This window comes from Scomber japonicus, chromosome 14 (genome assembly GCF_027409825.1).
Source record: "Scomber japonicus isolate fScoJap1 chromosome 14, fScoJap1.pri, whole genome shotgun sequence".
In the NCBI taxonomy this organism is placed as follows: domain Eukaryota; kingdom Metazoa; phylum Chordata; class Actinopteri; order Scombriformes; family Scombridae; genus Scomber; species Scomber japonicus.
In genome coordinates, this window is record NC_070591.1 from 30,895,311 (window position 1) to 30,967,399 (window position 72,089).

The 72,089-nt window shown below is 38.8% G+C and overlaps 1 protein-coding gene across 1 annotated transcript; it reads left to right on the forward strand.

Annotated features, from left to right (window-relative positions):
- The first annotated feature begins 19,047 nt into the window (after positions 1-19,047).
- si:ch211-250c4.3 (uncharacterized protein LOC100535981 homolog) lies at positions 19,048-48,295 on the forward strand. Its single transcript, XM_053333269.1, has 7 exons — positions 19,048-19,091; positions 35,754-35,912; positions 39,436-39,598; positions 43,026-43,153; positions 44,238-44,359; positions 46,037-46,141; positions 48,244-48,295. Exons 1-6 carry the CDS (start codon positions 19,065-19,067, stop codon positions 46,131-46,133), a joined length of 696 nt encoding a protein of 231 aa, XP_053189244.1. The 5' UTR covers positions 19,048-19,064; the 3' UTR covers positions 46,134-46,141; positions 48,244-48,295.
- The last annotated feature ends 23,794 nt before the right edge of the window (positions 48,296-72,089 follow it).

The following is a 72,089-nucleotide window of genomic DNA, read 5'->3' on the forward strand; positions in this document are numbered from 1 at the left end:
AAATTCATGTAGACGTCCAGTAGAGAATATCCATGTGATAGTTGTTTGCAGAATTTGACTTGTCTTCCTCATGCTCTCCTAATTTCGGCAGGCTCATGCTGTGCTCTGGGGACGAGGGACCCATTGTTCCTGATCCCCTCTTTCACCAAGACCCAGAAAGACAGGGTGGTCAGTCATGTCATGTGGTTTGCAGAGTGACTTTGTATGTACAAACTTGGAGTATAGGTCAAGTCAGGGACTCAAGGCCTGAGGTGCATTTTGCGGAATTTAAGACGTGAGATAGGCCATGACAAAGTCCAAAAACAAGAAGTTAATTCTCTACAGGTTATTCTATATGACAAATCTTTAACTTTTCATTGATTTGATTCAGTTAATATGAACAAGAATGATTACTGCAGCTTTAAGCACATACAAGGTTCTGCAGGGGACTGATTGGACATCTTCCCTCTCTAATTCCACATTCATTAACAAAGCTACTTAAACTTCTTTGTATTAAAATGAGCCATTTGAAGTGTTCAGACAGCATGTATCTCTGTTTTACATAAACTGAAGCAGCACAGGATATTTGATGGTGATTGCTGCCAAAAGTAACAGATCAGGCAGGTTCACATCTACTGCAGTGGAAACAGGAAAGCTCTGTAATTGTGTTTTTGCCACATGACACAACCAGATCTGTATGATGTAATGGACTTAAGTCAAGAACACCTGTGAAAACAGACACAGTGAGTATACCCTGCTATTGTGAATTATTCACTCTTACCTCATTCAGGCGCCACCACCAGCATTCCTCATATGACAAAGATGACTAATGTGGAGATCCACCTGAACTATCAGGGTGGTGAGTGTTTCACAGTTAAAGAAGTTTATGGATCTTGCAACTAAGATCCATTTACAATCTAACCGTAATCAGAGTATGTTTGCTTTAGCTGGCTCTATATAATCAAACATTGGTAATTTTGGCTCACATGTCTCACAGATGGTGGTTATCAAATCTCTGTGTTAAACCATAATTTTCCGCCACACTAGAATGCTATTTCAAACTGTGTGAAACTTTGCAAGCTGGTTACATAACTAGCCGAATGTCAATACCTACAGAGACTGTTCACTTTCACATCAGAGGTCAGCTAAATCATTTGGGCTTTGGGAATTGTGTCTTGAAGAGCTTCCAAGCAAACACTGGTGTTTTTAACCAGCTTGGCATCAGTACACACACACTGTGCTGTGTGTAGTTTGCCCCTCCAAATCACCACAATCCTATTTTTGTTGGCACAGGCACTTTATATTCCATTATCTGTGTTTTGCAGAGTGGCTCTGTGTCTTCATGTGTTAACAGAGAATAGATGTCAGCAACATGGGAAACACGAGTAGTTCCACTTTCTCATCGCGCCAATTTTTTTTTTTCCCCCAAGAATGGACTGTTGTGGTGTTCGTATTCAGGAACATTTAAAAAAGAAAAACGATACAACGATTTCTTAACTATAAAGCCAGGCCGCCTTCCACAGCAGTCTTTATTATGATCAGTAATAATGTCTCAGCTTTTGAAATGTTCCTGTATAACAGCGTTGTTGCAGTCAACAATACAAAAACAATATACTGATGATTTTGGTATTTTAACCAAAAATGAGACAAAAACTAATATTATTCTGTATTTTTCTTATGGTCAACAAATCTCATGAAAACCCACAACCAACAATGTGTTAGTCTGTTTCTCAATACTTTATTGCTTTATTGTTTTATTTGCACATTTGTAAAATAAAAGTAAGAGAGAAACAGTAAATTAAAAATAAAACATTTACCGGTGAGGCAGAAACCCACTATGGGCTTATCATAAAACTTCAGATATAAGAGATAAAAAATAATAACAAACAAAGCAGAATATCAAAAATAAACATAAATTGTATTAGCCTAAATAATATTACATAAAAACACTGCAAAAATATAATAAAGCAAAAATGATAAGTTAACTACAAAACAAATTATAATATAAAATAAATAAATAAATTCACAACATTACAAAATCTGAATTATGTGGTAGAATCTTTTGTCATCAGAGTATTTTTGAATTTCATTTTGTATTTGGGTAAAGACAGAGAATCAGTTAGTAAATGCATATTTCTATTCCATAATTGGGCTCCATGGTATCTTATTGAATCTGTCCTGGAGATGTACATTGGTAGCTACAGGTTATTGATTTGTCTAGTTGAATATTGGTGTACCTGAGAATTACAATTAAAAACATGTTTTGAAACTTTTAAAACTGCCCTTCCCAGTAAGGCTGCCCAATGAATTGAATTAATATGATCCCTTTTTTTCTTTATTGTTGTAAAATGTTGTAAAATGTCTTAATCATGAAAATCAATAATCTGAAGAGTTTATAAGACTGTGGTGATTGAATGGCTAGAATAGAATAGAATAGAAAACGTTTTATTGTCACAGTACAAGAATATAGAACATAGATAAGTGCTACCTCTGAAACAGTGTTGATTGATCAATAAAAACAAACAATAAAAACAGACAAATAAGACAACATAAACAAAGTTTGGAATTATGAATGTATAGGATGGGCAAAAGTGACACACAAAAGTGGTACCATGTAACTCCAAATGGCCAAAATGAAACATGCCCCTACACACATTCTACAGAGACCATGTGACCATGACACCATGTGACCATGAGACCATTCCAAAATTTGTGTGAGTGGTTAGTTTCCTCCTGATGAGCAGGTTGGCACCTTGTGTGGTAACTCCTGTCGTCAGTGTATGAATATGGGTGAATGGATGAATGTGACATGTTGGTCATTACGCACTCACCTAGTCAACTGCTGAGATTAGAAAACACAGGAGCAGTTAGACAGTTGGTAATAAACCCCCTGCTGAGTCAAACTTATTGGCAAACTGTCATCATCTCTCACAGTTTACAGATCCATGTCCTACTTTTGACTTACTGTACTTACCACTAGATAAAGAGGTTTAGATATCTCAGATAAACTTTTGGCCTGTTGACTATCTGATCTGACTGCTGCTGGTGTTTCTTGACCTTTTGGCCCAATAATTCCTGCAATAATTTCTCCTTCTGAGCTGTCCTTGAAGTAAACATTGATCAGTGTGGTCTGAGCTCTTCTACTGTTAGAGGAGACAATGACACATTCCTTATCCTACTGTCTTTGTTATCCTATCCTGCCTCCCCACCCCCCACCACACACATCCCCACACACCCACCCAAGTGCAGACTTGTGTTGTTTTTACCCTCACACCTGCATCTGTCCCAAAATAAAAACCCCTCTAAAGAACCTTGAACCACAGGGGCTTACTTTATTAAAACTTACAGAAGAGTCCCTGTATTAGTCAATACTAATGCTCACAGTTTCAACTGTGCTGTGCTTAAAATAGATTCTGTAAAATGAAATGATTTCTTAATTGTAGTTGTCAATCAATCAATCAATCAATCTTTATTTATATAGTGCCAAATCACAACAAAGTCATCTCAAGGTTACTTTACACATAGAGCAGGTCTAGACTGTACTCTTTAATTTAATTAAAGAGACCGAAAAAATTCCAGTATGAGCAGCACTTGGTGACAGCAGCAAGGAAAAACTCCCCTTTAACAGGAAGTAACCTCAGGAAGAACCGGACTCTAGGTGGACGACCTGCCTCAACCGGTTGGGATTTGAGGGAGAGAGAGAGAGCGAGAGAGGTGTGAGAGGCACAGTAACAGACAACATTGAAAATAATAGCAGCAGTTGTGAATTTGTTGTCTTATGCTTGAAAGTTCTCTGTTTTGTTAGGATAACGTTATCATTGTTATTTGTATAATCTGGCAACTGTGACTTAATTATTGCATGAAGATGTTCTTTCTTTTTTTGCAGGGACACAGGTGAATGCAGTAGAGGTCCTGTGTTCTGTGGTATGTGTGTTATACCAGCTGCTCACCATGACTCTTCTATAAAATGAAGTTTTCATGACATTTTATGAATTTAATCAGTGTGTTTAGGTGAACTTACCACTTGTAACTGGTTAGTCAGATTTCAATCTTTTTTTACACATACAGTACAAGAAACCCTATTTCCATAATAACCCAGCTGAAAGATTAGAGAAACCTGATTTTCTTGCTACAACATTTTTTAAAACAGGTTTAAAATCAGTTTTTAACATGTACACGTGTGCATGATAAAGACTTCAGACATGGAAAGTATCACTGTGACAGTGGGCAGATGAAGGATTATGACATGCAGCTTTGCATCCTTACAATACAAATACAACTGAAACTAACAACAGTACCCTCCAGAGTTTCAACAGCTGAACTTTTGATTCTTTTCTTTCCACAGTATCCTATTGTACTCACACTGTTTAAATGTGTTTTATGGATTCATACTGTAATTACTGTTTGGTTTTTTTTGTATTGTGGAATTTCTGATAAAAGACACAGTGTTTTCTCTTTAATTTGAAACTGACTGAAATGACTAAAGTGGTGTGAGACAGAAGTCAGGCAGAGACACAGAGACACAGAGACACACCATTCAGACAGTGTGTGAGCTGAGAGCAGTGTGTGGGTGTGTCTGAATTCCATTACCTTGCTTTGTTTTTCCAGTTAGTGAAGGAAAAACAAGAGAAAGAAAAAAAAAACGGGGCAGGGTGATATCCAATAAAGGGTCAATATTTGGAGGGAATATAATATTTAAATAACACCCAGCAAACACTGACACGTGATATGACCAATGTTTGAACGTTCCTTCAAGATGTACTGTAATGGTTCAAAAATAGTTCCAAAATGAAAGTTGTACTATTGTTACAACCTCACAGAGCTTATGTAGTTATGCAGTTTAATGCATCCTATACTGTATGTCTAGATTAACAATGTAATATGATCTACTTTCTAAAATGGTACAACTGACATCCTGGTCTAACCTGGCTATCTGTTGTGTCACTTTCAAGATAGTCCTGATAATAAATGATATATAATCACAAACAGAAGCTATGGTAGTAGCCTATGTCACATGTTTTACTGATTCAGCAAATATTTCATTTCCTTTACTGTAAAGGTTTCTAAAATCAAGTCACATGAATTGAAATGCCTTTGTCGTGAAATCTTTATCACTTCATCTGATCCATACTTTGGTATTTCCTGTCTTCTGAAAGTTAATAATGATGAGTCTTCTCCATCAGGTCAGTAGTTCCTGCACAGACACTCTGAATGTGGATAGAAAGAAAATCTCTCTGCTAAATCCTCAGGTGATACTGTATTTCTGCGAGGCATTCAGAAGAAGGTAATCCAATCTTTTGGTGGATATAATTCTGCATGACCTCAGTTCAAACATAAACATAACTTTAAAGTGACGTAGGTATTTTAGTGACAAAGAGCTAAATGACATATTGTCTACACATGGCAGGTGTTTGAACCGGCTCCATGCCATAGGAATTTCACACTCAGAGTTTCAAGGAAGAATAATGTTGTTTCAATGAATGAAGATGGGTGTGGAGCCTGATCTTTATCAAAATAGTTTAAATATGTTCAACAAAAGTCACAAACTGAACACAATAGATATATGGATAGAACATGATCAGAGTGATCAGGGTGTGAGGGGCCATTCATGATGTTTCTGGATAATTTGTGAAGGTCTCACTGGTTTGGAAGAGGAGAGCCTCTGTGCTATCTTAATTACATTACATTTTAAGTGATCTGAATTTGTTAAACATGTACTGTGTTGAAATGTTGAATGTGTCAAATGTCAAACTTCTTTATGTGTACATGGCTGCTCTGGTAAATCCACTTGAATTCTGGACCACTGTGTGGAGCCTCTGGGAATTCTTAAGAGAGGAAGTGTGACAGCTGACTGGGTGGGTGGGGGTTTGGAAGGAGTATGTTGTTAGATGTGAACTAAGCTAAAAACTATAAACACAGTATACAAGGTATGATTGAAGATTAGTTCCATTGCACATTTGAACAACAATCATTGAGCTGCTTTTGTATGGGGTAACTAAAAGGTATGGAGCCAAGAAAAAAAATCTCATTTCAGTCAGTATTGATAGGTGGGATTACATATTGATCTTGCTTATCATTTTAGTTCAACTGAGTTATTTCCATTAATGATTATTCTGACAATAATTTTGTTGATTAATCAACAATAATAATAATAATAATAATAATAATGATAATTTGTTCTCTATAATACAGTTCAAATAGTCCAAACTAACTTCCTCATGTTCCGAGAAATTGGAACATCATCTTTGCTTGCTGATTAATTTTCTGACTGGACTTATCAGTTGATTGGCTAATCATTCTTAGCTTGCTGCTCTATATGTAAAGAGTCTTGAGATGACTTTTGTTGTGATGTGGTGCTGTATAAATAAAGATGAATTGATTGATTGATGACACAATGATTTACACATTTAAAATAACCTATGCTGTCATCTACTGTGCTGTAAAACATGCTGTGGTTATTTTAACTGTGTCTCTATAATTAAAAAATAACAGTAAAACTGAATTAAGTTGCTTGTATAGTTACACTGTGTAATAGTGACCATGTGTTCATTATGATCAGTGTTGACACACACAGCCACACACACACGTTCATTTTTACTGGCTGATCTCTTTGTGCTAGTGTCACTGCTCAGAGGTCAGAGTTTATACACACTTAATTTCCTACATTACTAATTTGTCTCTTATCTGATCATCAGCAGCTTCCCCCTTTTCACCATCCTGCCTTTCCCTCCAGCTATCGTCACACCCTGTTCACCTGCAGGCGAGTGTTAATCTCAGTCCACCTCCTCCACCTCTCTCTGGCTGTGTCCCAATTTGGTCCAAATTGCGAGGCTGCATCCTTCGAAGGCCGCAAAGGCCGCGTCCTTCGAGGATGCAGCCTCGCAGTTGGGTCCAAATTGAGACACAGCCTCTGTCTGGATCTCCTCCTCCTCCTCCTCCTCCTCCTCCTCCTCCTCCTCCTCCTGCTCTTGCTCCTCCTTTTTTCTCTCATGAGTCCGGCCTCCTTTACTCTCCTCAGCTGCAGGAATTGGATACAATCACACACACGCTCTCACACACCAGCGCTCGGCAGCCAGCAGGAAAAGAGAAACAGGCATCATGACCCTGCCTGAGGATACAATCCATACTGAATCTTCCAGGCAGAATAGATCAACATGATTTAAAAAAAAAACCCAACAACAACAACAACAACAAAAGTTCTACACATCAGGGATTGTTACAGCAACATGAGTGTCAAGAAGAAAAGGGCTGGGCTGGTCATCAGCTGGCAGAAGTCATTCTCTATCCTGGCTCCTTGGAAGAAAGGTATAGTCACCTTTTTTTAATCTTTTTTTTTTTTTACACGGGTGTATCAGGCTTAACCTTCCCTACCAGCTTGTTATGTCTGTGTCTGCTGTGAAACTGAGACATCACAGTTCTTTCAGTCACAGGGTGTGTTTTATTTTACATCGCTGATCTCACATCAGCGGAGAAATCGTCTCATCACAAAGCAATGCTGCCTCCCATCATTCATTCATGTGCTTGGCATCTGCAGGGCATTTGTCTCAGCGAGCAGAGAGATGATAAGCTCCTCTGTGCTGGGCTTTGTACTGTAGCTGACTGACATTCTGATTAAGCAGAAGAAGTCTTAAAGCCGTGGGTCTACTGGGGCGTTTTGATGGGAAGCAAATCCATAGCAGCTCCATCATATGACTCAAGACTCAGCTTAATTTAGTTTAACTAGATTCCCAGACAGTACATTAACTTCTCTATCTAAAGGCCAATAAAGTGAACCCTGTAAACAGTCCCAGTGCTTGTTAACCAACTTCTTGGATCTTCTCTCGCTGTTAGTCATAAAACTTTTCATTTTGTTTAAAGATGTGGTGCAAATGAAAATTGAGAACTATAAGTATTGTGTGCATACATGACGAGCATGTGTATACACCAACAACATGTGTCCACTGTGACAGAGAAGAGGATAGAATAACAGCTGCCAAAGAAGGACAATTCATACAACAATGCTGTGTAATAGAGAACTGCTGCCTTTATATCTGCCTAACAAAACAGCCATGAAAGTGCTTACTGTTACTCCAGCTGTGTGTGTATGATTTTAATATGACATCATAAAAACATATAGATGTAGATTTAATTACCTTAATGGCTGATAATGTGTTAATTAATGACACAGCTGTAAAATATAACTTCTGGTAGCATTATTCATCATCATCATCATTGATTTATAATTTGATTTTAAAGCTGCATTAGTTGATTTTATGGTCACTTTGAGGCAGCAGAAAACACACATCTGACATATAAAGTTTTTTATATTTATAATATGTTAGCAGACAGTAGATTTACAATGTGTTTTTATCATTTAATGAATGTAAATAATTCAAATTCAGTCTCCAATTAGTTATCATGTGGGAATGTTGGGTCTCTTTTAATTAAATTAAAAGAGTCTGGTTTAGACCTGCTCTATGTGTAAAGTATGGATGGATGATGGATTAATTCATTGTTTAGAAAACCAAAACATGTAGCTTATAGAAGCTTAAAAAGCCTGATAAAGAGTTAGAGTTAAAGATCAGCAAAATAAGTTATAAACAATGAGAAAAATATGTGAATGTTCCACTATGTTCACAACCCAATCTCTAAGTCCATTGTTAATATAAAAATATCGAATATTGATGTTTAAGGGTTTTTTGAACAGTTACATTATCTGTGTGAATAGTCTGCTTTGACAGTTCTACTTCTCATCGCTCTTTCATTTCTAATCCTGGCGTCAGGTTGCTGTGCATTCCTCATACAAGCCTCGCTCAGATCTCTCTCTGAGCTCATTTACAGTATGAGTCTCCACACCTGCCAAGGTGCAAATTCTCCAGTTGTTTTGTTGTGGGAGGGATGATAAATGGGTTCATTGTTGCAGCTGCGAGGGAGCCCCAACGCTCCTTTGACAGCAATCACATTGTTTGCCATGTTACTAGAGTAGGAAGAAGAGGACCATTGTAAAGATAACACTTACATTGTGTACAGTGCAGCTGGGAGCAGCTTCTTATTGGTGCATTCTTGTGTGTCCTTATTATCGTTTCATCACTGTTTAGGTTGAGGAGAGAGGGGGATATTGTCTGGGGAAGGAAAAGAGGATGAAATACCACCAAACTTTAAACACAAAATTACCGGCTGGATGATGATAGTCTTTGTTTCAGGAGACGGCAGAAAACAAGTAGAAACCCCTGTAAAAAGTGCCATGTTTAAAGTCTCTGCTCATCATTAGATGACTAAATCTCTGAAAAATGCAGGACTGAGACACATTCAGTGGAATTCTGTAACACGCAGAATTATAATGTAGAGTAAGGTTGTCAGACATTATTCAGACATGAGGAATTTGAGTTTCACACATGTAGAAGGGAAGGTTTCACTCAATGATTCACACAGAAGGTTCAAAAATGTTGTCAAAGGTTGACAACACTGAGGTTTAGTGCTTTTACTGTGTCTAACTTTACTATTTCAGCTTAAAAAGGAAGCATTGTGAGAGTGTGTAAATACCTGCTTTGGTTAATTTTGGTCCCAGTCACAGAGGAACTATGACTTTGTAGTTTTGCATTTTTCCTTTGGGTCCAGATGGTCCTCACCAAGAAGCACTGGTTAGTTTTCATGGGTCCACTTGTTTGAGGACCCCAAACCTGACTCAGGACCTGAGTTGGACTGGGTCCAAACAGTGTCACTGGGTTGGGTTAGGGTCTGGTTTTATTGCTGTGAATCCAAGTGGATCCAAATGGACTGGAGTGTACATGGTATTAGCTTGGATCATACGTTACAATCACTGGAGAAAAAAATGGAGGTGTTCTTAGTTAGGAAACGAACATGTTAATAAAGGAACAGGAGTAAAAGGAGGTAAAACCAACATAGCTGATGCTATTTGGAGCTATCTGATTCAAAGTGACTGATTGAACTTAAAGAGTAAAAGAATAAAAGCTCTGTATATTCAGTAAGTGTTTTGGATAAATGCAGACCTTACTGACTGTCCTGAAAATAACTGGATAACTGGAAAAAGACAGGCCTACATTGTGTATTTTGGAGGGATGGGAAGTCAAACTCTAAACTGTCAGAGGAAATAAGCCCAAAGACTTGAGCTGAGTTGAGTTACAGCGCTTCTGCACATTCTTGCCTTATCCTAATGGTTTCTGATAGAGTTGGGGGCCCCTCTTAACTTTGATAAAGAGAGGGAGTCTGGGTATCATCCTTAATGTTGATGACGCCACGGGCGAGCAAGTGGTGGAAAACAGAGCAGGGATCCCAGCTGAGTAACGTGTTGAGAAACGGATCCAGAGGTGGACTGCTTCTCCTGGGTTTACAGGATGGTGATAGTTGGGGGGGGGGGGGGTACATCCCATCTCATGCATACATCTGCTTTATGTCACCTGTACTGGCACCAGAGCTGATTATTAACAGTTGTCTCCAATGACTACAGAAGAAAAACAGAGTGCTCAACCTTCCCCACACCCGTGGCTCCTCCACTTAAAGGTTTCTACTGCAGCTCCAGCAGACCAGTGGTCAGCCTTGACCACTGACCACACAGACTGCTAAAAGGGAGTTGACATACCCATAACCCACCTGGGCTGTAAAAATAGCTGGCTTGTTACAGCCTGTTTTTGACCTCTTTACTTAGGATCTGAGAGGCTAACTTAACCCACCGTTCAGCCCGAGGGCTTATTTGATGCCTCAGACCAGATCCCAAAACCTAAAGCCTCCTAATGCCTTTCTTCTGCATTAAAGCAGCAGCCACACAGCACACACCTGCTGTAGAGTGAAGACTCTATCTGTAAATGGTGTGAGCAGATGAGGAAAACACTGCCTTTTTTCAGTTTCATGAGTCATTCTGGACAGCTGGAAAACCATTTCAGCACAGTTTTGATTAAAACGCGTGTTAATATTTGCAGATAACTCAGACAATGAGCTGAATATCAACATGTTTATGTCTTCCATTTGTGGTTTTGAGATCCTTTTGCATGCAGTTATTATTTATGTTCCATATATAAATCATAATTGTCTTGGGAAACGTGACACATCTGGCAGAGCTGGAATGTGGTGACTGAATGATGGTAGAAAAACCCCTGCGGGAGTTTCTGTGGGAAAAGTGAACACACACACACTCACATGTTGTGGCTCTTTTTTTTCACTTTAACAAGCTGCTGGAAATATACCATTATAATGTTGGTACATGTTGACTATAGCAAGTCATTCAGTTCTATTAGGTTTTTGTGGCGTATTTAACCTGTTGTTCTTTACAACTAGTTCTGAAGATTCACAACCTCCTACATAACTTGAGCCATTTGGAATGAATTTCATCATATTTCATCATAAATAATCAATGTTGCTGCTAGCTAACCATGTAATGTTACTCCTGACTTGAAAGCCTTTTCCATAACATTTGATTTCAGTATTGCTATAGTAGAAGTCAGTTACTGGTAGGTAGGTGGTTTACTGATAAACAAACAAGCCAAACCAGATAACTGCTGGTAACAATTTAGTTTAGTGTGAACATTAACATATGCATTGTGGAACTATGAAAAAAAGCAACATTTAGTCTACACAGTAAAAGCCTGCATGCTTTACACCTGTGCTATATTTATATGTGACTCACTGTCTGAAGTAGCACCACTGAGTGTATTTGCTCATGTGTTTTTTTGTCTCCCAACACCCACTGGGCTCTCTCAACCCTTAGGTGCAGGCTTCCAGCCCTCCAGGCAGCTTAGAGGTTTGTTCTTCTGGTGTCCAAGCCCAATGTTTCAGAGAGGGCAACAGGGCAATCCACAGACCTTAATACTGTGAAGACTGACTTTTCAGGCACTTTCTTGGATGACACTTGCAACACCTGGATGTGAAATGAATATGATGGGAAATGGCTGGAGGACGTATTTAGACAGAAAAGAGGCTTTAGGATGAGTTTGGGACGGGAGGGTGGACTGTCTATAATTATATGTTGTGGAGTTTAGTCGAGCACAGAGACTGGAAATAGGCTGAGTCAGTCAGTTAGGACAATTACAGGATAGAATATCTGTTTGTGTTGTTTGGGAGGGATGAGGACAGCTGGATCAGGGTAACACCTGTCCGGCTGACAGTGATTGCATGGAGAGGATTGTAGTGGAGGACGGGGATTGTATCACAATAGCAAGAAGTCAGATTACACGGCTGAGTTGGCCAGATGACTTCAGTATGTAATTAAAGTCAACCTGCTCTCCTTCTTATTGTATGCTGGTAACTCACAGGAACAGACACGCACTGGAAAACTATGTAGGAGAATAAACAAACCAGAGCGCAAGTAGAGTAAAAAACCTGATGTTTGGTCTCTAGAGAAACGATGTGTTGTCATTCTGCTTAATACATTTCACAGCTTTGCAGTGCATATTTTAATAATATTGTGTTGCACATGCAGCTTGCCATTCCAACTAAGCAGGTACCCAGACTAACCTTTTAAACAGTAATTGTTTGGGTCATGGGTCAACTGAACATCCTGTGCTTGAACGATTCGGACAAATACACTCCCTTAGTTCATACAGATCTAAGTTGTTTCACAGTTACATTATGTTGGGCTTACATCTTGATGTAAGACTCAGGATGGTTGAGCAATCAACATTGTTCAGCATCCTAGTTTCAAGTTTGGAATATTAATTGTAAGGTTTGTTCCTGCCAGTGTTCTGTCAGTGTAAAGAGAGGACAGAGCCTCAAAAGACACTGTGCTCTGTTTCTACAGCTTGATCTCTGTAAAAGTAACAGTTTAGCTGCAGGTAACTTCTGACTTAGTGGTGAAGAATTTCAGTTTTCACTTCAGTGATTTTCATATCACTGCACTACTCCTTGACAGCTTCTGAGTTTATTTGTTGACCTCAAGTTCTTGAGCACAATTACATACATTACTAAAACTTCCAAACTAAACATATCTGAGTAAAGCTATTCATTAACTCTCCATGCCTGCCTACATAGTAGGTACTGTACTGTAGGTTATCGCTGCTGCCCTCTTAATTCTCCTATCTCCAGGCTAAGTGTAGAACACCGCAGCTCTCCTGACACTGGCACTCATTACACAGCTGACCGAACACTTGATGCAGTAATTATGAGATTATCTGGAGCTGCTGGAGACACTGGACAGGGGTGTTAAGCCTTTCTGTCTCAGTGTTTACAGTCCTGTCCAGAATGAAGTCTGTACTCTGATAATACAGAAAACGCCTGAGAGACACCATCTTTACTTCATTTCACACTGTACATTGATCATGTAGTTCATATTTGTTTGTACTTTAAGATTGCTCATGGAAACATAGGAGGTGTGAATAGCTTTAAATCAAATGTTAAAATTCAGTTTGATTTTTTGTTTGTTTGTTTGTTGTTTCTATAGTGTAGGTTATTGTGTAGTCATCTGTGTGTGTGGATACCAATGATGCAAGCTGGTTTTAGTGGAATTGTACCAGGTTTGTAGTCTTTTCACTGTTTTAACGTTGTTTATATTGAGACTCTATTTAGGTATGCATTTATGTTATATTGTAATATTGTAGTTGTAATGTTGTATTTATTTTAACATGGACCCCAGGAAGAGTAGCTGTTGCCTGGGTAACAGCTAATGGGGATCCAAATAAACTAACTAACTAACAAATTGACCTCTTCTTCAGCACATGGATGAGTGCTCATCTGATGTTGGGAAAGTCAGTTACATTAACTCAGTTCACTTGTTATCTACAGTAAACAGTTGTATTTCTAGAGCTTTGTGGCATAATGTATTAGTCAGGAAGTTGATTAAATGTCATAAAACAGGAATAATCCAGCTATCTTGCTAACTACAAATGACCAAACTCATTAGCTTGGTTGTCAGAGGATGCACCATGATGTACACAGTCCATACCTGTCTCACTGACTGCAAACCATGCTGTATTTCTTCTGTTCCAGCAGGGAAAGCAATGGTGTGACCATTTTATACCCTACTGTATGTGTCTCTCTCTGTCTGTTCCCTCAAATGTCAGCACTGTCAAACATGGTTGGTCACAGTACTAATTGGTTTCTCAAGTCTCTACTCTCTGTTTCGAGTCAGATTTATTTTGCCTCTGCAAGCAAATTCACTGATTATAGTGATTCCATTGAAATATATGGTTTCCATTCTGAAATACTGCTGTTACAAACTCTGGTGTGAGAGGGTCCTTTGTTCAGCGAATGCTTGAAGTATAACACGGCTGAAACACTTAAAAGTCTGTGTAAAGTAAGAATAAATATGTGTTCTGAGTTTGACATACCACAGAAAAATGTGTTGTTAACCACCCTGCCAAATTTGAATGATTAAAAAAAATCACCAAATATATGAAATTAGGCTTCAAAGTTGTGTAAAAATCACCCCCTACCAAGTGTCACCTATCAATCAGAAACATGTCTCAGAGCTTTCTGCTGGTAACTCAGCTGCTACCTCGGCGGCTAACTCAGCAGCTAGCTCGGCGGCTAACTCCGTTAACTGGCTAACTGTAGACTGTAGTAGTAGTAGTGTGTGCTGAATGTATTTATACCTTTACTGCAGCAGGGTCGGGTTTATGCTAATCACCACCGCGTTACATACCCCCCCCCCCCCCCACCCGCCAACTAAATCCTGAACACAGAAATCTTAAAACACAGTTTGTGAAGCCTAGCTCCACAATTCAAATCTAAATGGTTGAAATGCTTTTTACACCTTTTTTAGAAATACATTTATGACCTATTTAATGTGTTTAGAAGAAAATGTGAATTCACTTTACACGGTCTTTAAGTAACACTATGTTACAGCAAAAGTGTTTTATACCTGAAAGGTTTGAAAAGTTGCTATCACAGAGAGGGGTGTGATGTGATGAATCATTAAAATGATGACAGCACACACTTTCAAACAAACTCTCTTCATAGACATTCAAGGGCTTCACTCAGTTGTTCACATAAAAAACAGACAGTAGAATGAACTATGTGTAGGCTATAAATAAGTGTCAAAGCAAGAAATGTTCTGGAGAAAAAAGCAGAGAGAAGGTTTTCCTAAATGGTTAATACCTCTGTGTGCTGGAAGCATTTTGTATTTCAAGACTATTGTTTGCATTGCTGGTGACTCTAAATGCTTTTACATCACATTCTGGCTTTAGGGGTATTGCTCAAGAGACAGTCAACACTGATTTAGGCTACCATAGACATAAACACAGAAAGGGCTTTTTAATTCCCTCCACACAGTGAGGTCATTTGGAAAAACAATAAGCCACAGTGGTGCCCTGCTGAAGCCACAATGAAAATACTGAATGCATTCTACTGTTTTTCCCAGTATTCAGCAAAAACAGGAAATGAGTTTTCTAGCCTACGCAGAGGAGAATTTATTTTAAGAGTTGCCAGCTCCAGTTGAATCTTTCTTAAAACTTCTTTAAATTGGTGGAATCTAGTAAAATAAATGTCAGGCTTGACTGTACAGTTGTGAAGTTACTCTGCAATTTCATGGTAAGCAGAGGAAAATATACAGAGGGCATCATCATATCACTGCCTTAATGAAGCCACAGTGTGATTCAGTCAGTGAGTTAACAGAGTAAACAATGGAAATTTAATTTCCTTCTAAAAGGGTCAAGTTAAATTCTTTTGGAAATCTAATAATAATTTCTGCTTAACCGGCATTTTTACTGTCAAATGTGCTGATTCAGTTGGAATATTGAGTTCTACAATTGTGTGTGTGTGTGTGTGTGTGTGTGTGTGTGTGTGTAAGCAACACATACAGTAAGTGTAGAAATGTTTGTGCCACAATCCAACAATCATTATGATATCTGAATTAATTGTGCATAGTCACAGTAAAATAATGATGTTATTCAGTAATTGCTGTGTATATTCCAATAAGACAATTTCATGAGCAGAGACTTTCATAAGGTCAATGTGTCTTACTAGGTTAATAATAACTTTGATTGTTTATATAGCACCTTTCAAAACAAAGTTACAAAGAGCTTTACAATAAAACAGATAATACAAATAAAAGATCCAAAGTAAAAATATAGACAATATAAAATAGTTACGAAAGGGTTAGCCATGTGATAAATGTGAGTCTTAAGAAGAGATTTAAAAGATGACCTGAGATCTCCAGGCAGAGTTCCACAGCTAAATAAACAAAGAACAGATATATGCTGCTTGTTTGGAGGAAAGTCATCTAATATTTGATGATGTTAACAATGATTAATTGTGGTGATCTTTTTTTTCCCCAATGTAACCACAGATGTCTTTAAAATTTGGGGTTTTACCGTCATTAAACCTCACACCAATCCCTGTTGTAGTTATTTAGTATTTAGATAGTCTGACATTTCTAATTGATTATGATTAATATTGTGGAATTCTGGCACACATTTTCCTCTGTATATAAGCACTGTGTAAAACAAGGGGAAGCATGCTTTAGCTTTTAGAAAATGGCTAAGCTCTTTGTTTTTGTGTTGAACCACGCTGGCTAAACACAGGCTTTGTTTGAAATGGGAAGAGACCTGATTTGTGAGCCTTTGGAAGCTGATATGATACAATCAAACGCTTACTATCAGTGTTTTGGCAGGGCTGTTTCTATTCAAAACAATGTTGATTTTTCTAGGAGTGGGTGCATCGCTGTTTTGTTGAGTGACTGACTTTTAAATCAAAACAGGATGTTTTCTGAGGAAATTCTGCTGCAATACAAACCAGTGCTTCCAGTTTACATGAATTTGATGTATGCACAATTTAATTACAGGCAAATATAGAGTAATTCTCTCACGGTCCAAATCATAAATATTTATCGTTTACAGTACATAAAAAGTTTTGCCCAGTTACAATTAAAGTTATAAAAGTCAATGTTTCTAACTAATTACTTGTGAATCATTCATCATTCAGTGTGGGCCTCCACCCTTCACAATCACAACTTCCCCTCTGCCTCATCCACTGAAGCCACACAAAGAATTCCACAGTGATTGTTCTCATCCACACTGCATCACTACTTTTGCTTTTGCTTCACTGTGCATACTATCAATAAGCCCAATACTTTCAGATCTGTTCAAGTTCTCACAACATGCTTTTGAGAAAATGTGGTCTCCCTCCTCCAAAGTTCCCCTCAGAGAGGATAAAAGCATTGGATATACCACTTCAAAGAACTTTTAATCTCATATTTGCTTTGGCAAAGTCTTCAATTCACCCTGCAGGAAGTCGCCCAACCTCCTCTATTGTTGAGGTGAGATCTTATATTATTCCAAAAAATGGTGCTTAACTGCAGTTTCAGTTCAAGCATTTTGACTAAACAAATAAATTAACCTTAAGCTTAACCAGGGCCCCTGCATTTCTCCCTGGGACGCTTTTTCTTTTTCTTTTAAAATTCAAAAGGTTGGAAGGAAAGAAATGTCATTTGATTGACAGCGAGACGTATCAAATTGCCCACAGTAAGAAAGAGGAGAGGACACATATGACTGCTCCCTGTAATAGTCTTAACTGGAGCATCAGATCAAAGCTTGGACAGTCAGATAGGGGACACTGACAAATTGTGTGGTCTTGTGGTATTTGCGTTAAAGAATGTAGGATTACATAAATACCAGTCCTCGGGTTTCACTCAAGCATATATCACTATGGATGTAATGTCTGTTGGTGTGTCTGTGCAATCCATGGTCAAAAGACTGGAATGGTGTTGACAAAATGGTTGAAATACACAAAGACAGTCTTTCATGTTGTTCTTAAATTGCCCTTAGAATTAATCATAGCTGTACATCAGCCAGGTATTATATAATTTGGCTATTGTTGTTGAAATACTTTAAGCAAGCAAATCCATCCTCTGGCAGTCCTAAGCTACACTTTACTTTTGGCTCAAAATCAGGCATTTCAAGGTTTTTCATTTCCTTTGAAGTAGTTAAGACACATTTATTCCTGCGCAAAAACATTACAAAGTGGATGCCCAGGTATGCAGATGGAGTAGACTGTCCTCCCAACAATAAACCCCAACATCAGTCATTTTAGCAAATACCCAATAATGAGATATATGTTTGTACAGTTTTAAAAGGCACAGAGAACCAATTGGGTTGTCTAATCAGAAACGGCTTGCTTATGTCACACTGGAGGGAAATTATAGACAATGTATTTTATCAATTAATATGGAGGATTTGTTGCATATTCTAACCCAAATCATGATACTTCCAAAACCATAACCAAGCTGTTTTGTGCCTAATCCAAGCTAAACTGATCAGACCATTCTTTACTGGCTGTTGCAAATGATGTATTAGTTGTTTAACTTGAAAGGTTTGTTGAGATGCAGCTATTAGAATAAACTTGTACTTCTTGATCTGTCCCTATCAGGTAAAGGAGACACATTACTGGACAGTGAGGTTGTCCTGACAAAAATGAAGCTTTTCAGCAACTTCAGCGAAGGACTCCTTATCACTGATGACTCTATATCCACCATCTCCACAGTGTCGGCCTCCAAGCAGGACATCTCAGACCACACCAAAGCTCCTGAGGTGAATTCTCACCTTTATGTAAAGTCCGGACAGTCTCAGATAGAGTCTGGCTCTGACTACCTGACAATTTTCTCAGACTCTCAGCTTCCGAGGCTGTACAAGTTTGAGTCAGAAGACTCTGGAGTGGAGCTACCAAGTGGAGCTAACTCTCCATCCACCCCGACAGGCTCTGAGCAGAGCTTTGTGGTCCACAGTAGAGAGTCATCTTGCGACTCCTGCAACTTAAACTCTGACCCTACCACTCTCCCTGATGAACTATCCACACATGGACAGAACCTTGAGATTACACCAGTAGAGGACTTGGTGGATAACAGTCTGAGTACAGCAGTGGATACTCAGGACGATTTGCTCATACCTTCAAATGAAGTAAGTTTTTCAGCTGAGAGAATACAAATGCACATAGGTGAGGACCTGGATGAGGAACAGTGTAGGGCTTCAGGAATCAGCCCTGAAGGAGATGAAGAGACATCTGAACAGCTTAAGGAGAACAGTGCTGTAACTGAAAGGATCTGTTCAGAGAGTACGAAGCCCAGGTCACAATCGTTGACAGAAGCCTGTGATGATGTGACTGGCAATGACTTTGAGCCGGCACCTTTAAGACGGAGTGCCACCAGTGACAGCCTTGAGGAGTACATGGATGAATGCTGCAGACTCAGTGAGGTAAGAAGAACATCATGTCTAAAACATGTTTACTCCAAACACTAACCTCAATCAATTTTGCATCCAAATTGCACTGGTGCTGCCTTAAAGAGAAACTATGGTTTAATACCACCTGGGTCTTATTTTCATAGTTCTACTAATTAGGTAAATCAGTCATGTTAACATTTTAGCCTCATTGTCAAAAGTAATTGCTGGGAACTCAGAAAGCAGAGACAAGAAACTCGAGCAGTCAGACAATCAGACAACACTTGATTGAACCTGATTAGCTACCATTTCATTCAAAATGAGCACACCTGTGATTTTGTGAATCCCTCTTTGCACAGACAACACACAGCTGTGGTAAAGTTGGTCAAAGTTTATACTGTAATAGCTGTTTACAACCCATTTCTACTCTTCACCTTTCTTTTCTCTTATAAGTTTGACTAACCTGTTTATTTCCAACTTGTCTGACTCCTTGTGGTTCTAGACATGGCTGACTATTTTTAGTGTATTGTAGTATTTACAGCATTTCCGCAATTTCCTCAGAGCTCAAAGTCCAAGACAATTACCTTTATTTACCATCAGTATGCTCTTAAAATTCAATATACATTCATTTTTAAACTTTGAGAGATTGTCTAGACAAGGCCAAGTTATCTAAGTTGGATGTTCTTAGCATCTCAGGATCAAACACTTACTGCTGAAACAGTGATACCAACCCTTTGCATTCATACTGGATCATCCTTTTTGTGTCTTTGTTTTGTTGAATAAGGACAATTATGGTTCCTCGAGGTTTAAGGAAAGTCCCCTTTGGATGAGCAACAAATACATTTTATGTCCTGTCATTCTCTCCAATTTTAGACTCTTTCCAGCCTTCATGTCACCAGGTAATTGCATCACTGCAACTAAAATAAGGTTTTCAGAGTCAGTACTTATCTGGAGTTTATCATATAATGGGAAAAGGTCCTTCAGTTATCAGACATACTGCTTAATTTAGCAGCTCAACAAAATAATGTAAATAGTGCTTTCTGCATCAGGGGCATGACGGAAAAAAAAACAACTGTAGTCATTCATAAAGGACCTGCAGGGGCATGTTTCATTCATGTTACAGGGGTGGGAGCACTTTACTATTCACATCCATAATGAAAGGACAGAGTGTGCTCTACAAGGAGAGCACCTGATAGTTGTGGGAGTTGCTGAGTCAAAATCACCTGTTTGATGTACTGAAAACATCATAGAGTCAAGCTCTGACACTGTCTTTGATTATAGGTCGCTATTACCGTGACAATCTGATACAGTCAGAAGTTTTCCATATGAACAACATGTTTGTTTTGTGAGACAAATTGTGGAAATCAAAAAAAAAACAAAATGTTTAATATACATTTGAAGCAACAACTGGCATTCCAAACTGGGAATATGGCTTAGTATGGTGAATTTATTGAATTGCCTTTTTTTCCTACCGACCTGTAACGGGTGGAGGTGGTAGGACCCAGTTGCAACACAGAACACCAGTGAGCAGTTTTAAATTACCTTTATTATAGTTCCCAAGGTAACTGAAAAGGTATAGACAGAATGTGTAGGGCAACAGGCAGGGCTCAGGGTTACTGAAGACAGAATTGGCAGCAGGTAAGATAATGCCAGTAGCACTCACGAACATAAGGTTGACCAAGCTGGAAGTTCTGGGCTCTCCTGACAGGATCAAAATCGGAGGACACCACACAGCCACAGGCATACAGGAACAAGCGATAATCGAGGTCAGGGACAGAAGGCTGGTGCGTTTACCAGAGAAGACCCGAGGAGAGGAGGTCAAAAGCAAGTAGGGTCGAAACCAGGGAGTCAGTCCGTGAATAATTGCTGGAAGGTCTGGCATGTAGAAATACAATATGACGATCTGGCAAAGAGTGAGTGGACAACAGGAGTGTATGCTAGCTTGATTACAGATGAGGTGCAGCTGAGAGTCCAGGTGATTACTGATGGGCTGCAGCTGAGTGCCCAGGTGAACAGAGTTAACTGATGGGGTGGGTGTGGCTGATTAGCAGGAGTAGAGCAGGGGTGTGGTGAATGGAAAGTTACCAGCAGCAGGAGAAGAGCAGAACAGACTGTGACAGACCTAGTAAATAAATAAAATTTGCTAAAAACCGAACCAAACAAAATACAAACCCACAGAAACACAAAAGAAAATATCAAGAGGACAAAAGACAACATAATAGTCAATAAAACAACTGATTACATTATTTTTTTAATAAATCTGTTTATTGAAACACATCATATCATGTTACTTGACCTTTACAAATAGATGTAAACAAGAATACAAACAGACAAGTAAAAAACATAAAAAATATAATCCCACCCCCCACCCCAGTTGGTCTCTCCTTTCCAACAGAATATCTCATCCACCACCTTATATTTGTACATTCATATTGATGTAAGAGCACAGCTGGACAGAAAAGCAGAAGGTGTTGTTTACTGCTACACCGTAGGAGTTGTAGTTACCTTATCGAAATATGAGATAAAAGGCTGCCATGTAGTATAGAATTTCTCAGTTGATCCTCGGAGTGAAAATTTAATCTTTTCTAATTTAAGGAATGACATTAGGTCAGTCTGCCAAGATTGTTCTGCTGGGGGATTAGGCAACTTCCAGTATAGAAGAATACGCCTGCGAACAATCAGAGAGGCAAATGCTAAAACGTTTAATGTCCGCTTACTGAATTCGGAGTAATTTGAGGGTATTCCAAAAATAGCAATGAGCGGACAGGGAGTGATAGCTATACCTAAAACTTCTGATATGATCTTGAAAAAGTTCTTCCAGAACCCCGTTAGCCTTGAGCATGACCAGAAAGTATGGGCTAAGTCAGCTGGGACAAAGGCACATCTATTACAAGCTTCGCTACTGCCAGGAAAGATTTTTGCTAGTTTAGCTTTGCTGAAATGCATTCTATGCAGTACTTTGAATTGTATTAAATTAAGATGGGCACAGGATGAGGAGCTATTCACTTGTAATTTGGCTCTCTTCCACCAAGGATCCTGGAGTTGGACTCCTAGCTCTTTTTCCCACCCCTGTTTTGCTGTCTACTGTGGAGAGGGGTTAGCCTGGAGACTGCCTGTGTACAGCTTTGATATCATTTTTGTCCAAGCTTCTGGTTTGTCAAGAATCTTAGGTAAATCTGCCGGTAAGCATGGGAATGTGCTGCAATGATCTTTAATAAAACTGCGAACCTGGAGATAGCGAAAGAAGTTGGTCCGTGGCAAGTCATGCTTATGGGACAGACTTTCAAAATCAACAAATGTACCATTTAAAAACAGGTCTCAGAATGATATGATACCTTTCTCTTTTCAGAGTGCAAATATAGAGTCAAGTTTAGAAGGCAAAAAAGTATGATTATTGCATAATGGACCTAGGAGGACCAGGTTGTTTAACTTGAAATGTTTGAGAAACTGTGTCCATATTTTCAAAGTTGACAAGATTACAAGATTTGAGGTATAATTTGAAACTAAAAGTAGTAAAGAAGAGCATGTCAGAGCCACAAGTGAGGAGGTGCGGCAGGACTCCATTTTAAACCAGTCCAACTCACTTTCGTACCACCAGCTGAGTATCTTTTGTATATTTGCCGCCCAGTAATATAGCATAAAGTTAGGTAGGCCCAGTCCACCTTCTTTCCTTGCTGTCTATAGGGTACTTTTATTAATCCTGGCTACCTTGTCCACCCACACAAATGAAAGGATAATTTGATTGAGTTTTTTAAAGAGTGTTTTTGTCAGGAAGAGAGGTAAACATTGGGGAAAAAATAAAAACCTTGGCAAGATATTCATCTTTATGCATTGCACTCTGCCTGCTACTGACAGCGGCAACTTGGACCACTTCTGTAGGTCAGTTTTAACTTTATTTATCAATTTGTCAAAGTTATTTTTATACAAGCCCTTAAAAGAGTGGGTGATGTTGATCCCTAGGTATTGAAAACTTTCTGGAGAGAAATTAAAAGGAATTTGTCCCTGCGTGAGTGTTTTGGCTTTTGAGTTAATTGGGAAACAGACAGTTTTTTGGAGGTTGATTTTGTAACCTGAAAATGCACCAAAATCGTCCAGTATCTGTATTAAATTATTAGCACATGTAACCGGGTCTGTTATATAGATTAATAGATCGTCTGCATACAGGGAGACATGCTCTATGCTTCCCCGTTTAACACCTTGCAGATGTGTAGAAGATCTCAATAGTATGGCTAGCGGCTTGATAGCAAGAGTAAAAAGTAACAGCGACAGCGGACAGCCTTGACGGGTACCGTGGGACAAGGGAAAATATGATGAGTATTGTCTATTAGTGTTAACACGGGCAAGGGGTGATGTATAAAGAAGGCGTATCCATGCAATAAAGTTTTCTCCAAATCCAAATGTTCCTAGTACCTTAAATAAGTATCCCCATTCCACCCTGTCAAACGTTTTTTCCGTGTCCAATGAGAGCACTATTTCAGGCTTTGTTTCATTGGACGGGGAAGAAATAATATTTAATAGCAGTCTGACATTTGAGGATAATTAATGAGCTCTGATGAAGCCAGTTTGGTCTTCAGATATTATTGAAGGGAGAAATGTTTCCAATCTTTTCCAAAATTTTTGCTAGTATTTTCACATCTACATTTAAAAGTGATATCGGTCGATAGGAGCTACATTCAGGTGGGTTCTTATCCTTCTTAACTGATTACATTATTATAATGATTATTATTTTTGAGACAATGTTACATTCTTTGAAATTTAATGCTAGAAATCTACTGAGTTACTGTTGCTAAATACTACACTTCCCAGACCACTGGGAGTTCATATAAGAATACATATAAATAAATAAATAAATAAATAAATAAATAAATAAATACATGAATGAACAATTTGAACGATTTAATTCATATTAAAGATTGAGCTGGTCTGTACATGTTAAAAGCAAGCACAGTGCTAACTCTTTGTGTGTTTTAATTTCACAGTTACTTGCAACTTGTCAATAAACCTGTGGTTTGTCATGTGTATATACAGCACCTATACTGAAGGCAGTACAGTGCCCCCATGCTGCAGAGCTTGGTACTGGTGGCACGGGGGGAGTGAGCTGTTAGCAGATCTGAGGTGTAGATCGACGTTATTGGTGTGATCAGTTCCTGTAGGTAGGGAGAAGAAGAACTTGTGTTGTGTGTTTTTGCATCAGGATCCTGGCAGTGCTGTTCTGAATGTACTGGAGCTTCTGGATGCTCCTGCCACGGATCCATGTAAAGAACACATTGCAGTAGTCTAGTCTTGAGGAGATAAAGGAATGTTTTTGAGATGTTTTGAAGATGTTAGAAAGTTTTGTTTGCATACATCAAAAGTCAGCTCAGAGTTACACCCACATTAGTGACTGAGGGGGAAAGGGGATGTCCTGGTTGTCAAAAGTGAGATAAAGTATAGGGGATAACTGAATCTAATGTGGAGTGCCAACAAGGAGAATAAGCTAATATCTGCCAATAATATCAGTCATGCTGGTATGGTTTATATAGTATCGACTATAGACTTTTTTAAATGGAAGACAGTTACAGTAGGAGAAACACTACTGCTTCAGTTTCAGAATCCTTATAAGCCAGATGCATTAAAGTCTGTGTAGATTCATGACTAAAACTGTGTGTGCAAACAAAGTCAGATTTATTCTTTTTATCAGATGTATAAAGCTGTGCATACGCATGGTTCTGTTTTATAAATCTAAGTCATTATAAATGAGTCATTGAAGAACAATCCCACTCATTTCCCTTTTCCACAGTTAGTCATAATTAGATGAAGACACAGCCTGAACCAGCTGTTTTCATTATCAGTTTGCCACCCGCTCTGCCAGTCTGTGCACCTGTCAGTGAAACAAACAGGAAAGTCCAACAGTAGGAAGAGCTGTCATTATGCCTGACCATTACAAAGAGCTGTGCGGCTCTTTATAGCATCCATTAATTAATCGTATAGACCTGAAAACTACTGTCAGCAGTGATATCTCAGAAATGTCTTATCTTATCTTCACAAGGTGTGAGAGATTTTCAGTCTGAGCTTACATTTCATCTCCATGTCATCACATCAGCCTCAGAACACTTTAGAAACATTTGTATGCTATTACCCATCATTTACACATCAGACCCTTGGTGTTCATGCTGGCTCACCATAACACTGCCATGACTTACTGAGACACTGCTCTTACTTATAAAATAATCACATGAATTTAAAATTGGGCACCAAATTTGTCAACATACTAGAACACAGAGTTTAAACATCTCATACTTTTCAAGCTTTTACCACATTTCAAGCTACATCCTTCCCATCTCTTCCTCAAAGTCCTTTCAAAACAATGCCATGTTCAAAGACCTTGCTGTAGACACAGCTGGCAGTCAGACAGAGGGCATGCGTTATAGTGTACAGCTTGCATGTCATGCAGCACCTGTTCATCTGTGCTCAGAGAATGGAGATTTTCTGATCCTGCAGATACTAATGCTGACCGCCAGCCCCTCTCTCATCTGCACCCTCCCTGCTGTCCAAGCCCAGAGCACGGCAGCCTACCTGAGTGCATCAAATAGGTGTCAAATACTTCAAATGGCTCACATATTTACCCAGATAAAGGCTCTTTGATAGGTCTCTGGGGCCCCTGTGAGGTAATGACGTGTGGCAGTGGCTTTTCGGAGCCCAGCATGACAGACTCTAGGGGTACATTGTTGAAAGGCAGTAAGGTGGTATGCCCCCCACCCCCATCATCATCACTTGTCACCATGGCTAATAATGTAATTCCTTTCCCTGCTAAATGGGACTCTGTAGTCCCGGGCTGAAGGATATTAGACTTTTCTTGCCTCAAATATTTGAAGATCAAGAGCTTTCTCAGTGTTTACGCCAATGTCTTTTCTCTCCTACTCTGTTCCACTCCGTCATGCTGCAGAAGCCAGTTTACTAATGTTACCATGACAAGAAAACTCAAACACTGCCAGGTTGAGTAAAATACATCAAGAAACAAAATCTATAATGTCTGCAAATCCCAGTGCTGGAGATATTACGTGCATAGCTGTCATATTTCCATCATCAGGTAATAACAAGGATGCTAAGCGGTGTGTCTAATCTTAGTACCCACTTTCAATGCATTCTTAAGTCATCAGCACTAGTATAAAGTGTTATTATTAAATGCATCTTGTTTACTTGCATTCCTCAGCTGAACTTCATAAATGAGAACAGCACAACATGTTATTGCCAGCTCTTCTGGAATGTTGTTTTCATTCACATAGCTACTCCTTAGAGGATTTCAAGTCCCAGAGAGGACAGTTTTGGAAAGCTGCAGGTAAATGATGTATAGGTTTTATAGCACTGTCTATGTTATATCTATCTACTATTCCAACACCCAATAACATGTGTAAGAGAAAGAGGACAGAGTGTTCATTTTATCAACAAGAACTACAGCAAGAGAAGTTTGCTGATGTCTTTTCCATGACTAAAACATTACCTAAACTAAATCAAAAGTAATGTTTTAATAGACTAAAACATATAAACATTCTAAAATATAAGTCCAGTTTTCATCAGTGCAAACATTAAATGTTAAAGACCCACAAATGGATGTTTCACCTGAAAGAGGCACCAACAAAACAGAAAGGACAAAAACATGCAGGGTGAGCACACCATTAGTATCATTTAGCAAAAGGTTAAAAATAACAATGTAACTTTAGCACAATAAAAGTGATTTTTTTCTTCTTTTTTTGTAATTCCCTTTTTATTGCTGTTTAACAGTGCAGCAAAAAGACCAACATGAACAAAGGTGAGACAAAAACAAAAGTCCCAACACACAAAATACACAAGAAACGGAAATAAAAACAAAACCAGCACTCACAAAATATAGATGAATAAACTAATCCTAAATTAAAAAATATCTACATATGTTATTACACCCAAAGTGCACTATAACAGTAATATTAATGTTACTTTCATTTATTGTTATATTGTGTTGGCTGTCTTTCAGGTTATAGACTACTAATAGGAATAAACTGCAGGATTAATGTCAGTTTGAATCCTTTTCGACACATTTGCTTAAAGAGTGTTTTTGCACCGATGTTACTGTTTTAAGTGTCAACCCCTACTGCTGTAACATGCACTATATTTATGCCATTTTATTTTAGAATTCTCAGACTGAAATGTATGCACTGTATAGTGTCAGGATTAGCGTTAGGAGGTTACAAAGTGCTTAACAGAAAAGAAGTTGCTTTTGCCAACAATCCCACAATGCTTCATATTTGATAGATGCAGTAATTGCTGTGCAACACTACACCTGTCAGACATCTGATTACACTAAATGATCATGATTCATATACATGTCCAAAATTACCAGGTAAACACTACTTTTTCTGCTTTTTCACACTACAACACACATTTACCCACACCATACCTTACCATACTATACTATACCATACCATACTACACCATACCATACCATACTATACTATACCATACCATACCATACCATACTACACCATACATACCATACCATACTATACTACACTACACCACACCACGCCACGCCATGCCACACCATACCATACCATACTACAACATACCATTCCATACTACACTACACCACGCCACGCCACGCCATGCCACACCATACCATACCATACTACAACATACCATTCCATACCATACTACACCATACCATACCATACCATACTATACTACACCATACCATACCACACCACGCCACGCCACACCATTTCACGCCACACCACAGCATACCATACCATATCACACCACACCACACCACGCCACACCATACCATACCATACCATGCCATGCCATAACATAAACTAAACTGAAATGGCTTTATCTGCTACACTATGACAATAATTAAAGAACTAAAATTGAATCAAAATCAGGAGCCAAAAGTACCAGAAGAGCATATCCAGGCACATATGTAGTGTTTTCCAGTTCCTGTCTGGGTGCTTAGACAGATATAGTGCAGGGAATTGACTGCTGTTAAAAAAGGACTGGTGTCTGGCTGGGAGAAGCAGTGTATGTGATCTACGTGTACCTTCCTCCCTATCTGGATGCTCCACACACATCTGGTGCTTCATTCCTTTCTACCACTATCATGTTTAGGAAAGTATTTTGGATGCGGCAGAGATAATGGAAACATCTACAAGAGAGGGCCAGAAGAGGCTTGGGTTTTATTGTTTTATCATGCTCATGTTTTAAATGATGATGTTTTAAATCACTGATGTGAAATAAGGATAATGAAATCATAAAACCATGGTAACAGGAAAGGGGTTCTCAACGTCCAATGTTTCACAAAATAACAAGGATAGCCCTGGTAACAGCTATAGCAAATAACATAATCACTCATTTAAAATAATGTCTTCCACATTTAAACATGAAAGAGTAAAACCTGTGAACGACTGTGTAGCCATACAGAGAAAAACATGGTTTCACCATGGATGTATGGAGCTGTTGGTACATGTAATAACTTGAAAACATGGTCATTAGTTAAAATAAAAAAGGCAGCACCACAGAAACCTTTCTAAGCTTTAACTTAAACTTAAACCGCTGAAACCAATTATTGGTTGGCTGGTCCACCGAGACTGAAATTCCTTGTCAACTATTGGATTGATAACCATGAAATGTGGTTCTCTTACAATGGAACTTATCCAATGGTGCTCTCCTGACTTTTCCTCTTGCACCACATGAGGTTGAAAGTTTTGTTTTTTAATGAAATACTTTTCCAGAGACAATATCTCATCATTTTTTTCAGTAAATCTACTTAAAAGATTGACACAAAATTTGGTACACACATCCATGGTTCCTTGACAAGAAATCCCACTCAATTTGGTCATCCCATGACACTTTTGGTTTTGGGACCAAATACTTCAACTGACATTCTAATGGATTGAACAGTGGTGTGCACAGCAGGGGCAGGGGGGGCTGTTGAAAAACGCGTGCTAAAGTGCCCTTTTGGGAGCCAGAACGCGTTCTAAGGTGCCCTCTTGGGAGCCAAAACGCGTGCTAAGATGCCCTCTTGGGAGCCAAAACGCGTGCTAAGATGCCCTCTTGGGAGCCAAAACGCGTGCTAAGGTGCCCTCCTGGTTGGCAAAACACACTAAACTGGCATCTTGGGAGCCAAAACGCATGCTAAGGTGCCCTTCTGGTTGGCAAAACACACTAAACTGCCCTCTTGGGAGCCAAAACGCGTGCTAAGGTGCCCTCTTGGGAGCCAAAACACGTGCTAAGGTGCCCTCTTGAGAGCCAAACCGCGTGCTAAGATGCCCTCTTGAGAGCCAAAACACGTGCTAAGGTGCCCTCTTGGGAGCCAAAACGCGTGCTAAGGTGCCCTCTTGAGAGCCAAAACACGTGCTAAGGTGCCCTCTTGGGAGCCAAAACGTGGGCTAAGGTGCCCTCCTGGTTGGCAAAAACACACTAAACTGCCCTCTTCAGTGGCGAGAACGTGCTGTTCGCCCCTGTCCTTCAAAAAGTCTGTGCACGCCACTGGGATTGAGATATTTGGTGCAGACATTTATGTTCCCTTGTCAAGATGAATTATAATAACATCTAGCACCATGATCACATCAAAATGTCAGTCAGACAATACCTTGGTTTGCGACCAAACACCTGCAAAACTATGAAATTCCTATCATCCCCAGCTGTATCTCCCATACCAGGGGTGGATTGGCCATTGGGAGTACCGGGATTTTTCCCGGTGGGCCGACCGATGGCTGCCCGTTTTAATTTTTTTATTTGTTCATTTAGTTTTTGCTGCGCTTGCCATGGTAACTCTCCCGGCCCAGGGGCAGAGACATGCACCGGCCCACAGAGCTCCGCTGCAGCCTGCAGACACAGCAGAGGCCCATTGGCTTGTCTGTCTAAAGAATACCTGGCCCAATGGCCCTATGATAGGCTACAGAGGCCCAGGAGTCCCACCCATGCATGTTCTAGTCATCCCCCCTCGTTCAATCACCTTTAATAACAAGCAGTCATGATGAGAGAGAGAGTGAGAGAAACAACAATACACCAGCACACGAAAAACAAAGCGAGGATTACAAAATGGAGAATGCGGGTAAGAAACAAAAAAGCGGAGCTGAAAAACGGAGAAAAGAAAAGCTCTTGCGACCGACGCTGCTAAGAGCAAAACACTGTCAGAAATGTTTTCTGCAGGGGCCAGCGTGGCCAGAGCTAGCAGCAGTGGTTCCTCTCAGCAGCAGGTGTGTCAGAGTGAGGCTCCCGCTGCCATGATGGTGCAGCAGCAGGTTGAGGAAGACTCTCCACCATGTGGAAGTGGTGATACAGTCTTAAGCAGGTGTGATCCTGCCAGCATGGTGTGGATAAACACTCACACTTCAGAATGGTTACTTAATTTTCTATGAACTTTACTTGACATAATAAATAGCAAACTCTGCATAATGTGGTGTGTTACAACTAGGCCTAAATCTAGTTATCTAAAGTATTGGAAAACAATAACCATATTCATATACTATCCTGATTAATTGATTAGTTGCTTTTATTAACCACTTAACCACTATTTTCATCAAAGGATGCCACACAATCATAATTGCAAATGTGCAAGCTTACAACTCACATGTTGCATGTAGATCTGCTATTTTCACAATTTTTGATCATTTCTACCTATAATGACATTCCCCAAATCAGGTCACCAGAGTTAAAGTGTTTTAAGACATGCACCTTTCTTTGTGCCCACAGTCCAATTTGTTCATGAAGGACATTGATCTAACAATATAACACATATGTAGCCTATACTACATATTTTTTTCAGTCAGTGTTTATGGTTTATTGCTTGTTCAACAGTTTCACATTATACAGTTAAAACTAATTCAAGCCTATTCAAGTCTCCAGAATATAAGAGATATTGTTCAGTATACTACTGTTATTAAGGGCTTGTGTGTTTAAATGTACATCAACGCAAGTTGGCACAGTATCTGAGCGTTAATTGTAGTGGGCCGGTTTGGACCAAAAAGTCCAGTCCAGTCCCAGTCCGAATTTTTGTCCGAGTCCAGGCCTGTCCCATACTAAATACTGTATATTAAGTGTACTGTTTTTGCAGTTGATATACAAGAAATTAACATACTTCACAGTTATATATTAATATTATTAGTTGCTCTCCCAGATTGCAGATTGAAACTGCCTTGTCTAAGATTTGACTCTCTGGAGTTGTCTAGCCTCCAGTCATAATATATCAGAATTTGCAGCTGTTCCTTCATCATCTTGCCTTAGTCTTGTGTTTTTAGTAATGCACACAAACTTTTCAAGGTCTACCTAACTTCAATCTAGTGTGAACACTCATTGATTAGAATATAAGAGTAGAATTATGACACAGTCTTGCTGGTGTAGTAAGGTGACCCTGTAATGTGCCTGAACACACTATTCTGGGACATTTCCACTGGTAAGCTATAACTAATGTTTAAATGGTTCCTTTCCTTGCTGCTCATTCTCAGTTTATTTCTTTCCTTTTAGTCTCAATTCAATTTCAATCTAGAACCCATCACTTTGAGGGCTACTGGAGGGCTAGTGGATGGTCAATTTTTTATAATGTTAGAATTATCATCTGGACACTACAGCTTAGCTGCACCATAAATTAAGCTCAGATATGTAACAGATATACATTGCTCCTGGCTCCTCTTCACTCACGAGGCTCTATTTATTGTCCTCCTAACAGAGGACAATATTAGATCCAGTGTTTCTTACCAACCAGTACATGCGTACATGCTGTGCAGTCGCTGTAGGCTTTTAATATTGTTCATACTTTATTTGTTATATCAGACATGCAGCTTTTCACATCCCCGTCACCTCCTCTGTCAGTCCATGTGTGAGACACTGTTGCCCCTTGACTCATAGAAACACAGAGGAAGTACAGCTGGGTGTGTGTCTGTTTGTTTGTGAGTCTTTGCCTTTTTTTAAATGACTCTGTGCACGCAAAAGGGGGCATTCCTTAATCTCACTATCTCTTCCCGGCTGTGGATCACTCACTGGTCTCTGTGGGGCCACAGATAAGATCAGCCCCACTCCCACCCATGCCATGAACAAGTACCCCTGAGGAAGTGAGGGTCATCTCCTGGTAGGAAAACTCGTCCTTATCTTAATTAGTCACCAACAAACTACTACAGGTCTGATAGACTGCATGCAGTGAAGAGCTTCTAACGACTTGACAGGAAATCCATTGGCTTACAATGACATTAACCTTTTGAGCCCAATAGAGTGTCAACAGTCACACCCCTGCATCAGAAAGTCTTAACTCAAATCTGCACACATACATAGACATCATACATGCACTGCTAGAATCAGCACTGTCTTTCCAGAGAATAAAGATCCTTATAGATATTTTTGACTATCATAAGTAAGCCAGGTGATGCTGTGTGGACATCCATGGTTACTGTGCTAATAGAAGCTTATGTAGCATAAATATGTGGTGCAGATTTGCCAAAATATAAAGAAATATAGGCAAAAAATAGGACCTCATAGCTACCTCAGTGACAATCATCAATCACATTTCAAGCTGCATTATGTTTCCTTTTTAAATTGTATTATTTATTTGTGTTATTATTTAATCTCCTTTTAGCTAGGGTTTGGTCTCCATCAACTCCTGAGAAGACTATCTGGTTCTTAAGCTGCTAAATGTCTCACTGCATTCACTTTGTCTGTCTGTTGCTTGGTGATGAGCAGGTAGTGTTTGTTTTTTACTGAAACAGATGTCTGCTGCTGTTAGTATGAGTGACTCCTTTCACATACTGCACCGTCATTTGATCCACTGATCATATAAAAACATTAATGCAGCTTTAAAGAATCCATCCGGTGAAAATCAAGTTTTTAACTTTGTTAAGAATATCAAAATATATATTAGAAATTTCTCAAAATATCATATGAGCTGCCTATCTGTGCTTGTGTCATACTACAGATATTAAATGGAATTAAAACACTGACTTTTAGTGGAACAATATCCAGCTCAAAGTATGCTGAGTTTCTTATTATATTGTATGACACAATCAAAGTGAGAGAGACAGCTGGAGGTAAACTGTCCTCTGCATCACTGCCGTGTGGGAACTGGTTCATGGTCAAGAGCCTGTCTGATCTTGGAGAAGTTTGTCCATCAGAGGAAATGAGTGATGTCACTCTTCCAGCCTGTTATGGCTGCTGGCCCATTGTTCAGCCAGTGTTTCCATCACAGCCCCCAGCTGACTGGAGTTTCAGTGTCAGCAGCACAGGAAAGGGGTTTCAGAGGAGGGGGACAAAGACCCCGACCTGAGCTCACATATCCTGCTTTTGTTGGGACACTTTTAGGAATGTTGATGACAGCATAAATATTTGCTCAAAATGTCCTTTTTCATAGTGTTGAAAAATGTGAACATCTGCAGGTGGGATGAAACTGAACAGGCTTCCAACCTTTCCTTGGTTCTTAGTCCTGCACCACTCATGTTAAGCTTCTTGTTTTATGTTTCACCTGAATCAATACAGTCATTATTTTCCTTTTAATAGTAGTTTCCTCACATATGTACACACACACACACACACACACACACACACACACACACACACACACACTCATTTTGGACTGTTCCATGGCTGCTCTATATACTCAAGTACAAGTTTACAAACTACTGCCGTGCAATATTGTATTGTTGCATTTTGTATTTTTATACATAGCCCCCCCGTTTTATTATTTGTAATTGCTGCAGTTTTTATCTATCTATCTATCTATCTATCTATCTATCTATCTATCTATCTATCTATCTATCTATCTATCTGTAGATTGCATTACAACACCTTCATTTGTACTATGGAAATGTGGAAAATGAGATATTTGAAGACTAGTCAAAATGACATGCAAGTTGATTCTGAATGGATTATGATGATTATGCAATAAAGTCAGGATGAAGATTGAAGCAAAGATAAAGAGCGACACCCCTACTGGATGGTGTTAACATTCATTTATCTGGAGACAAGCAGCCAGCAGTAATGGAATGTTTATGTGCAGCTTACAGTATGTGGTTCACTTGTGAAAATGCTTTTAGAAACCAGAACATACGATAAGAATATCAACAATTAGGTTAGGGTTTAAAGTTTCCCTGATGTAAATTGTTGAAGCAAAGACTTCTACTGAGTTATTTCAGGCAGGGTAGGACTCAAACCCCTAAACAGTCAGTGTAAGTTTACATGTTCTTCCACTTATTTAGTTTCTGATGTTTACATATGCGGACATCACAAGAGAATCCCTCACCTGCTCTTACAAACACAATAAAATAATATAATGTGTAATGGTGAAATTTCAGACAAGGTATGTGATTTAGGCCTCTTAAGTAGTAAAATGAGATCACACATTAGTAAAAGTAAGGAGTGATTTTCATTTCAACTTCAAGAGAGACATTCACTGGGAACTGCTCACTGTAGCTACAGTGTAGTCTACAACAGTAAGAGAGGTGTGTCCTTAATGAGGACTTATTCATGTAATGTACCACATACAGTATATATAACCCTTTGGGTAAAAAGTGATATATTTGAAATGTAAGTAAACAAAGGCTTACAGTGTATGAGTCTCTCGTGTTTTTGAAACAATCTGCTCTCCTGCACAGAACAGCTGCTAGTCCGTTATATTAGTGTCTGTGGAAATTGTGTCCCATGAAGTTTTAAAGCTTTTCCATCCGGACAATAACAATACTGATGTTGATTCACCTGAATCATCATCAACATCACAGGATCCCTGTTGGACCCCCTGCAGATTGCCTACCGGGAAAACAGGTCAGTGGATGATGCAGAATCTGATCATCAGTTATCTGTGCCTGCCTCCACCTGTCTGTGGATCACATACTTATTGAAAGTCAGGAAGCAGCAGGTGAGGCTGGGAAAATCATATCCTGCACCTGCACAGTCAGCACTGGTACCACCCAGGGATATGTGCTCTCCCTTCTGCCCTCCACACCAATGACTACACCTCAGGAGATCTGCGTGTTCAACTCCTGAAACCAGCAGACAACACAGCACTCATCTGCCTCATCCAAGGCAGAGAGGAGCCTGTATACAGTCAGGAGGTTAAACAGCTGACCCGGTGGTGCAGTTACAACAACCTGGACCTTTCTGGGTTCCACAAACCAATCCAACATCAACGCAGTCATCAAAAAAGACCCAGCAGAGGACCTTCTTTCTTTACTCAACCTGCCTCAGGAGCTCTTGATCTAATTCTACACTGCAGTCATCAAATCTGTTCTCATCCATCACTGTCTGGTTTGAATCAGCCACCAAACAGGACAGGAACCGACTACAGCCAGGAAGGTAGAAAATACTATTTGTGTATGGACCTACTCACCATCCAGGACCTGGACACCTACAGAGTCAGTGGGCAATGGGCAGAAATCACTGCAGACCCAACCCTCACATCCTAGACATCCTATCCCACCTTTTTCCCTCCGGCAGGTGCTGCAGATTGTACACCAAAACGACAGAGGAATCATTTCTTGCCCCGTGCCATTACACTTTGTATCCATGAACATACTTGGCCAATAAAATGATTCTTATTAATGTACATTGTTAATTTATTGGGATGTGTGGCATGAATGCAATTGAATTAAAAGTAGTGGATATCAGTAAACCATCCTTTGAGATTCTAGCTTATTCAAATAGCAACAAAAGACTCATAGCTCACTCCTAGTGTCTGTCTAACCTGCACACCTTCTGCTTATCCAGGTACAGCAGAGCTCCAACCCTCTGGGCTCTGGACTTGGATACCTGGAGCACATCTGCCAGCTCATTGAGAAGATTGGCCAGCTGCAGGAGACCAACCTGCGGCTACAGAGACAGATCTGCAGCCTGCAGAAAGATGGCAGGATGACAAAGACCAAAGAGGTGTGTGTCTGTTAACACTGCAGTGTTTTTACTTGTTTGGTTTTTCCAATTGTGAGAAGAACCATCTTATACCATCTTAAACCACTACGGAGTAATTGATTGAAAGTAGCAAAATAGACATGAATTGAATTGAAATGCACCAGCTGCACTGTTTCACCAAATTCCTGAATTGAAATGTCCATGTACAGTACAGTTTGATTCATATTTCTGAGCTCACAGGACTAAACCTTCTGACTATATAAACATTTGTATTGAACTGTTCTCTAAATAGGAGGAATGTTGCTTTCTTGTTTGATGCCTTGGCACTAAGCACAGGATTCTAGTCCAGAGTCCGGAACAGCTTTCCTCTGGAGCGTTGGGTAAACCCAGCAGGGGTCCAGAACTTCAAAGCTTTCAAAGAAATCAGGCAAAGAGAGTGACAGAGTGAGAGAAAAAATGTGTTTAATTTATACAAGCAGGTTTTTCAACCTTATAAAAGTTCATATTTTTACATCCTTTAGTTATATTTCTATATCCGCACGAAGAATGAAAAGGTCTGAATCTTGACTCCTGACAGATGGACCACACTGGCAGCTCTCCCAACACTTTTTGTCCAATCCCCTGCTGTGATATTGTCAAAGGTAAATCCACGACTGGATACAAAGATGACACATCAAAAGAAGAGCAGCCCTAACTGGAACAATGCTCAGTGTGCATGTGACAGCTCCGGTCCACTTGTCACATCAGCACCACAAGCACAGTTGATGTGCAGAGAGCAGACTGTTACCAGTTACTCCCCCACACCCATCAAGCAGTGTAGTAGACCACCAGACCACCACCAGTTACATTTCTCTTGCCAGAATACATCCCTTTGCCCCTGCATAACATATTATAAAGCAGCAATTAAAAAGTAGATTTACAGAACACATCTTGCTCGACTATTCTCAAACTTGATCTTTCTCCTTGAGTGGAGTCTCTTCAGTTATTTGGGGACAGTAAACAATGGAAGTGACATTCCATGATGTCTTTTTTTCTCCTTGACTGACTGTGAGATTCTTCCAACAGCCTTACACTTGATGATGGGTTAAGGGTCATTGACTCTCCATGGGAATTCCTAAAGATGTGACAAACTCCTTTGTGGAGCTCTCTCCATAGTTTGGTCCATAGTAGTGTTCAAGTGAATACTATTGTCTACTAAAGTCCCTCAGCATGCAAACAATAAAGCCAATGGAGATGCATTAGCTTAATGTTAGCTACAGTATTAGCATAGAGCCCACTGTTGCTGAAATGCTAACATGCTAACCCAAGTTTTTTATTCATATTAAAATATTCCATGTTTTAATTTTCTGATCTGATTCCCCTATTGGTAACAGATCAATATTTAAAATGTAATTCATAAAGTTTTGTCAGCTTCAAGAACAAAACCTATTAGCTTATAGTTAAAGAGATTATAGTTTGGGGTAGAATAACTACTTTTTTGTTAAAGATCCCCTCCTTACATGTATTTGGGCATAAAAAATAATTAGCTAGGAACAATGATGTGTGTCAAATGGCATCTTATCATAGCATCTACACCTCCCTCATTAAAGATTCCAGAACCAGCACACTGGATAACTTAACAAAGAATTAAAATTGCAGACAAGTAATTTCAGTTTTTCTGCTGTTGTTGAGTTTTTTCCACCCTGACCAGAATACAATTACAAAGAAATACAAAAATATGATACATACATATTATGGTCATATTTAAACCATTCATATATTGAAAATTGTACAAAATGTTGTCAATCAGCAGCTTCTGTGAAGAATAATCTGAAAAAACAAACAAATCCCTGAGACATAACATTGCCCTCATTTTTCACAATAAATATATGGTTTATTTAAGTCAGGTTGTAATATATATTTATATTGTATATTATTTATAGGTTATGATGCAATGGTTTTACTGGTCTGGCCCATGTGAGATCAAATTGGGCTGTTTGTGGCCCCTGAACCAAAATGAGTTTGACACCCCTCGCCTACAGTAAGACGTTTAGAATAGCTTACCATCTGTTCCATTTGTTTGTACTGAGTCAGTATGACCTTCAACCCATGAAGGATCTCCATCAGCTCAGTTGTTATCGTCCTCTACCTGATGCTCTTTGTGTGACTACATTTCCTTTTTGCGGTTCAGAATATGACTGTGGTGCTTCCAAAGAATGACTTATGCAACAATGCAACATAGATGTTTAGATGTTTGCCTGAATTTCATCTTTAGAACCACACTGATTATTTTCCACATGTTGAAAACGTCAGTGAAAAAATGCTGGTGTTGGCATCTGTAAGCATGTTTTTGGTCAAAAAGTGAATACCTAGAGGTTTAACAAAAACAAAAACCACGATGTATGACAGCAGCTAGCCATCACCTACCACATAACTCATATAAATGACCAGTGGTTATGTAAGGAAGCTAGGAGAGAGGTACTTTTCTGTTGATATCATGGAGGAAAATATGTGTGTGTAGGCTGATTTGCAGTTGGACGTGGCTCTAGAGGCCCATTTGAACCTTTGCCTCCACAGTAGGGGAAAGGTAACTCCAGAGCAGGGAAAGAGGTTATTTGGCTAAAATCAGGAAATGATTTCACACAATGAGCCGCTTGGGTTACATGATGAGCTGTGGAGGTGGTGTGTGTGTGTATGTGTGTGTGTGTGTGTGTGTGTGTATGTGTGTGTGTATGTGTGTGTGTGTGTGTGTGTGTGTGTGTGTGTGTGTGTACTTTACACACACACACATACAATCCTTTTTCTGTGCAGGACTATACATGTGATTCTACACAATAGAGCAGAAAAAACACGTCATCCTCTGGCTTTAATCACATTCATGTGACATTGCTTTTGCAGGCGGCCTTTGCGTCGTTATTACTATTATGGGATTTCATGTGGAAGTGATGCCATTTAGCATGGAAGGATGTGAACTTCAATGAGACTGATGCTCTATGATGACTCAGATTATATTGTTCCTTCTTCTACTGAGTACAGGTCACAGGAGGAACATACAGTATACTGACACACATCATGGTGCATACAGTAAAGCCAAATATGTAGGAGGATGATTGGTCCACACATGCAGGCTATTGAGTCACGGCTCTTTGTGAACACCCTTAAGACAATGGAAAATCACCATAATGTTAGCAGAGTGGAGCAGTGAATTTGTTGCTGTGTGTGGAGCAGATGATCATATAAAGAAATCTGTCATAAAATGACATCAGCTCAGCCTGAAAGAAAAAAAAGTTTTGGAAACCGAACACTCATAGCAGTCTGAAGCTACTTCATTATTTGACATTATATGATTGAAAATAAGGAAAAGCATAATAGGTCCCCTTTAAAAACTATATGCTAACTGTAGATCAATATCTGATTGTGAAACATATATTTGCAGAAATAATTTGAATAAAAATCCAATAACAGTCAAATGTGAAGATATGACAACAGCAAATCAGTCGAAATTCATGAAATACAATACAATATTCAGCTGTTTATGTCTTCTTCCTTTCATCTTTGTTAACAGGACTTTATTAATCAGCACTGCAGCTGTGGTGCAGCCAGTCTGGCCTTTCAGGACACACAGAAGCGGCAGTCCAGAAGTGAATTTTTGTCACCCAGTGGAACCCTCTCTGACCTGTCCACCATCCCTGAGGTCACCCGGCACCCACTCCTATCAACCAGGAGAGGTAAAGCTGACATAGACAGAGATTTTTCTTTTTTTGTGTATCCTGTATATAAAGCACATTGTAGGAATCATACTGACACCTTTTGGTTATGAACACACACACACATGCACACACACATTTTCCTTACATTTCAGGGATTAGGTAGACTGCATAAGCTTTTGACTTCTTTTCATGATTGCCTGCTTAAGTTACAGTCTCACTCAATACTGATTGTTGTGAGTTCATGACATGTAGCTGAGTCCTCTGTAGGTCACTGAAACCATCCCAAATTGAACTGAGCATTTAATTACTAGTAGGATCACCACTTAATAACCTGCTCCAGTTGGAAGTGTCAATAAACACATGTGGCACAACCATATATTAATGTTTTAATTTCAGTGTGTGTCTGACACTTTCCTGAAATGGATCTTATAGGTGTGTTATTAAAAAGCTCTTAACAGTTCTTAAGTTTCATAACCTGACCTCGCTGCAACCCCATGTGTTTTAAGGCCTCAGTGTTTACCTTGTTATCAGACACCAGCTCCAGGTGATGTTAGTCATTTGGGAACACAGTAATCTCCCCAAATGTTATCCTTTCTGTTGTGTTTTTAGAATGGCTCACGCTGCCTTGGGTGGTTGGTGGCTGATAGCTCAGTGGCCCCGCGGGGGAAGATGAAATTATAACTCTAGCAGGGACATGGGCGGAATTCCTGGCATCCTGCTCATGACAGGAACTTATAATGTCCCGTGGACTCTGGAATGCCTCGGTTCTTCCTCTGACGGGCAGGAAACTGGATCTGGAGAAGAGGTTGAGAGGTCAGGGGAGATGGGGGGCCCTTTGTAGGTGTAGTAAATAGAAATGAAGAGCTCTGCCAGGGCAAATATTCAATATGAGACTGCAGAATTGAGTTGTATTGTTCTGTACTAGTCACAGATTGTGTTTACACAGGAGCATGTGCATGGACTAACGAATAACAGACTACATTAAAAAAAAGAAAAAATGAGTGTGTTATTAGATTTCTTGTGCACAGAAGCTGTAGTCCTTATGTAGGGTTTCCTTGGGGTTTTTAGCAGAGTGTCATGTTCAGTAGAAACTGAGAGCTCCTGTGATAAGGCAAGATGTATTTACATGTATGTGGGAGAAGTGTGGGGAGTGGAATGAACAGAGGTAAGAAAATACAGGCCTGTGCTGATTTCCATCACCATATGTCATAACCTCCTCAACATGGAGCAAAGGCCTCCAACACGTGAACAAACACTGCACCTCCCAAACCAAACCCACATACAGTATATGTACACTTTAAGTCATAACTCATTGAAATTAAAAAGATCTATCTTCACATAAGTCAGAGTCACTATTTATATTAATTATATATATATGAACATTTCTAAATTCTCCTATTTGAATAAAACTGTCTTTGTGATGATATATTTTTGGGCCTTCAGCAGCTGAACTTTTTATTATAGATTAGATTTTCCAGCCCTCATCAACCTTATTTCAGCTGACAGTCAAAGTTAGAAAAATAGCAGTGAACATAGTGGATCATTTAGCAGCCAAAGAGACAGATATTTTTCTGAGGAGTTGGTGAAGACCAAACCAGAGTTAAAAGTGGAGTAAATATTAATTTGCAAGAGTTTTTAAGTTTTAACCATTACATACTGTTCATATTATACGCTCACAGTATGTTATTATAATTTTGCCCCAGTCTAAGAATCTCTTCATATAAAGTGTTTATACCAAATGTTGAAGCACAGATGTGTTTAGAAAGCATCAATAGTGGATCTGACTGATCAATAAATGTGATTAAACCTTGATTTATGTTTCAGAGAGCAGAGAGAGTGTATTTTTTTATCACACAATATCATGTCCTATTTTACCTAAGACATGAAAATATAACATAGCAATAATGATGGAAATGTATTTAATGTAAAGTGAAAATGAGCAGAACTTTATGGAAGTGTGGGGTTTATTGTATAACCATTAGAGTCATCAGTCTTCACTGCTACATCATAAAAAGAAATCCTCATAACTACTATCTTATTAAAACGAACTGAACTGAACTGAACTATTCATTTCACTAAAACACATGGCAATAGATACGGTCTAATAATGTGTTTTGTCTACATAAGTCATACATAAGTCTTGATAAATGTCACAAAGTCACAAAATGTTCACACAACATACAGCATTTGCAAAAACTTCATATTTCATTTGTTTTTCCTTCAACATCTGCTTGTGGTAACTGATGCATGATGTATGTCTGTGTGGTTCTGTTCAAGTAACTTGAAGCACTTGGTTAGGGAAAGATTGTCATGGTTACATAACAGCATAAATAATTTACTTGTTCTAGTTGTCTTACTTAGCAGCATGTGGCGAAGGAAGACGTCACATGACTGTAGGTAGTACTGTGTAGACTGGAAAAAGAATGTGAGTGAACATAAACAGCAGTAATGACACTTCTTCCAAAACATTGGATAAGAGATCGTGCAATACTGTAATGTGCAATACTTTGGTAAGATTAGAATTTAAATAAGGGATTATGTGATATAGTGATAGATAGTAATAGTGATAGATTGGTGTCTGCGACTTAGCCATGTCTTTTATCTTAATATCCTATATGTATGTATGTAAGTTACACCATGTACAAATATCACTGAAACAGAGTTTCCCCATGCAGACAATTAAATATCTTACCTTATCTTACCTTACTTTACCTTATCCTACCTTACCTTATCCTAACTTACCTTACCTTACCTTACCTTATCCTACCTTACCTTACCTTACCATACCTTACCTTACCTTACCTTACCTTACCTTACCTTACCTTACCTTACCTTACCTTACCTTACCTTACCTTACTTTACCTTACTTTACCTTACCTTATCCTACCTTACCTTACCTTACCTTATCCTACCTTACCTTACTTTACCTTACCTTATCCTACCTTACCTTACCTTACCTTACCTTACCTTATCCTACCTTACCTTACCTTACCTTACCTTACTTTACCTTACCTTATCCTGCCTTACCTTACCTTACTTTACCTTACCATATCCTACCTTACCCTACCTTACCTTACCTTACCTTACCTTACCTTACCTTACCTTACCTTACCTTACCTTACCTTACCTTACCTTACCTTACCTTACCTTACCTTACCTCATATTTGCAGTTTGTTCTGTTGCCTCCAAGTGGTTGGTTTCTAGTTCCTTCCCAATGTAAGGAACTAGAATTGTTCTGTCTTTAGAGCAACAGTGTCAGAAAAAGACACTTTTGCTCCAATACACCTGGTTTGCAGTTTAAAATGACCTTTGAAGGTACTGAGAGAAACAAATTAAGCTGGTAACACACACACACACACACACACACACACACACACACACACACACACACACACACACACACACACACAGAATAACTGATTATTTTTTGTGCTTTGTGTTTCAGACCTGAGCAACGAGGGTCTGACACCCGTACCTCTGTGGAGGAGAGGTCTGAACCGACGGAGTTACACAGAGGGGGAGAATCGTTTCCTCAGTGACAGCACCGAAGGGCTCTCCATCCCCCAGCGCAGGGTGAGTCGTGCTCTCATGCTGAAAGGGTCTCAGTCAGCAAAGTGTTGATGGTAGGGAAGAGCAGGGCCCTTTTCATATGAAGACAAATGAACCAACTTTCTGCCAAAAATTAGGAAATTTGAATTCTACACGTACAGATTTCCTCTCGTCACCATCAGCTGTTTTTACTTTCAATAGATAGTTTGCTATTATTATACTATTCATTCCAAATATTCATTCAAATATACTCTGATTCTGTTCTGGAATTAGCATCTAACATTTTTCATGATTTATAAGATTCAAGACTGCTTTTTTATAAAATAGAAAAATATTAATTTAGCACTTATTGTATTACAACCATCAGACGCTTTCAGCTAAAACATGGGACTCTCAAGACTCTCCCCCACTACCAGCCAGCGCACTCTGAATCACTTAAGGTTGTCCAACATCCACATCCTCTGTTTACTGCTTTTATTACAAACAGGCGCAGAAAAACTCTTACTGATGACACATGGTGAATGAAGTATGGAGGAGTGATTCTTCTTCTATAAGGGCCCCACTGTTGGAGACAGCAGAAATGCTCCAAACTGTTATTCTTAAAGACCCAATACAATAAGGGTTGTTCTTAGCTTGATTACTTAGAAACCTCTAACAAGTTCATCTGCCTCATGGTGCACTTCTGGGCTTTCAATGATGTTATGGTCTAAATCAGTGAATAGAGTTGTTGGCGCCGTCAATATGGAACTTTGGTCACCCCCCATGTACGACCGTTTGTTATCACATGACGCATGACTATACTGAAATGATGTGAGTGATGAAGACCATGACATGTTTTAGATTGTCATGCTTAAGTCCTTCCAAGGGGTTTAAAGAAGCTAATATTTACATAGTTAGCAGTGCATGTCCTCAGAATGAAGTTAAAACATGAAAATCACCTGTATTTGTTAATATTATAAAATAAAATGTTGATAATCTAATAGGTTTGTGGATATAAAGTGCCTTGTGGTCATTAAACACAAACACCTGGGCTGTTCCTGCAGGGCCACAATTTGTTTGTCACAATTAAACTAGTGTTCAATTGTTGCTCTTGTGTCTGTGTGTTCAGCTGAGTGATAACTACACATGGGGCAGAGTCAAAGATCTAGTGAGGAAAACCAAGCTGAGGAACCAGAGCAGACTGGGACTGAGCTCCACTTCACTGAAGATGTCCTGTCCACAACTGTACAGGTGAGCAAACAGCAGAAACAATACACAGGGGACCACAGTCCGCTGTATACACATTGTGTTGTATACACCAGATACATGAGGAGATTATGGATTATGTTGTATCAAGTTCATGACAGAATCATCTGTCAACATCTGTATCATTATGAAGATAGAGACAAAACAGCCAGATGTCAAATAACAGGAATAGCCACTTTGTTCTTAAATCAGCTAAAAAATTGTACAAGATTATTTCATGATTCAGATAATAAACAAAGTAATCTGATGGCCTGGAAGTTGCTTTTATTCATTTGTCATTTAATAACATGTATTTTAATGTGTATTTTACTGAAAAATTACACTGTCAATTAAAATAACTTATGATTATTATTTCAATATTGTATATGTAATAATACATGTGAATGGTGAGTCTAAACTGTTCAACTGAGGAAAAACAGCAGGAAAATAGATTTTAAAAATCCTGATACTATTTCATATCAAAAGTCCATATAATCTTTAAACTGGCTTATATAAACTCCTATGTATTATAGTATAGTAAAGCACTACTATTTGGTAAATGGTTAATGAACTGTATTTATATGGTGCTTTTCTACTACATGTCACATCCACACATTCACACACATTCATACACTGATGGCAGGGGTTACTATGCTGGCTGCCAATCTGCTCATCAACAAGAAACTAACATTCACACACATTCATGGAGAGCACTTTGAGGTTAAGTTTTTGTATCATCTTAGATGGTTTTGAATTTCTGATACTCTTCCCTTCCCTCATATACCATCATCAGAATATTACCAGACAGTGGAGTGTGATATCAGCATGTTAAGAGGTTATCTATTCTGAAATAACAGGCAGGCAGCTGCTTTCAGTGAAAAAGCTCTAATAAACTTACTGTACAAGTGAGGTATTTAGCAGCATAAGAGCCAGGTATTTCCCTCGGGAGTAGGTAAACAGCACAAAAAAAAAAAAAGAGCTAAGAGAGAGGGATATTGACTTATATTGATCAGGTGGACACAACACAACAAAATCAAAATGAAAAATATCAAATTTGTTCGTCATCTCTCTGACGAAGCCCAGACTTTAGTTCCCTTTTTTTTTGTGGTGATGTCTCGGCTGACATGGCATCAATAAAAAAGAAAAGTGGTGACAGCTTCAGTGACTTTTGAGCAAGAAGAAGAGAGTGACAGGTTCCTGGCAGGTGAAGATAAAAGGAGCTATTAAATTCATTTTTGTCTGAGAGAGGAGGGGTCTCTGAGTGTGGATGAACTGTGGTATTTCTGTATTTGAGAGGTTGTACAGTGTAGGAATCTGATGGGAGGCCTTTAGCTTCTCCCTCTGTCTTGACCGGGGCTTGGCATGGACCCAGGCGACAGAGGAGGGGGGGGGGGGGGGGGGGGGGGTGTTAAGGCCTGAGGTATGCCTGGAGGAGTGGGAGAATTCCCCATGGCTTTAAACTGAGACCTTTTGAGGTATGGCTGCAGTCCAGGATTCATTAGAAAGAACACCGTCCTCCTACTGAGATGTGCATGCCAGCCTGCTGCAGTGCTTCTGTTCATTTGGGAATAATGGTCAAAAAATGTTTTCTTTTACTCCCAGACTGGACTGTCCCACATATCTACAAGAAATACTGTAAAAATCTAGAAGCTTTCAGTAATAATGGTGTTCTCTTCATTACAGGCCTGATCTGGGACCAGTAGAACCTGTTGGCAGAAACAGGAACTCCATGATTACCCTGGGCCATCAAAGCAAGTTTGACTTCCCTTGGCTACAATAAACATCCAGGTAATACACTAGTGCCATATGCTGTATTAAAAGTCTGTACCTAGCAAGATTGAAACAATCCTCACATTTTCTTTTCTGTTTCTCCAGGTCAAATTCAGATAAACTCAAACTGATCTCACTAAGCCGTCAATTGCCTATTACAAGCTCCACCAATTTAAATCTCATTCAGCCTTTTCTAATCTTCTACCTAAACCCACAAATCACTGAGAGGCCATTTCTACCAGGAAAAGAAAGACAAATAGTTGGGAAACAGTTTAAATACTCATGGAAAACCTAAATGACGACACATTAAAATATGTCAGTGATTCAGAGCTTATCGTACAGTATGTCTAGTTGAAAGCGTTACATTGTGTTCACTGTGTCTCCGACTATCACGCTGCATCACATGACATCAGACACTTTCCGTCCATGCTGAACATGTTAAACATAAACTCATTTTAGTTCAGGGGCCACATTCATCCCAATTTGAACTCAAGTGGGCCGAACCATTAAAACCATTGCATAATAAGCTATAAATAATATGTAATATAAATTATAACTTTACTATAATAAACATCTATTCACAAAACAGATGAACAGCCTGAGATGCCTTAAGACAACATAGTAATTTCAACACAGTTTTGTTAAATTGATGCTCATCAGAAAACACTTGTTAATAATAAATAAGTCGTACCAAACATGTACAACAGCCAGGTGTGTCAGTTTGGGTTTACCCTGGAAAGAGATACTGATAATAAATGTGTCCAAGCCGACCGAGGCAAATTCATCCTTCAGATCTGAATCATGTTTCAAGTTAATTATCTCAAGTTGGACGTACACAGGAAGATCAGAAGCCTTGACTGTGAATGACGAATGAATAATAATTGGCACATTTTATTGAAAACTATTGAAAACTATTACTTTTCTGCAATTTTCATACATATAAAGTTATTCAGTGAGCCGGTTTGGACCGCTTGGCCCAAAGGCCTTATGTTTGGCACCCCTGTGTTATATCATGTAAACAAAATAACTGTGTGCTAAAGATCAGGAGACCTGCTATTCTATGTTTGTACTTTTTAATCAGAAAACATACATTTTATATTGTACAATACTAAGCTTTACTGCTACTCAAGCTCAGTTAACATACCAGTTCTGAAGCTCCATACTTAGAGATCTATTGCATTCATGTCTTCTATGTAAGACACGGTCACTTTAGTAAACATTAGCAGTACATCTGTATATCACAGCCTCATGACTCAGTGGTATCTATATTATAAAACTATATTCTATTAGCAAAATAAGTTTTGGGGCAAACAGAGTGCCACCTGGATAACATTATGTTATTATGTCATTACATAGTGGTAGTTAGTAGTGGTAGCTTAATATATTGAGGGTCAGACAAATTTAGATAGCACTCCCTGGGCATTAAAAACATTTAAGACAATTAAAAACAATTTAAGACATAAATAAAACATTGATAATCTACGAGGAGCAATAAAATATAAAAAGGTGCAAACACAGCAAACAGCAGCAATGCTTGTTGTAACAGTAGGCCATATGTAAGCAATTGAAACAATTAAAGGCACACGGGGTATATTATTACACAAAAAGAGTTTAGATTTGTGTGTGTGAGTGAGTGGGAGGAGTGGATCAGGCTGTGTTCATTAGTTTAACAGCTTGGGGAAGAAGCTGTTTTTCAGTCTTGTAGTGTGTGACTAAATTTGTCCTGTGTCACCTGCCAGAGGGAAGTAGATTAAAGTGTTGGTAGCCAGGATATCTAACAGACCAAATATTGTTAGAATGTTTTGTATTGAAAGCATATCTGCCACTGTGTTTTTACTGCATATCCCTATGATATCTGAGCATGGCAACAACAGCTTAATTACCCGGAACTACTTAGTTAAAGTTAAAGCTATATGCTCATTGTTAAATAATACAAATGTCAACAGTGACTATTAGTATGAGACAGGGGATGGACCTGAGTGGGTGCAGGTATCTAAGGCAAATGCTGATACATGACTATGATGTGAAGCCTCACACTACTCCACTGCATTTCATTTAGCTGACTCACTGTCCACTGCAATTATTTTCTAAACCCTGACCTCCATCTGTCTACCCCTCAGATCAGATGGAGATGGTCTCACACAAGAGGAGGAGGAGGAGGACATGACACAGCAGAGATGATTTAAGACTGGAAAAGAAACAGTGAAGGAGAAAGTGGAGGGAATGAAGTAGAGAAGAGAGAAGAGAACGATGGAATTAAAGGAGAAGAAGCTTGTATTGGATGCTGTTGCTGCACGTGAGGGACAATGGGTGTTTATTTGAGACTAACTGTACATCACAGTGTACATGAAAATAAGAAGTCTGATGTTTTCATATAAAATAATCAAGATGCGGCTAATTATATACCTGTAAAATAATCTACACTGTGACATACTGCATTACATATGTTGATACTACAATAGCATAGGTTTCCATTAGAGTGCTGCAAAAACTGTAACAATCCAACTAATGTGAAATATACACATATTTCATAGCTTTACCATTCTGTATTTAAGTTTGTAAATGTGTTATAGGCAGACTGCTTTGTATATACTGTGTGTGTGTGTGTGTGTGTGTGTGTGTGTGTGTGTGTGTGTGTGTGTGTGTGTGTGTGTGTGTGTGTGTGTGTGTCTGTGTCTGGTGTTATATAACTGGGGGGTACATATGGAGATAATGTGTATAAGGAGTTCCAGTGTATGGATCATACATCATGTTAATGTATGAGGTGAAGATAATATGTCAGATAGAAACCACGGCCTCACTGTGGGTTCAAATCTCCTCTTATGTAACCTTTCAAAAACCCTCTTCCATCAAACAGCATTTATATCCTCCTTCTATAAACTCTGATTGTAGGAGGCTGCAGAGGGAATATCTGTCTCTTGATATAAATAGATTACATATAATTAGTGTGTTTCATTGCATGCAGAGTTTGAGTTTGCCACATTAAGAGCTCAGAGTTATATTATGTGCCAGTTGTGTCACTGAAATTCTCCTGTCTCGTTCCAGATAAAAGTTTATGATTTTGCATAAATAATGTAAAGGTCATAGTTTCCTTCAAGCTAACGCTCATCAGATTGTCTAACAGCAGTCACATTTTCATAACTTTACAAAATCCAACAATATGGAGTAGTGAAAGTAATCTTCATACATCTGACACTTTTGTAATCGATGAGTGTGACACCATGAGTATCTTGGAGGAGAGACTGTTATTCCCATGTGTATGACTCATCACTTTGAGACTACAATGACATGGAGAAGACAGGGAGTTCTTGGAGAGAGATCGGGCAGTGTGAGGCTGGTTTCACTTGATCTCTGAGTATCAGGCAGGACAGGTAGGAACACTTTGCACAACATCATGATGCCTTAAATTTCTAAAACAAACTTGTGTTAGCTTAATGAAAATACATTTGTTAAATGTTTTCTAAAAGGTTTTATGAGGCTTATGGGTTGCAAAATGGGTTTGAATCATGAAAAGACACTGTAATCCTTTAATATACTGTAGATTTGAAAGTATAAGATTTTCCCCACATCATTTTTACATGCTGAAAGCCATAAAATGTGTCAAACTCACAAAACAACTTTCCTAAACTGTCATCATTAGTTTCAGGAATAGTCTTAAGGTGAGTTCAAGTTGAAGCCTGAACACTAACTATGTGCATTTCATGTTTCTTTGCCGTAAATGGTCAATGTGTGACTGTGCAGCCATCAGCTATAGCTAGCTAGCAATGTACAGATTCTACTTTTGGCTTTTTATGTTCATGAATTTGAAACATAAATGTTCAAAGCACACAAAACACCAGCACTCACAGATCAATCTTCTTATTTATCGTGGACAATAATGCGTGCATATTTTTTTATGCGTTTGGGAGCAGAGAAAGATGCAGATTTTTACACAACTTTGAAGCCTAATTTCATATATTTGAAATATAATTTCATTCAAATTTGGCAGGGTGGTTTAACAACACACTTTTCTGTGGTATGTCAAACTCAGAACACATTTATTCTTACTTTACACAGACTTTAAGAGGCTATTTGTTAGCACAGTGCTGTTGTTCAGGATTGCTCTCAGCTTGTCTACGTTAAAGATATTAAATTGAATACTGCAAAGCATTTCTACCATTTGTTGTGTCGTAAGAAACAAAATGATGTGTAACTCCTGCAGCAACCTCTACTGTAAAGCTGCACTCAGCAGGACATGCAGGAAAATATGTCACAGTGTAAACATTCAAGTGTGATTAGCTTTGCAGATAGAGACTTGCAACTAATAATAAAAATAACAATAATGACCTTTTCTCTACAGAGTAACCAGAGAAATGTTCTTGAATGCCAAATTTAATTAAGACAACAGTTTCCATTAACTGCCACATCAACAGATATAGATGCTTAAGATAAAAGCTCTGATTAAAGGTGGAAATGCTTCAGCGATATTATTTGGGTATTATAATACCAAGGGATGCTACATAGTACGCTACTCTAATATACTCCAAAGAGGTTAAAAATGTATTTACTGTATACTGTACAATAAAAGTGTACTCCTCTTATGTCAGCAAAAGAAGGGATATGTATAGAATTTTGTAAGGCAACAAGAATTGTCTGTATGTAAATTATAGCTGATGTGTATGACGTCAAACAGCTGTATCTATATCTGTATTGTATGTTGCACCAATATTCAAATTTATTTTTCAAAATAAAGTTATATCAAAGATAAATGTTTAAATGTGCTGTTCTTGTGTTCATAGCAGTGGTTTTACACCTGCCATAAAGTAATATGGAGTAACAATACTAAGAATATGCGCTATAATAATATCAACCACTTGGACCATATTGTTGCCACAGACTGACACAGCGTAATCAGAGGCTGATCTTTTTCTTCAGACATTACATTTATAGTAAATGAATATTAGACCTCTTGTTTGCGCTACACCAGTAGCTATGTTTTTAGATGAGAAATGGTGATAATGTAGAAAAGACCACAATTTCTGAAGAAACTTGATTTGCTTGTTGACTAAGAAGCTATGATAAACTATCTAAATAACTGCCTACTGTATAACTGTTATAGATAGGAGTCACAATGATATCTCTATAGCCAGGTTTCTGTCCAAATTTAGCAGAAATTTTGAACAAATCATCTAGAGAAAATGTAAATGCAAAATTTGTGTTGTTTGTAAGTGTCCAGTCTGTGCAATTAAACCATTGCAAAAAAAAAAAAGAGGACAAAAGCGCGGCAGTATACAGTGTACAATGCAGAAAATATGATGGAAATACATTTCAGTTTGTTTCCTGTATTAACCCTTACATACTGTTCTTTGTACAATCTCACTGTATGTTCTAGGTCAGTTTTGACCCAGTCTAAGAATCTCCTCATAAACAGTGTCTTTACCAATTTTTTGAACCACAGATGTGTTAGAAAGCATCAATAGTTGATATGACTGATCAATGAATATGTGATTAAACCTTGATTCATGTTTCAGAGAGGAGAGAGTGTGTATTTTTCAGCTTTTAAACCACTCATTGTTGGAGAAAAACAGCTACTATAACACATGTATGTACACGCATGCATGTATGTGGGAGAAGTGTGGGGAGTGGAATGAACAGAGGTAAGAAAATACAGGCCTGTGCTGATTTCCATCACCATATGTCATAACCTCCTCAACATGGAGCAAAGGCCTCCAACACGTGAACAAACACTGCACCTCCCAAACCAAACCCACATACAGTATATGTACACTTTAAGTCATAACTCATTGAAATTAAAAAGATCTATCTTCACATAAGTCAGAGTCACTATTTATATTAATTATATATATATGAACATTTCTAAATTCTCCTATTTGAATAAAACTGTCTTTGTGATGATATATTTTTGGGCCTTCAGCAGCTGAACTTTTTATTATAGATTAGATTTTCCAGCCCTCATCAACCTTATTTCAGCTGACAGTCAAAGTTAGAAAAATAGCAGTGAACATAGTGGATCATTTAGCAGCCAAAGAGACAGATATTTTTCTGAGGAGTTGGTGAAGACCAAACCAGAGTTAAAAGTGGAGTAAATATTAATTTGCAAGAGTTTTTAAGTTTTAACCATTACATACTGTTCATATTATACGCTCACAGTATGTTATTATAATTTTGCCCCAGTCTAAGAATCTCTTCATATAAAGTGTTTATACCAAATGTTGAAGCACAGATGTGTTTAGAAAGCATCAATAGTGGATCTGACTGATCAATAAATGTGATTAAACCTTGATTTATGTTTCAGAGAGCAGAGAGAGTGTATTTTTTTATCACACAATATCATGTCCTATTTTACCTAAGACATGAAAATATAACATAGCAATAATGATGGAAATGTATTTAATGTAAAGTGAAAATGAGCAGAACTTTATGGAAGTGTGGGGTTTATTGTATAACCATTAGAGTCATCAGTCTTCACTGCTACATCTTAAAAAGAAATCCTCATAACTACTATCTTATTAAAACTATGAACTATTCATTTCACTAAAACACATGGCAATAGATACAGAGATAATTTGACCCAGAACAGTCTCAATGTGTAACACTTATACAAAAGATAGAGAACAAATATTTTCATTATTGAGCAAAATGTGTCAAATTCGACCCAAACAGTATGTAAGGGTTAAATTGTGCTTTGGCTTATTTAGCTTTTAAGAATAAACCAGCTTTTCCACCTCAAACAAGCACAAAATGGTTTTGTATAATATATATTTTATGTGCAAATTATGTAATAAAAACAGGTGGATAAACACATCTTACATCTCTGTTTATCTCTCTTTCAGTACCAGCTGTACTCTGACCTTTCTCTTTGCCCCACCCTCCCCCTTTCTGTTTCCCATTCCTTTACTTCTTGACTTTGTGTTGGCTCCTGTTGATGCTTTATCTGTCACAACTAAAAATGAATTTTTAAACACGTAATAGTATTAGATCCACCAGAGGTCCTTCCTGCCTGGACCTATCTGGATGTGAGCTGGGCTGTTGCAGCTGCCTTTAATCAGCCATCAACCAACAAACAGCCCTGCTCCATCAGTCTATACTTCTACTATACTATACTTCACTTCATCAGTCATGCTACTGAGCTTCCACAGTTGTTCCTGCAGGCTGAAACCTTCAGTTAAACCCTGAAGAGACAAACTGCCTCATTAAGTTGAACATGTTCTCATTAAGTTGAAAACAAAAGTCATCTGGGTGATGAGTAAAGGGTGGGTGATGAGATAAGTTTACTCCAAAACATATTTGTTGGTGGTTGTTGCAGATTAGTTCTGTCTATTTCCAGAAGAGCGGGTTGCTTATAGACATAAATGGAACAGTTAATGTTTCATGGCATTGCTTTCAAAGTGTTATGCCAGTCTCATACACACTCTGTTAGTAACGTAATGAGTGTTAACTGCCCTCAGTTGGTCAGATTGAGTAACTACACTCACTGACTCCCTATCCTCTTGAGGAGATTGGTGATTTGCAGATGAACTCTCTACAAGACTGGTGCATTTTATTTAAAATATTAGTAAGGAGCCCAAAGGCAGAAATCTCATAATGACCCGTATTAAGAGCAGGAATGATTACAACCAGCAAACCTGTTTCCAACCCTCTGTCTGAAGCAGCTGTTTTTTGTTTTTGCAGAAAACTTGATTTGAAACTTTGATTCACACACAAAGGTAAATTCTGCCCCCACCCAGAGTCTCACCCCATTCTGGTTCCCTTGCAATCTTAGAACTGTGTATCTGCGTTGGTGTGGTCAATACATTTGAACTCAGTAAAGTTCATATATAAATATCTAGAACTCTCCTTGTATTGTCCTGGGTAGCCTTAATCAGTTCCTCTTGTTTTACAGCTTCTTCTTGGAAGAAGTTCATCTGAGTGTGCCAACTGAATGTATTAACTGTGTTACATTATGACAAAAAATGCCCAATGAAAATGAATACTATGATAATTTAGAAGTACAATCTGAGCCTCACTTTGTATTTTTTTCAACGTTGTCCCACTTCTTAGAGATCTGGCCGACCTCACCCTCCACCTCCATCTGTTTTATTGCCCTGTAGAATTAAACACGTAAGAATCCACCCAGCTGCTGACATAACATGACATTAATTTCCACCATTTCACTTTGAGTGAGGATGAAAGCTAATATTTACACACAGCTCCACTGCAGACTGAACATTTGTGCAGCACTGCTCTCATATAAGACAATTGATCCAATGTGTTTCCCAAACATATAGGTAGCTTGTTCTATTTACAGCAATATGGTGAACACACATGGAACACCGCTATCAGGAGAAAGCAGCATTAATGGTGGTAACAGAACAGATCAGCTGTGTGGTGTATCATAATGTAAAGGGTATATGTTTAATTACAGTGAGATTAGGTGTGCATACCAAGAGGCTTTCTTTGCTGGGAGTGGGAGTCATTTTTAATAGTTATAGTTATTTATAGTTTGAGGGGTTTCTTGTGGTTTGCCCCTGTAAGAGAAAACTGTTCTGTTCTGACACCTACCGGTGATAATCAGTAATACATTGAAACTGCAAGTCTTAGAGCTCAATTCAGATTCACTGCTCAGACCTGATTTTTCATTTGGCTGTTCACAATATGTTTTAAATGTAGCCAGTATCTGATTCCAGTGTGAACTGGTCACAGTCCTGAACTGACCCGCATGCACACAAGAACAATAATGTAATGTACTAATGTAAGATGTTATGCAGCATGCTGTCGTACAGAAGTAAACATGGAAGCCACTGAAGTCAGCGTTTATAGTTTCACTTCTAAGCTGATGTGCAGTGGAAGTCAGCAAATTGATGAGCAGGTGACTTCTGAGGTTTCACACCTCACAGTCCCTCCACTGACAACATTCATCACAGCTGTCTGCCATGTTTGTATTTTCCAAGTGACTCCTGCCAGCTCAGAATGGTGATGAATGCCGATCTAAATGTCACATGAATATCAAAATGACTGCCTAGACTGAGGTCACATTGCAAAAACTAAATCAGACCTGTATCTGATTTAGGTTACATACTGTATGAGAGTTGAAAAGATTAGATTCCATGTGGTTTGTGATGTTTACACTGTTATGGAGAAAAAAAGAAAAAGATCTGTGACATATATGAGCCAAAAAAAAGTCATATTTGGGCCACTTTTGCAGTCTGAACTTAGTCATAATATCTTCCTGTCATGTCCAAGAAGAAGTGTTAGGTTATGTTCAGTTTTGTCTGTCTTGTGACTTCCTGTTTTATTTTGAAATCCTACTCTCCTCTCGTTTCAGGTAACTTCCTCCTTCCCCTTGTGTTTCCCACTGGTCTAATTGTCTGCCCCGCCCTGATTGTTTCCACCAGTTTCCCATTACCTTGTGTGTGTACATAGGCTGTGTCTCAATTCCGACCCAACTGCGAGGCTGCATCCTCGAAGTACGCGGCCTTTGCAGCCTTCGAAGGATGCAGCCTTCTGAGGAACCTCCGAAGGCTGCATCAACCGTTGTTAAATGAGACGGTCTAGCCTTCGAGGCATTTCCTGGTTGCGTCACCAGCTGTTCCCGCCCATAAGACGAGAAAGACGTCACGACCGAAAAGACGGTGAAAAAGCTGACAAAATTATAAGAGAGAAGAAAGGAGAAGAATAAAGGAAAGGAGAAGAAAGAAGGAAAACACACGAGAAAGAAATAAAGAAAGAAGAAGAAAGAAGGAAAACACACAAGAAAGAAAGAAAGAAAGAAGAAGAAAGAAGGAAAACACACAAGAAAGAAAGAAAGAAGGAAAACACACAAGAAAGAAAGAAAGAAGGAAAACACACAAGAGAAAGAATAATAAAATAATAATAATCTGTAAATAGTTATTCCTGATGTAATTTTTGTAAATAGTGAAATGTTTCATCACTTGATAGTAAAAGAAAATATTTAATCCCTTGTTCTTCCTGAACAGTAGCACTTTATGCAACCCTGTTATAAATTGTACTGAAGTTGTAAATACTAAATGGAATAGACGTGTAACAATGAACAATATTTTTTATTTAATAACAACATAAAACATCAAAATCTTCACAATCAAATAAAAAATAAAGAAAAATCATAAATAAACACAGTTCATAAATAAAATCAAATTAAACACATCTATATAGATGTATATTTATTTTTCTATTACTTTTTCCAGGAGAGAGAAGAGCCTCTCCATCCTGTCTTTCCCCTCCTGCTCCCTCCTCTCCTCTGCCTCATTTTGCCTTCTCATGTCCTCCTTTATGAGGTCAAGGAGGTCATCCTCCCTCCTCCTCTTCCTCCTGGGCCCTGGCTGCTCCTCCTCCTCCTCCTCCTCCTCCTCCTCCTCTTCACTCTCCTGCTCACCCACTGCGGCACTTGGCCCTGGTGTGTCCTCACGGATGGAGGCAATGAGGACAGGGGGGGCAATAGATGGCCTCTGCCCCAGTACCTCATCCATGAGGACAAACCACGGCCAAGTGCCAGCAGTGGGCTTGCCGCTGGCCCCCTCCCCTGTCCCTGAATATTTGCAATCCTAAGGCAGGATAGTAGCGGTGCATCCTCGAAAAAGAGGGAAAAGAAGGCCGCATTTCAAGGCTGCATTTGAAGGAGTCTTCAAATTGGGACAGCCTTCGCGCGGCGTTGTGACGTAATCGGCCTCTAAATGCGTACTTCGAGGATGCAGCCTCGCAATTAGGACCAGATTGGGACACAGCCACTGTCTGCATTTGTCCTGTGCTAGTTCGTCTTGTCACCTGAGAACCACGCCAGCCACATTGATCCAAGTCAGGTTTTTTAGTATTCTGTTACATTTTTTGCTATAGTCTTGCTTTATTTTGATACTATTTTTTTAAACATCTGTTTATTACATTTTGTTAGTTTTACAGAGAACAATACAGAACAAGGCACATATAGGTAATTATAATAGCAATAATAATGGTAATCAAACATAATACAGTAGATACAAATAAATACAATTAACTGTGAAAAAAAAATTAACAACAACAAAAAAAGATAGTAAAAGTAAAAACAAAAAAACACATAAATAAAAACAAAAACAAACACACTCAAAAATAAACAAATACATTAATATTAATAATAAAAATAAATAGATAATAAATTAAAAATAAATAAATCCTCAGATCAACTCATTCATTCCAGCCATCTACTTCCATATCATTTTTCTCAAGGAAATTACAGAAGACCTTCCATATTTTCCAAAATGTATCAATCTTGTTCTTTGAGGTATAGCTTATCTTTTCTAAAGCAAAATAAAAAGACATTCCTGACAGCCACTGTGAAGGAACACATGGTTTTTCATTTTTCCATGAGCAAGCTATACATCTTTTAGCTTCCAAAAAGCAAACATTGAGCAAGGATTTTTCATTTGTAGAAGACACAAAATCATCTGGGTAAATATACAGTAAACATAGCTTTGGCTTAAGAGGCACTTCCTTATCAATGATTTGACTGGACAAGTTCAGCACTTTCTTCCAAAAAGAGAGTATAAGAGGGCATTCCCACATGCAATGAAATAAGGATCCTTTCTGTTGTTTACATTTACTGCAGGTATCTGGGATATTTGGGTTAAGAAGGTGCAGTCTACTTGGGGTAATATACTGTCTGCTTAACCATTTGTATTGCAGTAACTTGGAATTTGTATTTGTACAGATTTTGGACCAGGGTTTGGACCATTCTTCCTCTGTTAGATTCTCCTGCAAATCTGATTTCCATGAATGTAATATGTTTTGTGATGACTATTTTGATTTACTTGAAAACAAGTCGTATAAGAAGGATACCTGCCCCCTAGAGTTTAAAGATTTTAATGTGAAATCTTCAGTAGTAGACAGAGGGGGAAGTTTCAAACTATTACATTGCCTGGCTGGCTAATATGAAGCTTCTCAATTGAAGATATTTAAAGAAGTGCTTTGAAGGAATTCCGTATGTGGCCTTAAGTTCCTCAAATGACATGAAAGCAAGATTATCTTTAAAAAGGTCAGATATTTTAGCTACACCATGGGATGCCCACATTTTAAACCCAGCGTCTGCCCTTCCTGGGTGAAAATCATCATTACCAAAGATGGGGGAGAACTGTGATAATTTGGTAGCCTCTCCCAGATATGCCAGAGCACTGTGCCAAATCATCAATGTATTCTTGTCATTGGTATGAATCATCCATCCTTCTTTTCCATGATTTTCCAGCTGTCTGCAGTTGAATCAGAATCAAATGACACTTTGGTGACAACAATAGAAAAGTTAATTTTTTAACCTATGCATCAGTGAATGTAGGATATTATATGCTTTGGCAGCTGCTTTGGCAGCTGAAATTACAACACTGCTCTATAATTCCCACCCAGTCTGTCAGCTTTCCTCATACCACACCACCCTTGGTACTGTGGGAAGGACAAACATTTCTCATTCTGTTTGGGAGGGAGACAATAAGCAGATTGTTTGCCAGAATCCTCCTCCAGAGGAATTCAGAAACAAATGTGTAAGATGCATGCAAATGTGTTCTCCCACTGAGCTATTACACCCACTGCAGCACATACCATGGTGAGAAGGCAAAAAGCTTATTCAGTTACAAAAGATGATCTGTTATTACAGTAATCACATCAAGTTCATATTGACCTCATGAATAGTAGTTTTCTCAGGTCTTTCTTACTAGCATTTTCCCCTTGAACTTTCCATCCACATCTCATGAGTTCATCAGCAGATGGGTTTTGGCTCAGTTGTTCACACTGGGCTAATTGGCACAAAAGGAGGATAATGATGGACCAAACCCAACTTACACATCAAGATAAGGCTCTTTAAGGCATATTGTACTCCTTTATTTACAGCTTCCTCGTTATTTTAGGTAGTTATTATCACGATAATCCATGTCCAAGAGTCCATTTCCCCGGATAAAATGGGGTTTATTCGCTATTTGCCACTATAAACACACTCTGACCTCCTCAAGCTTTTATTTTGGTACTTCCCGTTACCGGCATTTGAATTTGCATATTAGCTAAATATTTAGTTTCACTCGAAACATTTAGATTTAACATTCAGATTTAGATTTAGATTTAACATTTAAATGTAACATTTAGATTTGGATTTAATATTTAAATGTAACATTTAGATTTAGATTTAGATTTAATATTTAAATGTAACATTTAGATTTAGATTTAATATTTAAATGTAACATTTAGATTTAGATTTAAATGTAACATTTAGATTTAGATTTAACATTTAGATTTAGATTTAGATTTAACATTTAGATCTAGATTTGATATTTAAATGTAACATTTAGATTTAACATTTAGATTTAGATTTAACATTTAGATTTAACATTTAACATTTAGATTTACAGGAGGAGACACCAAAATCTGTCTTTCGTTACTTTTATGTAGTTCTTGTCACTCTTGGTTGCTCCATGGAATGTTAATGGATCTTTGCTTGTCCAAGAGAGAGACCCTGTCAGTCTCTATATCAAACCTGGTCCAATTTACTCATCTGAGGGTCAAAGGTGACTCTGACCAGATGATGTTCTGAGCCATACTGATGCTGTGTCCGCTACATATCCCCCACTTGATTCGATCTCGCCTTCGATGGAGAGCATTGAATCACCAGGACATCCAAGGCGGCGAAGAAGGTGGCACATGATGACATTGCTATAACCAGGGTTGATGTCTTGGCAAATTCAATTATTCAAAACCGTATAACTACAGAGAGGTACCTGGTATCTAGTGGTTAGACATTAAGGTGAGAAAATGAAAAATAATACTAACAATAAATCACTCAAGCTACAATGATTAACTTTATCAATAGTTATCAATCAATAATAATCAATAGTTGCTAAGTAACTTGAGGATAGCTAAACTCTAGTGTCATTTGAAAGTGTCGTAATGGTTTTGTACTCAATAGGGAGAAATGAGATAAAAAGATATACACTATATACACTTACACTTGTCAACATAAGACCCATTATATCACAGCATATGAGACAGTAACATTGCAACCAGTTGTGTGTGAGCATGATCAACCTGTAGTACAACATTAAAATATTCTACTGTGCCCAGAGCCTTGAGCAACATCTCACTCTGGGTGTTAAATACCAAGATTGTGCCTTACACATTTCTGGATGGTTTCTGATTATGATTTTTGCTTGATTATTTGTTCTCGGATCCCAGAGATTTTAATCTGTAACTCATTCATACGCTGTTTGATGGCGTAGATGCTTGATGGCGTAGATGTTTATGGCGTTGACTAGGGTAAATTTTAAACTAAAAGAGGACAATACACAGTTGAGGCTGTGGTTAGCATAGCCCCAATTAGTGGTTTCTCTTTTGTAAGTGGTTGTTTTAATCTGCTGAGGTGCGCTGATAATTTGAACTGATTTGAAACAGTAAATTTAAAATAATAAGCTTTGCTCCTGTTGAATTAATGTGATATTAAAGTATGGAAGCAAGCAAATATACTATTTGTAGTCATTAGGGCTGTCAAACGATTAATTATTTTAATCGCGATTAATCACAGACTTTCCATAGTTAATCGCGATTAATCGCATTTTGAATTGCATGTTTAACCCTTAAACAGGCAGTGTGCACCAGGAGATACAGACTCTTTAACATCCTGTTGAAGCTTGTGGTAGGTCTATACTTTGATAGAATTTATAAGAATCAGTTTAGAAACTAGTATGTGTGATATTAATGACCAGAATGTATCACTTTTCTATGTTAAATAACACTTTTAAGTGTTTTTATCATTATCACCATTTTATACCTTAATAAGGGAAACGCATCCTGGTGGAGATACAACTCATAAAATCCAAAATATTGTAACGAACTGGGCATGTTACTGTTTTGTGTTATAAAATTTGAGAGTTTAAGCCAGTTTCTGTTCTGTTCAGTTAAAGTACTGTTTTTCCCGAGTGTCTGTGAACGCGTCTTGAGAGTGAGACTTGCAGCTAGCATGCAGGTGTGTTGTTGTTGTTAGCCTCTGAGAAGAAGACGGCAGCACGTGTGTGGCTAAGGAGCTACTACATTAGGTTTTGTTGTTTTGGCGTTGGCTACGGCCAGGCCTGGACTGGGACAAAAATTCGGCCCTGGACTTCTTGGTTCAGACCGGCCCACTACAATCCATGCTCAGATACTGTGCCAACTCATGTTGATGTACATTTAAACACAGAAGCCCTTAATAACAGTAGTATACTGAACAATATCCCTTATATTCTGGAGACTTGAATAGGCTTGAATTAGTTTTAACTGTATCATGTGAAACTGTTGAATGACCATAAACACTGACTGAAAAAAATATGTAACGCATCATAGGCTACATATGTGTTATGGTGTTAGATCAATGTCCATCATGAACATATTAGACTATAGGCACAAAGAAAGGTGCATATTGACACTTACAACACTTTAACTCTGGTGACCTGATTTGGCGGATGTCATTATAGGTAGAAATTATCAAAAATTGTGAAAGTAGCAGATCTACATGCTCAAACCACATCACATTGCAACATATGAGTTGTAAGCTTGCAGATTTGTAATTATGTGGCATCGTTTGATGAAAATAGTGGTTAAGTGGTTAATAAAAGCAACTAATCAATTAATTAGGATAGTATATGAATATGGTTATTGTTTTCTAATACTTTAGATAACTAGATTTAGGCCTAGTTGTAACACACACTATGCAGAGTTTGCTATTTATTATGTCAAGTAAAGTTCATAGACAGTTAGTAACCATTCTGAACATTTAATGAGTGTTTATCCACACCATGCTGCAGGCACACACCTGCTTAAAACTCTATCACCACTTCAACATGGTGGAGAGTCTTCCTCAACCTCCTGCTCCTGCACCACCATGGCAGCGGGAGCCTCACTTGACTCACTGTCCGACACCTGCTGCTGAGAGGGACCCACTCCTGAAGCCGCTCCGGCCACGCTGGCCCCCGCAGCAAACATTTCTGAATTTTTTTTGCTCGTAGCAGCGTCGGTTGCTAGAGCTTTTCTTTTTTTATCTCTCTGTTTTTCCGCTCCGCCTTTTCGCTTTTTAGCTGCATTGTCCATTTTGTTGTAGTAGTATCGCTCACTATCTCTCATCTGATTGCTTGTCATCAAAGGTGATTGGACGAGGGGGGGTTGGGGGGGGGGGGTCAAGAACCAGCGTGGGTGGGACTCATGGGCCTCTGTAGCCTATCATAGGGCCACTGGGCCAGGTATTCTTTAGACAGACAAGCCAATGGGCCTCTGCTGTGTCTGCAGGCTGCAGCGGAGCTCTGTGGGCCGGTGCATGTCTCTGCTCTGGGCCGGGAGAGTAACCATGGCAAGGCGCAGCAAAAACTAATTGAACAAGAAAAAGAACATGTCACCCGGACTTCCGGTGAGGCGGGACACCATAATGGCCGCATAGCTTCTGGCTCCGCTCTGCTAGGCTTCCCTACCCCCATGTTATAGCCGTCATATATCGACTAAATTTTGCCAGATAATTTTGGAAAGGGCGAGCAATAGATATGTCACAAGACCCGAGGCAAAACCATCCTCGTTCAGCGAAACAACCTAAAAAGAACGTGACGGAGGACAAGATGGCGCAGAGCCCAAAGCAGACTGTTACGGCTGTAACACCGACCACACCTGACAACACGAAGTCCGAGCTTGCCAGCATCAAAGAACTGCTGCACGGGATTGCAGCCGATGTGAGTAGCATGAAAACAGGCTTGGAGAAGCTACAAACAACTGTGGAACAGCTTGGGGCACGAGTGACCGAGGCTGAGGCCAGGATTTCTGACCTCGAGGATGCTAGCAATAGCCGAGGGGCTAGTTTGGACTCTGCTTTATCAAACTTAAAAAAGCTCCAGGATAAAGTTACATACTTAGAAGATGCTGGCAGGCGAAATAACGTGCGTGTGGCAGGCATACCCGAAAACACAGAGAAACGGGATCTAAGTGGTTTCATGCTTCATATTCTGACTGAAAAACTGGATATAGATGTCGAGGCGGGATTCGAATTGGAACGCGTCCACCGTGTCGGCCCGAAGCGAGACGATGGGCGCAGCCGTCATGTCCTGGCTCGCTTTCTGAGATTCAGCGCAAGAGAAGCAGTTCTTCGAGCGGCCCGCGAGAAGAGGAGAGTCGAATGGGAAGGCAACAGGATCTCCTTCTTTCAGGATCTTTCTCAAGATGTGCTTCAGCAGCGAAGGAAGTTCGACATGGTAAAGAAACAGCTCCAGGAGCAGGGGATGTCATACTCCATGGTGTATCCAGCGACTCTGAAAGTCTCTGTAAACAACAGGTCCCACACCTTCACCTCGCCAGATGCAGCAGCTGCCTTCCTCACAACACAGGGCTAAACATCAGAATATAGGATTGTGTTCTGGGTTGAAAGTCATGACGGCCAATATAGGTATGTTTTATTAGTTATTCTTCTGGGTGTTTATTATAAAGCACCATACTCATAGTGTGTTACTTCCACACCTGTCTCCAGAGAGGACTATACACTGTCTTTGAGAATGACTTGCTCTTACACGGACATACACACACTATTGGCATATTCTTATTTTTAATAGACATGTGTATTTACAGGAAGTGAATATAGAGTTATTTTGGTTATTATTTTGAGTAGCATGTGTGTGTATAGAATGTGCAGGTATTTTTATTTTTTCTGGTTATTTGTTTTACTTATCATTATTATGTAGTGAACACAGCATCAGGACGGCTCAGAACATCCTCTGGTCAGAGTCACCTTTGACCCTCAGATGAGGAAATCGAACCAGGCTTGATATAGAGACAAACAGGGTCCTTCTCTTGGACAAACAAAGATCCCTTATCATTCCATGGGACAGAATCGGTCCATATGGAAGGCTTTGAGCTAATTGCAGAGGGACCGTTAAGTGATAATTCACTTTGTTTGTCCCATCTTCCCATCTTCCCATTCTTCCGGTCATAAGGTTTAACCCGAGGCATGAAAAATGACCTTTTTTCCACCCCAGACCCAGAGTGGGGGTCTTCTGACTAACTAACAAACGGTCGTAAACTAAAAGACACATTCCTGACCCCCCTCTGTGTCTCCTGCAACCACACAGAGCATGAAAGTGAGAAAATTAGTGTTAAATACTCAAAAAAGAACATCTTAGTGAAAAGTATGGTTTAAACAATACCAATTACTTATATCCGTATCAATTATCTAAAGAAACCTCCACTGTAACAGCTATTACAGCGATCATAGATAAATGTGTATTTGAAGAACTGTGATTAGACTTTCTTACTTACTTTAGTTTACTTACTTACTAAATTTTGGTATGAAAATGTTTGTTTAATGTGAGAAAGTGTTACACTGATGTTATGCTTACATTTTGGTGATAATCAATTATCTATCATGGAATAAGTAGAATAACTATGTATTATGCTTGATCATATTAATCCTCTTCAGTTTTCAATGAATGGCAGCTTGATGAATCAAGCTGATGTCATATTAATAACAGAATAATACATCCTGTGTTCTGTGTCAATAGATTATAGTATGCATTTTATAATCAGGATTAAATACTGAATGAATGATGATGATGAAAAGTTTCATGATAAAAAGCTGGAAATTAGATCCTCAGAGTGAGCTCTGATGAATCTGATTGGCTGACACAACAGCCCTCCCCAGGGACAAAACCCAGCTGCACCCATTCTGAAGTCTCTCTCTTCCCTTCTCCTCTTGGTCTTAGCATGACCTGAACAGGGCCTTGCGACCCGAACCAGCGGTCTGCTCTGTCCATCTTCTCTTTTCTTCACCTCACACATTCTTAGTTTAATCTTTAGTTATTCTTTATCTAAGTTTTCCTAAGTTTTGTAATCTTGTAACTTTCACCAGCAACGTCTAGAGAAAAGGCCCTTTAAGTAAACACGTCATTGAGTTTTGCATTCAGCCTGTTTTTGACATTTTTGATGATTTTGACGCTGAGATCTCTCCAGAAAGAGAGCTAGTTAAATTATACCCTTCCTCCATCTTTCATCAACCTGAGAGAACTTTTTGAGCAGACAAACGTCTGTCAACACTACGACTCATCATAACCGAGAGGAACAAAGTCTGCCAGCGGACAACGACCGGAACCAAGGCAGTCTGACTGACGAAGGCCAGCCGACCCGGAATCTGAATCCGAATCTGCGACGCTCTCTGAGATCTTCCACTTGGCGTGCGTACGCGTGGTTCTGCAGGACGGACAGCTGAGAGACCCTCCACGGATGAAAGTAGGATTCAAATATTGCATTAATCAAGGGTTGATGTCAGATCGAGTAATTCAAATTTCCTTTAAAAGTAAGGCTCAGTAAAACTTATAGGCTAAGTTTTCTTAGTTTCCACATAATTACATATCCTTCATTTAAATTCATCATTCACCATCATCTTTCATTCATGTCGCTATATCGAGTAATCTCATGAATTCATATTGCATTGTATCATCACATTTATTTATACATCATTTATTAGTAGTGTGTAGTTAATAAAAGCCATAAAACCCAATCAATTGTGTATGTCTATTCTTTGAAGTGATACAGGGGATCTATTGAACCGTAGAGCCACGAACTTTAGATATTTGACTGATTCAGAAATGTATTGATTTATTAATTATTATGATTTATTGATTTATTAATTGGCTAACCAAACAACCAATTAAGTAAAAATCTTTTCCTTCATACGAAGGTGGTGCCCCTTATTACGAGAACTATTTTCAATATCTTTAAGATATATAATCCGTTACAATTATTATTGTTATTATTATTATTATTATTATTATTATGTTATGCGTTTTATTTAAATTTCCTCCTGGAAGACGTAATAATATTCAGCTGTGGTTAACTAGTTATTATGGGTAATGCATATGAAAAGCACAGCTATATGATAAATGGGAAGAAAAAAAAAAAAAAAGATGGGGGAATGGGGCGGAGGGGAGCCGGGGCAGGTCAGGTGCCCCTTTCATGCGGATGCATTATAGTAGTTTAGTTAGAGTAGGAGAGCCTCAAGTTCTGTTTTGGCTCACAGTTGTTTTCTATATATGTTGTGTTAGGGTTTTGTTAATCAGTGTTGAGTTTTATGTAAGTTTAGTCGTTTCACGAGGGAGAGATCTAACAGGACAGGAGATCTGTAAATATCTTCGGATAAATGCTTATAGGTATTGGTTTCATTTTACATTTAATAACAAACTGTGGGTGAAGTGGTTAGACTGACATCATTGAACGTTAAGGGTGCAAACCCAGCCATCAAAAGGAGAAAGATTCTTTCGTATCTTAAACAGAAAAACCCAGATCTGGTCTTTCTACAGGAGACCCATTTGGAAAAGAATGATTCGTTATTACTGCAAAGGGATTGGGTAGGGAAAGTTCTTTATAGTGCCGGGTGCTCTAGTCAGAGGGGAGTCGCTATTCTAATTCGGAAGAATTTTAATATCAAAATACTCAAACAACAATCAGATGAAGAAGCAATGGATGCTGAACTTTTTGGTATTAGGTGTACTTTTATGAACATATATGCTCCAACAGCAGACCTGCCAGGTTTCTTTGTTGATATCAGTAATGCAATTGCACAGTTTGGAAATTCATATATAATATTGGGTGGGGACTTTAACAAAGTTAGAGATCCTAAGATTGATAAAACTTACAAATGGGGTGTTGCACGACCCTCACAGGCACGAAAAGCAATTGATACACTGGAAGAGGAGCTAGATTTAGTAGATACTTGGAGATTTTTCCACCCCTCAGACAAAGAATTTACTTTTTATTCCCATCCTCATACTTCATATTCAAGAATAGATTATTTTCTGATTTCAAAATCATTGCTCTCTATCACTGAACAAACAACGATAGGTACTATTTTAATATCCGATCATGCACCGGTGGGAATGGCACTACTTTTGGGCCAGTTACCAAAGCGCCGGCCCACTAGGTGGAGATTTAACTCATCTCTGCTCAGCAATGAACATTCAGTGGAATTTATTAAAAGCGAGATACTGGATTATTGGTTGAACAATGAAGGCTCAGTGTTAAATCCAGCTGTGGAGTGGGATGCTTTTAAGGCGGTTATTAGAGGGCGACTCATCCAACACTGCTCTTACTTGAAGAAGAAATCTGGTCAACGTCTCCATGAACTGGAGTTGAATATTAAAAAAATAGAAAATATGCACTCCACTCAATTTGACCACTCCATGCTTCTGGAACTAAACAAATTAAAAGTAGAATACAATTCTATATTACAGAGGAAAGTGGAATATACATTATTCAGAACTAAACAAAAATATTACGAACAAGGGGAGAGAACGGGGAGGTTTCTTGCTCAGAGGGCAAAGCAGCAGTACACTCAATCAATTATATCTGGGGTGCAGAATGATAAAGGTGACCTGAAAACAGACGACATGGACATAAATGCTATATTCGCAACATTTTATCAAAGTCTTTATAAATCAGACAACCCTAATACACAAGATATCACTTCTTTTTTATCCAATGTGAATTGTCCAACTCTATCACTAGAGGAACGAAATCGATTTGGAGCAGACATTACATTGGAAGAGGTGAAAAGGGCTATACAGGACCTGCAGGGTGGGAAATCTCCAGGTGAAGACGGCCTCCCAGCTGAATTTTATAAAGTCTTTTCAGATATTCTTGCCCCAAAACTGCACAGAGTCTTTAAGGGCGCCTTAGAGAAAGGCTCTCTTCCAGATAGTATGCAGACAGCTATAATAACTTTAATATATAAAAAAGACAGGGACCCACAGCAATGTGGCAACTACCGCCCTGTGTCACTGATTAATGTCGACGCTAAATTGCTTGCCAAGATTTTAGCATCCAGACTGGAGGTTTTTTTACCAAAACTCATTCATCCGGACTAGGTCGGTTTTATTAAGAATAGGACATCTTCTGATAATCTACGAAGGCTGCTCCACCTCATGTGGCAAGCTGGAAACGAAACGGACATAACCGTAGCTTTTTCGCTAGATGCTGAAAAAGCTTTCGTCAGGGTGGAGTGGGCGTTCCTTTTTCAGGCATTAGAAAAATTTGGTGTTGGTTCCTCTTTTATTAACTGGGTTAGATTATTATATTATAGCCCCAAGGCATCTGTAGTAACAAATGGCAGGAGATCTCCTCCTTTTCAGCTTCATAGAGGGACAAGGCAGGGTTGCCCTCTGTCCCCCTTATTATTTGCTCTGGTTCTCGAACCATTGGCAATTGCAATTAGGCAAAATAATAATATAATTTGCATTAAGGCTGGTGGCAAGGAGCACAAATTACTTTTGTACGCGGATGATATTTTATTACTGTGCAGGCGTCCATCAACAACTATACCTCATATCCTCACTCTGATCGACTCATTTTCAGGTGTTTCGGGTTATAAAATAAATTGGTCAAAGTCTGAAGCAATGCCCCTATCAAGAATTTGTCCACCTAGCATCAGGCAGGGATGGCCATTTTCATGGCAGCCAGCTGGCCTGACATATTTGGGTATCAAGATTTCTCCACAGCTGGATAGTATTATGACAATTAACTTTCTCCCTCTAATTCATAAAATTGAGCTTATATTACAAAATTGGACGAAATTAGGGCTGTCACTTCTAGGTAAAATTAATATTCTAAAGATGGTAATAGTTCCCAAAATTAATTACATAAGTCATATGCTACCATTAAGCTTGCCACACAATGCATTATTGAAATATAATGAAGCTGTATACGGCTTTTTATGGGCAGGTAAAAAACCATATATAAATCAGACGAAACTCTATGCCGCTATGGAGGATGGAGGTCTGGGCCTCCCTCACATAGCCTGGTATCATTATGCTTTTTGTCTCAAACAACTGTCGAGATTATATATGTCAGCTGACCGAGCGCCTGTGTGGGTGTCTATAGAGAAGGAACTTACATACCCCTGCCCGACTCAGGCCTTTATTACTCAAACTAGTGACGTGATCCCCCATGATAATCCAATCCTCGCCTTCTCACAGGAGACATGGCAAGCCTCGCATAAAATCATGGGCTTAAATCCTAATTTTACAAACAAAACTTCCTTGTGGTACAATAAAAGCCTCAAGATAGGTAAAAAAATATTTTCATGGGCTGGTTGGGTCAAGTTGGGAATTGTTTATATTGGGGATTTATTTGATGGAGACCAGTTTCTTTCTTTTGAACAATTGAGGGGAAAGTACAAAATCTCAAACAAGGATTTTTGGAAATATCTCCAGTTACGGAGCTGTATCTTGTCACATCTTAAAAAAGTACCGCTTACATCTAAAACTGACATACAAACCAGACTGGAACAGGATGGGCACTTCAAGAGGAAATCAGCATGCTTTTACAACCTACTGAGGGGGTCTCAGTCACCCAGTTATGAAGGCCTTAAGAGATGCTGGGAGAGGGATATAGAGGAAGAGATATCTGGGGAAACATGGGCGCAAATTATTGAATCATGGTTTAAAGTATCGAGGGAAATGCAGACCCGTTTGATTAATTACAAAATTATTAATAGAATTTACTGGACCCCATGTAAAATGGCACGGTTGGGACTTAGAAATTCTGACTTATGTTGGAGATGCGATGCTTTTTGTGGTACTTTTGTTCATATGTTGTATTCATGCCCCATGATAGACTTACTATGGTCTAAAATCATATCCTTTATTAACACTGTAATGTCCTCTACTCTGGTACAACAACCGCTGCTTTGTCTACTAGGTGTGCTACCAAAGGGAAGTGGTCTAACTGTCCACCAGACGATATGGTGTAGAACAGCACTTATTACTGGATGCAGCACTGGACACTGGAAAACAAAAGGAGTTTTACAGGTGAAGGAATGGTTTGATGAGATGGCCAAGATTGCTTCCTACGAATGTCTTAGTTATAGGTTGCAAGAAAAGGAAGACTTATACATGAAGATATGGGGCCCTTATACCGCAGCATCTTGATACAAGTGTGGGTTGCACCCTTAGGCTAACTTCTGTCACCAGTCATCATTTGTATGCATATATTCGTATTGGTGTAGGTTTATCGTCTCTGTTGGACTCCCTTGGTATGTTTGTTTTTCTTCGTTTTGTTTAATTTACTATTTTCTATTCTATTTTTATTTTATTGTTTTGTTTTTATTTTATTTATTTATTTATTTATTTATTATTTTTTTTTTTTTTTTTTTTTTTTTTTTTAAGAGGCTCTGTCTGAGCTCTGTTCGACCTGTGGTGTGGTTGGTATGTATGTATTTTCTTGCTGAAAATTAATAAAAAGTGAATTACAAAAAAAAAACAAAAAAACTAATTGAACAAATAAAAAAAATTTAAAAACGGCAGCCACCGGCCCATTATTGACCGGCCCACCGGGAAAAGTCCCGGTACTCCCTATGGCCAATCCACCCCTGGCTACGGCCCACAGTAGTCCGTGTAATAAAAACGAATAAAGAGCCAGCTAAACCGGCTAACGTCTCAGTGTTTATTGAGGGACGTTATGATATATTAAAAATATGAGTGGAAATATTTTACTTTAGGTGCAAATGACATATCTCATTTTCCATCCCTGCCTGTTGAAGGGTTTAAATCCTCTTATTTTACATTTCAAGGCAGTTTTAAGCCCATAATGTAAAGCAATTCTTACCAGAGTGTCTTAACTGGGAATCGATCGCGGCTCTGCTGCGACTCCCACATAAATGCTTGGCTGCACCTGGGTGTTTGGCGTGGAAGTGGTAACTCAAACTCGACGTACTCCGGTGGTAGTTAAACTCCGTTTGACACAGGTTGCATTTTACTTTTGACTTGTCAACTGAACCGTCTGGAAGTTTTTTAAAGTTAAATAAGCCGTTCAAAAGTCCAGTAGCTCTCTTACTTTCCATCGCCGCGGTAGGTTTACTGCAGGAGGCCACTTCAAAGCATAGCGCTACAGCTAGAGGAGCCGTCTACGGGTGAGTAGAAGGGACAAAAAGGCTTGCAAAATTAAAATTTTAAAATTAAAAAAAAATTAACGTGTTATGGATTGCATTAATGTAATCGCGATTAACACGTTAACGCTGACCCCTAGTAGTCATTTATTGAATGATCGTTTATTTGTTTTATGAAATAAATCAATCAACTTAAAGTGATGTGAGGATGGGAGGGCACATATGAATATATGTGTACTGAAATTCAAAGTCACTTTTAAGAGTTACAGTTTAATTCAAATGTAAAACAATGTTATCTGTTAGGACTAGTTTGCACTAGTTTGCTGTGGTGTTTACAAGTGTTATTAATCATAAACAGATTTCACACAAATTTATTTCAATGGCAAAAGGTAATGCAAAAATTGGTAATTAATTAATCTGTTAATTTATTATCTTTAAGCCAGATTTGAATAAATTGGTTAAAGTTCACACAGCTTCTTTATTTTTACATGGACAAAGATTTGCATCAAAAGACATTCAAACTCAGTTAACCAAATCAGCCACCAGAGGGCGCTAGGGATTATATTCTTTCGAATTTGTGGAGCAGCGGAAGAGGAAGACGGAGGCAGAGTCGTCAGAGTCGTCAGAGCTGACAATCTTAGCACCGCCCACTGAAGGACCTCCGTTGCTCAGCTAAAGGCTATTCACTTTGACTCAAGACACAGAAAGAGCTTCACTCTCTTAAAATGACCTTTTGGGCCTCCTGAACAATAGACCACGGGGCACGGCGGCCTCGTATACTTTACTCTGTCTCTGAGCAGAGTGTTGGACGGCTTTCTGCACCGTCTTAAAGCACAGTTTTAAAACTTTCACCTCAGCAGCTTCAACAAGCCGAAGTTACGTTAGCAACCGTTATTATCACAGAAGTCTCTTCTGGTATTTGAGCAGCTAGCACTTATGAAGCACTAGTTAAAATAATGGGATATTCTCATAGGGCATTTAGCTATTTAGCCGCTAATGCACAACAGGTCCGTTTAAGCAACGACTTTATTTCTTAACGGTTCAAACCAAAGCAGCTTTTGACAGGTCAGATACGGGCTTCTTTTACATCCG

What these genes read in the sequence shown, in the direction of transcription:
- si:ch211-250c4.3 (XM_053333269.1), top strand. Translation starts at nt 19,065, where the DNA reads ATGGATGAATGCTGCAGACTCAGTGAG. An exon ending in AATGCTGCAGACTCAGTGAG is followed by an intron (nt 19,092 to 35,753) that starts GTAAGAAGAACA and finishes CTGCTTATCCAG; the next exon opens with GTACAGCAGAGCTCCAACCC. An exon ending in TCTCCATCCCCCAGCGCAGG is followed by an intron (nt 43,154 to 44,237) that starts GTGAGTCGTGCT and finishes CTGTGTGTTCAG; the next exon opens with CTGAGTGATAACTACACATG.